A 60,542-nucleotide genomic window follows, 5' to 3' on the forward strand; every position below is an offset into this window, starting at 1 on the left:
AACTTGGACTTAAAGCCTCCAAATTGTAAGAATAAACTCCTGTTTGTTAAGGCCATCCCATTTGTGGTATATTCTTGTCAGAGCGGCACTAGGTAACCAGAACAAGGTGCAAAAATAGAAGGTAAGTGATTACACCATTGAAATACAGATCTGGACTAATGAGGGAGAGGAAAGGGGAGAAATGGTTTCTTACAGCTGAGTTCTGGTGGTGTAGTGCCTAAGGCATGTGACTGCTAACCAGAAGGCTGGTGGTTCAAGCCCACCAGCCACTCCTTGGAAGGAAGATTGGACAATCTACTTCTGTAGAGATACCACCTCAGAAACCCAAGGAGGGATTGTTATAAGTTGAATCGACTCCATGGCAGTGAGTTTGGTTTTGGTATAGCTGAACAATAGAACACTGAACATAAGCAACATTCTTACATGAATCTCATAGTAATTATTTTAGTTTACTTAACCCAGTATAGTTAATTTTGGCTTCATGCAACTTTGGATCATTAGCAGTATGAAAACCTCATCAGTTTTTCATAAGAGTCCTAGAAATCTTGATTTAGTTCAATGGCATCTACGTTTGAGTCCATTTTTGTTGAAATATTTTGATCAAGCATTTTCAGCAAGTCAGTGAAGTAGAAATGTACCTGAAAATGACAAAACTTAATATGGCTGGCAGTAACTTACGTAGTTCTTAAAACTGAAAGACTTGTTGTTGTTATGTACTGTGGAGTCGGACCTGACTCCTAGCAATCTCTCCTTGCATTTCTGAGGCTATATCACTATGAGTCAGGGCCGACTCGACGGCACATAACAACAACAACAATCAATATGGAAGTAGTGGGAATTAATTTAAAACTTAATGCATAGCCAAAACCAAAAAACCAAACTCACTGCCATCTAGTAGATCCTGACTAATGGCAACCCCCTTTGGGTTTGAACCCACCAGCCACTCCCCGGAAAGAAGGTTGGGCAATCTACTTCTGTAGTGATACCGCCTCGGAAACCCAAGGAGGGGTCGCTATGAGTCAAGTCCAACTCCATTGTCAGTGTGTTGCGTTTGTTGTATAGCAAGAAGAAAGGTGCTCTGGTAGCATAATGTCTAAGGCATTTGATTGCTAACCAAAAGGTTGGCGGTTCAAACCCCCAAGCCACTCTGTGGAAGGAAGATGGGGCAATCTACTTCTGTAAAGATTTACCTCCTCAGGAACCCAACGGGGCCACTGTAAGTTGGAATCCACTCGATGGCAGTGAGTTTGGGTTTTCGGATTTATACCAGGAAGAAATTAACTCTTTAACAGTAATCAAAGAAAGTTGTTATCATAATAGCAGGAAGCCTAATCTTTTTTCTTCATATGTTATTTGATACTAAGAGTTCTTTAAAATCTTTTAAATTAATTCATCAAATTTTAGCAAGACAGATAAAACTTTAATTATATTTGGGACAAGTAACCCTTGCCCCAAACCTGGGACAAATACCCTTGCATGCAAACCTAAGCAAGTATTTTCTGAGGCCTCCTTTTGCAAATTGGAAATTTTAAAACTGGCATCCCAGACCAAAAGGTCTGCAAGACAGTAGACAGAAAAAGAAAACAAACGTTTGCTAGAGCACAAACAGAAAATCTTTTGAGGGTCTGTTCGAGTTGGCAACAAAAGGATGTGATAAACTTTATGCGCCCCTAGAGAAACAAAGGCGCTTGCCCTGGGGATTGGAGGGTGATGTTACACTATTCGTCCAGTAGATGGCGGATTTGTCACACTCAAATTTCCTACCACACTGCAACCTGCTAACAAAATAAGGAATTCAGACAAAACAGATAACACAAGGAGCGGTATAAAAGTTAAAAAAAAAAAAAAACTGTAATGAATATCTTTAGATCAAGAACAATATTATACTCATGGAACAATAAAAGGAACATCCAAATAACAAGACAGTTGGTTATTGTGGTAGTTAAGGTTGTGTGTCAACTTGGATGGGCCTGGCTGAGTGTCTGGGCACCTGGTGGTAGTTATTGCCCATGATGAGACTGGCAATCAACTCCATAGTGGGACCTACCACAAGCCTGCCATGCTCTGCTGATCTTGGGACTTTCCATGGACTTGAATCAATGGTCTACCATGTTGTTTGGTAACATTGGGACTGTGCCTTTTGACTTGTCAACCTTGGGTTTGTCAGCCTCAGCAGCCAGCAGCTGTCTGAGTGAAGAAAAGCCTCTAGCTTCAATGGGACAGGAGCATGAGGCAGAGCTGAAGCCCAAGGTTTAGGGGCTTTCACCCAGCCCCTAGAGCCTGGCACTTTGAACTTGGACTTAAAGCCTCCAAACTGTAAGAAAACAAACTCCTGTTTGTTAAAGTCATCCCATTTGTGGTATTTTCTGTTAGAGCAGCACAGAGGTAACCAATACAGTTATAATAAACAAAAACTCAACAACAACAAAAAAAATATTGGAAGGTAAAGTTGAGGCATTTTCAGATTCCCTTTTTGTTTATCAGGGAGCTCTGGTGGTGTACTGGTTAAGGCATGTGGCTGCTAACCAAAAGGTCTGTGGTTGTGAACCCACCAACTGCTCTGCTGAAGAAAGATGGGGCAGTCTGCATCTGTAAAGATATACAGCTTTGGAAACCCAATGGGGGGCGCAGAATTGACTCGATGGCAGTGAGATTCTAATCTGCTCTTTTTATCTCAAAATTGATTGGTTTAAAACACACCTTTCACTGATATGACCTCATTAAAATAACGAAGAAAATACTATTCCCAAATGGGATTATATCCACAGGTATAAACCCACTGCCACTGAGTCAATTCTGACTCATAGTTCACCCTCATTGTGTTTCTGAGGCAGTAAAATCTTCACAGAAATAGATTACCCCATCTTCCTTCCATAGAGTAGCTGGTGGGTTTGAACCACCAACCTTCCAGTTAGCAGTCAAATGCTTTAGGCACTCAACCACTAGAGCTCTTGACATCCATAGATATAGGGGTTAGGATTCCAACACATTTTTTCGGGACACAAGCCAATCTATAAACAACAAAAACACAAATTCACCGCCATGAAATCAATTCTGAGTCATTGCAACCCCAATTGGGTTTCCAAGGTGAAGGTTGGGCAGTCTACTTCTGTAGTGTTACTGCCTCAGAAACCCAAGGAGGAGTCGCTATGAGTTGGGTCTGACTTGACAGCACATAACAACAACAAGTCTTTACAGAAGCAGACTGCCTCAGGGTTCTTCCATTGGCATGACTGCTAGGTTCGAACCACTGACCTTTTGGTTAGCAGCCAAATGCCTTAACCACTACACCACCAGAGCACCTTCCAATCCATACCAGCACCCAATGAACACTTGTTAAATGAATAAATGAATGAATAATGTGGAATTTCTAATGGGCAGCAGATCCCTTTGCAGTGACTTTATCTGGTTGGCTGTCAGCAATTACACCATGATGATACCCACCTCAGGTTCTGAGGTCCAAATGGGAGATTTGTGGCAAGAGTGTCTGTCCCAGGCCCTGACACCTGCTCAGGAAGCATATTCAGTTTAACTTCCAGAAGGCGGTTCTTGAAACAAAATGGTTCATAGCCTTCTGGTATTCCAAACACCTTCAGAGTTGTTGTTGTTCTTATGTGCTGTTGAGTCGAACCCGACTCATAGTGACTCCTCCTTGGGTTTCCGAGGCAGTATCACTACGGAAGTAGATTGCCCCATCTTCTTTCCAAGGAGTGGCTGGTGGGTTTGGACCACCAGACTCCTGGTTAGCAGTCTCTTTGTAAATGAAGAAACTGAGGTCTAAAAAAGGGAAGTGACCTCCTTTGACCACTGGAGGCAGAACTGGAAATAGAGTCCGGGTGTCTGCAGATGCCATCATCATCAGTGACACTCCTTATTGATGACTACTGAGTCACTTTAGGAGCTCTGGTAGTATGCCTAAGGCACTTGACTGCTAACCAGAAGGCTGGTGGTTCAAACTCACCAGCCACTCCTCAGAAGGAAGGTTGGGCAATCTACTTCCATAGTGATACTGCCTCAGCAATCCAAGGAGGGGTCGCTATGAGTCGGGTCCGACTCGACGGCACGTAACAACAACAACGAGTCACTTATGTAGGGCCAGCTGAGGCAGAGGGCAATAACCATGCAGAGGGAGCGGACACGCCTCAAGGACTGTCAGTTTGTCATACTGGTGGCTTGCATGTTGCTATGATGCTGGGAGCTATGCTCTCTGTATTTCAAAAAACAGCAGGATCACCCATGGTGGGCAGGTTTCATAGAGCTTCCAGACTAAGAGAGGTTAGGGCCTACAGATCTACTTCTCCAAACTAATGAAACCTCTGGATCACAGCAGAATATTGTCCAATACAGGGCTGGAAGGTTAGCCAAAATACACAGTGGTCTCAACAACAGACCTAAGCATACCAACTGTGGTATTACGTTTGTGTGTCAACTTGGCTGGGCCTAGTTGAGTGGCTGGGAAGCTGGTGGCAATCAACTCCATAATGGGATCTACCACAAGCAGCTGTGTAGCTGCTTTGGGTATGTGGTCTGCTTCCTGTATAAAAAGCAGCTTTGGGAATGGTCTTTAGCTTATGGTACCTTGAACCCTGCGTGTAGCTGTGTCATTGTTCAGCAGCCTGCCATGCTCTGCTGACCTTAGGACTTACAATGGACTTGAATGAATGGCCTGCCGTGCTATTTGGTAATATCGGGACTATGCCTTTTTGCCTTGGGCTTGGCAGCCTCAGCAGCCAGCCGCTGTCTGAATGAAGAAAGCCTCTAGCTTTTGTGTTCTGCTTCTGCCGGGAGCTGGAGGTAGAGCTGAAACCCAAGGCTGAGGGGCTTTCACCCAGCCCCTAGAGCTTGGGACTTTGAACTTGGACTTAAAGCCTTCAAATTGTAAGAATAAACTCCTGTTTGTTTAAGCCATCCATTTGTGGTATATTTCTGTCAGAGCAGTACTAGGTAACCAGAACACCAACAACTGTGAAAGTATAGGAGTGGGCAAAGTTTCTGTTGTACCTGGAGTCATCATGAGTAATGGGCGACTGATCACAAGATAATCACTATTTGGATTTTTTAAAATATCTGATTAAGTTCATTGGGCTCCTTCTGAGACTGATGATCAAATGACAGTGGTCCCCAGAAGGGCTGTTATGTTCTTTATGCATATCATTCATTTCAGCAGAAATATTCATTTATCACCCAAAGAATAAGTGATGATAATGGCCCACAAAGATTAGCCCTACGATTATGAACTATTTTCTTGCTCATCCTCAGTGTTATACCAGAAAGTGAGAGGGACAGCAGGGATCTCTGGTTTTATCTCATCTCATTCTAGCTAGATTGCAATGTCTCATCCTTTCATGATTATGTGGTCTGCATTCATTCAACACTTGTGTGCTGTTACGTGTTAGGCCCTGGACTAGTTGGGGGTAGAGTGAAGTGAGTGACTCCACTTTCTAACTCTATTTTTGTAATGTCCAGCTATAACTGGCAATATCTCGCTAAAACTCCATTTTACGTAACTGAAGTGACCATCTCATCCTGCCCCCACTGCCCGTGGGTTAAAGGGTACTCCCCTTTTTTGCATATTAAGCAACTAAAACACCCCAGATGAATGCCTGTGCTAAAGCACGTACTCTAAGGTGGTTATCAGAACTAACTCCCATCACCCCTCGATGAACGCCTGTGCTGAAGCATGTATTCTAAGACCTTGAAACTGCAGCTTCTGCTTCTGCTTTATAGAAACCTGCCTAGAATCGGCCCGTTACTGCAGCACAGGAGCATGCTTCAGCTCCCTGCAGTCGGCTAGCCTAAATAAATCTCCTTTACCCAAAAGTGGACATTATAGTGGCTATTATTTTAAACTGAACCCATAACAGAGTAGTATGTGAGAGCAAGCACAGTCTTGTCTTCATGGGATTGAGTGACCAGTTGGGGTATAGGCAATTGTATAACTACAGAAATACATTTAAAATTTTAACTGTAATTTTGAGGTGTGCTTTGAAGGAAAAGTACAAGTTATGTGCTGTTTCAAGAGAGAGCTCCCCCACACTGGGAAGTCAGAGGAGTCACACAGTAAGAATTGACATTTGCATTAAGTAGGACTCAGGGTGGGACTGGGGTTTTTGCAAAACCCTGGGCGTGGGAGTGGGGTGGGGTGGACAGGGTGGGGGTGGGGGATTATTTATATGCAACCAAATGGTCAACATCTACTTTAAAACAAAGATGAGAAGGTCGAGGGGTATATAGGTATGGGGGGAGGGGCAGGGAAGCTAGAGCAATAAAAACAGATCAGAACAGAAACAATGAGGATGTTGACACAATGAGGGAAATGTAACCAATGTCACTGAATGGGAACCTAATTTGCTATGTAAACTTTCACCAAAACCAATAAAATATTTAAAGGAAAAAAAAAGCTGAGACAGAAGAGTCTCCTGTGCTTTTCCTTCCTTAGCTTCCTACACTTACAAGTATAACTAACTAAAAGGTTGCAGGTTCAAGTTCATGCAAGATGCCTTGGAAGAAAGACCTAAGAACCTACTTCTGAAAAATCTTATTGCAAACCCTATGGAGCACAGTCCTACTCTGACACACAGGTTGCCATGAGTCAGACTCTACTTGATGGCAACTGGTTTAACTGGTCATATAATCATATATTTAACATACTTTTCACTGGACTATAAGCTCTGTAAAGACAGGAATCAAATTTGTTTGGTCACTGTTTTATCCCAAGGTCCAGAACCCTACCTGGTGTCTAATAAGTATTTGTGAAAGAATCCTTTTAATTGTTAAGTAAAAGTTTCAACCAAGCATTTATGTACTGCGTATTATGTGCCAAAGGAACTCTGGTGGCGTAATGGATGAGGCACTTCACTGCTAACTGGAAGGTCAGGGGTTCAAACCCACCTTAAACTCGGCTTAAGGAAGATCAGGGGATCTAGTTCTGTAAAGATTTATAGCCTCTGAAACCCAATGGGGGTCCCTATAAGTGAGAAACGACTGGATGGCAGTGAGTTTGTTTTTTGTTTTATTATGTGCCTATCTCTGTTCTTAGCACCTTCAACATATTAACATATTTAATCCTCATGACAGCTCTATCCCCATTTCACTGAAAAGGAAACTGAGGCAGTCAGACTAACTTCTTAAGAGAGTCCATCTTATCACATATAGATGTACATCTATTCTAAAACATTTACCGAGCTCTATGACAGGAACTGTGCTGTTGTTATGCGCCGTCGAGTCGGATCCAACTCATAGCGACCCCTCCTTGGGTACGTGCTAGAGCACACAAAATAAAATCATGGTTAATATTTTTTCAGCACTTACTATATATGTCAAACTTGGTGTTAAGCACTTTACAGCACTGTAAATTAGGTACTAATAAATCTATTTTATTATTAAGGAAATACAGGTTTGGTGAGGTTCAGTACTTTGACAACCTTTACTAAGCGGCTAAGAGGCTGGACTCCACCTCCCACTTCCGTGGAAAACCACAGGACTCCACCCCTCTGGCAGCGCTAGCTCCACCCATCCTCTCTTTTGCGCCTGCGCAGTCTCCTTGCCCTCCCGCTCCCCCCCCCCCCCGTCAGCAAAGGCGCCAGGCGCCTGCGTACTGTTTCCCCATGCGTACTAGGTCCAGCTGAGCAGAGGCACGAAGTACCTTTGGGGATTAGTCTTTGCCATAGGTTTGGCAGCCACCACCGTCTGTTCCCAGAGCGCAAACGCCATGGGCAAGAGCCGGACGAAGCGCTTCAAGCGTCCTCAGTTCTCTCCTACGGGGAACTGTCAGGCTGAGGCAGCGGCGGCGAATGGGACTGAGGGAGAGGAGGAAGATGGACCGGCAGCGGAGCTGCTGGAGAAGGTGAGGCGAAGGGTTCGGCCATCCCTACGAGGAACGAAGGAGAGGCGGACGTCTGGGACGGAGCCCTCCGTCGTTGGCGCTGTTCCTCCTCTCTGGGGTCGCTCCGCGCTCGGGGGGTCGGCTCCCGGTCTCCGCGCGTGCGCGGTCCTCGCCGCTAACATCTCGCTTGTGTTCCGCAGCTACAGCACCCGAGCGCCGAAGTCCGCGAGTGCGCTTGCGCGGGGCTAGCCCGGCTGGTGCAGCAGCAGCCAGTCTTACCGGGCCTGGCGCGCCGGGACGCGGTGCGCAAGCTCGGGCCGCTGCTGCTCGACCCCAGCCTGGCAGTGAGAGAGACAGCGGCCGGCGCGCTCAGGTGAGTCGCACGGGCGAGTTCGTGGTGGGCGAGTCTCCGCGGTGGGCCACCACCCTTCCTGGGCTTCGTATCGAGGCAGGAGTATCTTTTGGCCAGCGCGTTGTCCCATTTCATTCTCCCTGCAGTGGTGGGAGGTAGGCCTTTAAGGCTGAATTCGAGAGGGTGAATAACCTGCCAAGGGTCTCACATTTGTAGAGAGGGGATTTGAAATCAAACAGACTCCCTATTACACGCATTCTATCTGTCAGCCTGTTGTTTCCCTTGCGACAGCCACCTTCCAAGGCGTCCTTGCCTTTAAGGCTTGGAGAAAGTCTGACCCTTACCTTCCCCTAGAAGCCTGCAGAGTCCTGTGGTGAAGTTAACTCTTCATTTACTTTTTTGTCCGTGAAATATATAGGCCAGTAGATGTGCCAGGAGTTATTCTTAGGTGCAAGGGATTTTGAGTAGGTAAGACATGCAGCGAGACACACATATCCCTACTTTTACAGAACCTGTGTAGATGAGGAGTCAGACTGGAAACTAGTAAACAGGTACATAAAATGGTATTAGGTAGTGAGAGGTGCTGTGGGGAAACAAAGAGCATAATGAGCTGGGGATGGGAAATTACTTTAAATTGGATTCTCTGTTGATGAAGTTTGAACTGAGACCTGAAAGGTGAGAGAGCCAGGCCTGGAAAAAATATGGGAAAGACTATTCCTGACATAGGGAACACCAAGAGCAAAGAGGTGAGGTAGCAAAGGGCGTGGCATGGTCAAGGAACAGAAATGTTTGCATTGCTGAATAAAGTTGGGAGTAGGGAATTAAAGGAGATGGGGCTGGAGAGGTGGACAAGCACTCACATAGTATAAAGTCAAGACTTATTCTGAGCAGGGGAATGACACACAATCTAATTTACCTTTTGGAAAGGCCACTCTGGTGGCTGTGCACAGAATGGACTGCAGAGGGGGCAAGAGTAGAAGTTAATATTTATAGTTCTTATCACAGCTCTGTAACTATTTGTGTTTCATTCAGGGGTTTAGCAGTACATATTTCATGACTCTTGCATTCCAGGCGCTATGTTAGGTAGGCCCTGGCCATGTGATAGTGAGCAAGACAGATAGTCTCTGTTCTTCACTAGGTTACTGTCTTTTGAGGGAGATAGCCATTAACCAAGTACTCACATAAAGGTATAATTACAACTAATAGTTACAAAGGATGCTGTGAGAGTGTAATGGGTTCAGGGAAGAAAACCCTGAGGGAGTGATGTTTGAGATGAAAGCTGAAGAATGAGAGAAGGTTAACTATTTGATGGAGGGAGTAGAAACTATTTGATGGAGAGTACTAAGGGAGGAAGAGGAGTTGATGTTAGAGATGATGGAGCAGTACAGCAGTTCAGAAAAGCTGCATATTTGGGACATCTTTAACTTCCACCTCATAGGAACCAGCCTGGTGCTAATGATTCTAAAAGAAATTATTCAAGCAGCTACCGAGAATGACATCCTCTGAGATAAAAAACCAAAAAACCAAACCCACTGCCGTCGAGTCAGATCCAGCTTATACCCCTCCTTGGGTTTCCAAGGCAGTATCATTACAGAAGTAGATTGCCCAACCTTCTTTCCGAGGAGTGGCTGGTGGGTTTGAACCGCCAGCCTTCTGGTTAGCAGTCAAATGCCTTAGGCACTACATCACCAGAACTCTACCTAAATTCAATTTTCATTAAAAAGACACTGCTTGTCTTCTCAGTTCACAGCAGTGTGCTAGGTGCTAAGGATACAAAGTTAACTAGAAGATGCTCCAGGCACTCTCAGTATGCCTATGATTGGTGAGAGTAAGGCTTGAAGGGCCATAAGTAGCAGTTCACTGCACTGCAGTAGCTTTACCTTGCTGCCCTTGAAATCTTGATTCCAAGAAATGATCCTGTAACAGAAGGTCAGGCTGTGATTTATTCGTATTCAGTAGGAGAAGTCTTCCCTGTCTCTGTTGCCTGTTGTCTTGCAGCTGTGAACGGTTTCAGACTTCTCTTTAGAACTGTGTTGTTACGTGATAATCATGTGTTTACAGCTTGCAGAACAAGGTTCAGAATACATTGGTTCTGCAACACCTTATAGAAACAATAGGTGGATTTCCTCTGCAAAACTGTTGTGTGGTTAAAAATAGAAATAAATTTGACAGATTGTTTTTTGCAATGTCTGATCTGAATGTGAAATATATTTTAACTTCTCTTGTAGAAATCTCAGTGCCTGTGGTGGTTTTGATGTCTGTGATGACATGGTGACTAAGGATATCATGACTCCTCTGGTTGCTCTGCTGAAAGAGGTATGCAGCTTTTCAAGTTTCTGGATAGTAGTTTCTTAGTGTAGCTTTTCATGTAGAAACTTTGTTTTCTTTTATTTGCCACAGTAATTTGGTATTAGTTACTTTGTCTTCCCTCAAAACATCCAAGAGAATTTAATTTCTTTTCCTGGGAATACTGATCTGCTTTGATTTTATTGCCAGTCTCTATTATTTTGTCCCCATTACCTTTATTAAAAAATACTCTCCTAAAACTGACCCCCTTAGACTTTAAACTTCAAACAGTTAAAAATCATTCGTATTTATTGACTGTTTACTTAGGTGCCAGGTGCTGTTTGGTGTTTTGTGTATTATTTAATCTGCACAGTATTATCCCCATTTTCCAAGTGAGGGAGTTGAGGCACAGATATTAGGAACTTGTCATGAAGATTACAGTGAATCCTCACAATGTCACGTCAGTCATACTGCATGATGTGCGAGGGGCAAGTCTCTCTTTCCTTCATGTGCCTCTGGCCCACTATTCTGTATTGGTGGATGATTTCCACTTAAGGCTATATAAAGGATATCCACCTTGGATGACAGGCATCGTCTTGTTCCTTTTAGAGCAGTAGTTCTCAGCTGGGAGCGATTTTGCCTCACAGAGAATATTTTGAGACATTTTTGATGGTCATAGAAGGGGATGGGGGTTGCTGCTGCGCTTAGAGGATAGAGGTCAGGGATGCTGGTAAATACCCCGCAATGCATAGGACAGCCCCTGCAACATCAAATTATCCTGTCTAAAATGTCGCTAGTGCTGATATCGAGAAACCTTTAGATGGTGCCATAGGTTATATTCAAGGGGCAGTACTTCAGAGTGGTTAAGAGCACCACCTTTGGAGCCAGAATGCCTGGGTCTGAGTCCCAGATTCCTATCTCCTTGTACCTCAGTTTACTGTTTATAATGGGAGATTGGGGATAATAGTTCATCTACCTCTTAGGTTTGTAGGGAGGATTAAATGACTATGTTCTCTCCCCTCCATTCCCACCCCTGGGTGGGAAACTAAGAAACTACTATCCAGAAACTTGAAAGACAATTTCCTTCCATATATAAAATTTTCCTTGACTTTTTACAATAACGGACTAATACAATATTTGTCCTTCTGTGATTGACTTATTTCACTCAGCATCATGTCCTCCAAGTTCATCCACGTTATGTGGTGTTTTGCAGATTTCTACGTTATTCTTTAGGGTTGCATAGTATTCCATTGTGTGTACGGGGACCTTTTTTTTGTTTATAGCTTTTGCCAGAAGGGAAGCAGGGTTGTAGTAACTCTACTGCTTATGAGAATCTGATTGGCTTGTTAACCACTATAATTTCAGATGTTTAGTTTTTGTGATTCTCCACCATCATTAGGCTTTTTGTTTTATCATTCTTTTGAACCAGGTTGCTAATCATGATCTTTGGTTTCAGTGTAGTGCTGGACTGGATTCAAATGACATGTCTCCACAAGAGAAAAAAGATAAGAACAAAGATTCTATTGAGAACATAGCCAATGAGGCTGTGAACGTGCTGTGGAATATATGGTAAGCTGCTTTACAAAAGCAGCCTCCAGCTACACTGCTGCTCAGGTTGCTGCTCTTTCTGTTACACTCCATAGGAATCTGTTCTTCTCAGTAGGCTTAGAAATCCTACCTAATACCTGGCAGAGGTAATCATGGGTGACCTGAGGTTAGTGCCCTTCCCAAGTCCTTTTCCTCATAGTATCACAACGTGTGTGTGTGTGTATGTGTGTGTTTGTGTATGTTTGACTGACATCTCTTCAATCCAATCATTGCTGTTGGCAAAATCAGATGAATCATGACCATTAGCACTTAGTACACCCCCTTTTTCCTCTGTCATCCACATTCTGAGTTGGAATCGACTTGATAGCAGTGGGTTTGGTTTTTTGGATTTACCCACATATCCTGAGCAGCAGTTATCTTAAAACTGGTCAGGTCCTGGTGTGGTAGCTGCTTTGGTTTGGCATGTAGAAAATCAGGGACCACAAGCCTTAATTGGTGCTTTACTTTCTGTACTCTAGCAGTGACAGAAAAGCAGATACAGAACTTCCTTGGCCCAGTAGGAAGGAGGGGCCTAGCTCAGACCACTCTCTAGTCCATGGTTGTAGCAGTGGTGGGGGTGGGAAGACTTGCTGCTAGAAGTTGAAAGGGCTAGAGACACAGCCAGGATTTTTCCTTCCTATCCTGTTTTATGCCCTACATTTCTAGCAAGATTCTGCCATAGGTCATTATTTTCAGTCAGCAATGTTTATAGTTTCTGGCGTAAAAGCATAGGTATTTCTTAGAATACAAGATTGAGTAGAATCCTGAAAAGCTACCTACCCAGCAATCTGAACTTGCCTGTGATCTCATTTTAAACTGTTCGATACATTCCACCAGAAAAATTGGAGAGATCAGATTTGAGAAAATGGTGTCTGAGCAATCTGGTAGATGCAGTTTTTCTGTTGTAAATTACAACAATGGTTTAGAAGGAATGAATAAAGTATAATTTTGCCATCTTTTAAATTTTGTGTTTTTTTGTGTGATAAGTATAGGGGCCTTTTATCCTTACTATAACTTCCTGTTACTGTGGTGTGGTGAAAAGATAGCTGGACCCAAGGAGCCTAGGTGCTGGGCCTAGCTCTACCGCTAACAAATGTCCTTTGGACAGATCACTTTACCTTTTAGGGCCTCAGTTTCTTTATCTGTAAAATGGGGAATTTAATCAAATGATTTCTAAGATCTCTTCTAGTTCTAACCTTCTATAAGGAAACTGGCCGTAAGGTAAAGACATTGGTTCAATGCTCCAATGTGCTAGAAATAAAATATACAGTGAATATGAAAGGACTTAGGTTTCTGTAAAGTGGTGGGTGTTTGACTATACTTTTTTGGTTCTAAAAAGCCTAACTTATTTTTTTTATGGGTTTCTGTGGATGATTTCTTAATGCTAAAATGTGAATTGTAAAACTTTTTTTTCCCCCTTTAATTTAGTGAATGCAGTAGTAGAGCAGTGTCTATATTCAACAAAGAAGGGTGTTTGGAGATTGTATTAAACTATTTAAGTAGGTTTTCCACCAATGTTGACCTGGCTATTTCAGTAGGTAAGTGAAGAAAAGGTGATTTATTAAGTGTGTGTAGTTTTTATTACAATAAATGTTTTTATTCAGAGAGAGCATGTTTTTTCCATAGTAGTGATTTTTTTTTCTCATTGTATATGAGTGTTTAGCTGAAGAATTTCTTCTGACTCTTGAAAAATCTGTGATGAATGCTTTACTTACTCATAACAATATTCCTGCTTTTCACCCTGAAGGGGAGGAAGAGAACACATATGTGGCTTCTGTCTGCTATCATTCATAGAACCTTAATTCTTCAATATTCATCTCCATTTACTGTGAAACCCAAAAAAAAAACCAAACTCACTGCCGTCAAGTTAGATCCGACTCATAGTGACCCCTCCTTGGGTTTGTGAGGCGGTACCACTACAGAAGTAGATTGCCTAGTCTTCCTTCTGAGGAATGGCTGGTGGGTTTGAACCACCAACCTTCTGGTTAGCAGTCAAATGTCTCAGGCACTATGCCACCAGAGCTCCCTACCATGAAACAGTAACCCACAAATACTAGGCTTTTGAGCCAAAGTTAATTGGAATCTAGACTTATTTAATATCCTGTATACCTCTGTCTTATACTTCCAGCAGAAAGTATAAGATGTGGTTTTCTTGAGAGAGTAGAATAAGTGATTGAAATGTCACTTAGGCCTGCCTGCCTTCTGTGGGGCAGGGAAAGCAAAGTCCAGCAATTTCAGCTGTTTTGGCTCTCACCCTCCTCTGGATTAGGCAAGAGAGCCATTGGGAGCCCTTAGTTCAGTGGGGGGAGGAGACAGAAACCAGAGGGTGATAGCCTGGACAGAACTGTGAGTATGTGAGAGTGGAGATGATAAGCGTTTCTTTTTCTACCCATCATAATGGCAGGCAGCCAGTTGTCCTTTCATTTAACTATGCATTTCTCCTGGCAGTGACAGTGCATTCTCTTAACTGATAACTTCTCTTGGCTCTGATGGAGACTTGCAAGACAACAGGAAAAAAAGAAAGAGGAATAAATGCTATTGGGGGAAACTTAAAAATCAGTTTCTCCAATGGAATCTTGGCAGAGTAGAAATTTGTGAGTAAATGTGGATTTTAAAGACAGTTGAGCTAGGAGATTGATAAAGAACTTTTAATCTCAAGACAATTTTATTAAAATATTTCAGAAAAATTTGTTCATAACTTTTAAAAGAAAAACTTAAGTTCTATTTCTATTATTTTTGTTGTAAATGTAGTTATATTTTTCTTACTGCTTTTTTTTCTCCCTAATGAACATTTTTGAAATGGATTTTGGTCATTTTGTGTTGTACAGTAGTGTTGTCCTTTTGTATTTACCTAGATTTATGATTTATTTAATAAATGTCAAGTTATTTTTGTTTTGAAAGTCAAGCAGGGATTAAATGTATATTGTGAACATATGAGATTCCATTCTATATTTTAAGATAAACCAAACCAAACTCACTGCTTTCGAACAGACTCTGACTAATAGCAACCCCTCCTTGGGTTTCTGAGGCAGTATCTCTACAGAAGTAGATTGCCCAGTCTTCCTTCTGAGGAGTGGCTGGTGGTTTTGAACCACCAGCCTTCTGGTTAGCAGTCACGTGTCTTAGGCTTCATTTAAACTTGCATTCTTTTTTTTTTTTTTTTAATTGTGGTAAATATATAGGTAACAAAACATGTGACATTTTAACAGTCTGTATGTGTACAAGGCAGTGACATTAAATATGTTCATGTTGTTCAGCTGTCAACCTTGACTTTTTGCTGAAGTGAATTTCATTAGACTCATAATGAAAAAAGTATTATATTCAAATACATACAAAGGTATTTTGAGGACCAAATCAGATCACAGCAATAGCATGTGTTTTGACTAATTTGGATGGGTATTACCTGTTTTGGGATCTTTAGACCTGAAATAGTTCTGTATGAGATAGAGTATTTCACAAAAAATGAACATGGGCTTGCTTCCTCTTTTGTGCTTCAGAGGTCTTTGCTCTTAGTTCTTTCCTACAATCTCAGTTGTTTTTATACTTGCAGTGAATTATTTCTGATATGCAGGTTATAATCCATTGTGCTGTTTTAATGTGAGAGGAGAAGTTAAATGGTAACTGGATTGCTTATATATCACTATTAATATTTTACCCATTTCTTAACTTGCTTATATTTTTTTCTTTAAGAACTATTTCTTCATCAGAAATAACCTTAACTTTTAAGGTTATGCTGAATTTAAAGAAAGCCAGAATGTTTCAAAACCTAGGGCTTCTTATCAACAACAGAGCTACTCAGAGTGTGGTCCGTGGGCTTGTGGCAGTCTATAGACTTTTTGCTGCTAGTCCACAATAAGTATAGAAATTGAGGATAAGCCTTTATAAATGTGTCCAGTAATTTGCAATTGTCATGACATTTAAGAACTTTTTAATTGCATTTTATAGAAGTATTCTGTAGGACATTAGAAAATTTTTAAAAGTCTTGTAGTATTGACAGTTTAAAAAACCTAATTTGTATGTACCATCCTTGAGGTAAAATACTTATACCTGTGTCTTCATGTAGATAAAGCAGTTGTGAAGATGCACATTTGATGAATTATATTATTGTAAATTATCCTAAGCAGAATTCATTTGTTTTTAAATACTTAATCTTTGTCTTTATAGCATATTGTTTGCAGACTGTGACTGAAGATAATCCAGAGCTACTAAAATCTTTCAGTGCTGCAGGACTGCATGTACTAGAATCTGCAATGCTATCGCCTGTCAGTTCCATGGAGTATGTTCTATTAAAGACATTGGTGGCAGGTAAAATTTTCCCATTGGGTAAAGTACCTTTTGAGAAACTTGTAACGTGTAGCACTGGGGGCTGATGTTAAAATCATTCTTTCATTTCATCACACCTGGCATTCTTATAAAGCCTGTTCTGTGCTTATATAAAGGAGCTCTGGGGATGTAGTGTTTATTGCATTTGGCTGCTATGAAAAGGTCAGTGGTTTGAACCTACCAGCCACTCTACAGGAAAGAGATGAGGCAGTCCAGGCCCATAAAAATTTACAGCCTTGGAAACCGTATGGGGGTCACTCTGAGTCAGAATTGACTCAGTTGCAGTGAGTTTGGTTTGGAGTGTGGTGCTTATATACCTGTTCTGGAGATTTTAATATTTAAGTGGAGATCCTCAATTAAAGCACTTCTCCCTACTTGTGAAGCCTTATAGACTAGATTGTTTTCATTTTAACTAAGTACTGTTATCTCAAAGAAATGCTGTTATCAGGATCCCCTCTTATTTATGAACTGTTATCAGGATCCCCTCTTATTTATTTATTTATTGGTGAATTTAGAAATTGGCTCTGGGGATCCAAGGCACAACCACTTACTTTCCTGTAAGTTCTTTTCCTCCAGCCCTTTCCTCCCCAGAATTGCTGAGTACAGAAGTGAGAAGTAATCTGATGGTCTGTTGGGTAGCATGCACTTCATGTAATCTCTGCATGTGTTTTCCTCCTGCCCTTTGGCCTTATGGAGGTAATTTATCTTGAGGTATTTTTATTTTTGTAGTCACTTCTATTTTTTTTTTTTTTATTAATTAGTCTAACTACTTAATGGTAGCTTCTGTTCTATTTTGATAAGAAAAGTAAAAGAGAGAGAACCAGCTGTCTAGTACATGAGACCTTGGAATTGTACATTCCATTCCATTCTCAGAAAATAAACTGCTGAGGAGAGCAGCTCAGGTTAAGATGAAAGAAATGAGGCAACTTAATTTGTTGTCCTGAAAGAAACCTGATCTATGTTCTCTCCGTCTGCTTACATGTAGTGTCAGGGAAACGCTCTGTGTGCCGAGGAGGGGAGATGATCATGTTGGATTATCGTAGAGGGAGCTATCTCTTCACTGCTTTCTGGCATTTTATAAAAACTGAACAAAGGCCGCAGGGTCAAGATTTTTGAATTTAAAACTGAGCTTAAGGCACCAATCTTGGGGAAACTGCACTTAGTAACAGATCTCACTGGGGATTCCTTTGGCTTTCCCAGGCACAATTTGGAATCTAAAGGACCTTATTCCTTCCAAGAGTCAGGCAGAAATCATCAATGCTGTACTAAAGATCCTGTCTGAAGTTTTGGAAATGGATGCTGGTGAGACGGTTATTCAGATGAAGGTGGCTGAAACTCAAAGGTTGAAAACTGCCGCAGAGACTGAGGAAATAGTAGAGAATGCTAATGGTGATGCTTTCATTGAAGATGATGCCATGGAAGAAATGCCTCATAAGAGAAAAGCCAGAAGGAAGACTTTCGTTTCAGATTTACTTCCAGTAAGTCAGATTGATGCTCCCAAACATGGGTTAATACCACTGTTTTCTATCATTGGTGTCCTTGGCTTTATAGAAGAAATTTACAGCTAGATTAACTATAAACTGAATTTCAGCAAAGTCAGTCATGGTTTCCCAGCAATTCTCATTAAAACATTAGAAATCTACCCCCAAAGATGGGAAAAAAAAAAATTTTGTCTAAAACTAAATATACACACAAGAGATTTCAGAAATGCGGTAGACCAATACTATTACAACACTTTAGAAACATGCAATTATCTCCCCACCTCTTGAGTCTTCCACTTCGGACAACACACTGCATCCTAGACTCTGTTTAATAAGCTAAAGGAATTTTTGCTTGGATTGTCACTTGAATTCTTGTCTCTCTTTTTTTTTATTGTAGTAAAAACATATATAGTGAAGCATTTGCCATTTGTTTTTTGCAGGTATCATTCATTGACATTAATTACATTCATCATATTGTTTAACCATTACTACTACCCATTTCTAAATTTTTCTGTCACCTTTAACAGCAACCTAGTGTCCTTTAAGCAATGATGTCTCCTTTCTCTCTCCCTCCTGCCCCTGGTAATTACTTTTAAACTTTGGCATCTGTGTATTTTCCAATTCTAGATATTTCATATAAGTAGGATAATACAATATTTATCCTTTTGAATCTGACTTATTTCACTCAGCATTATGTTTTCAAGGTTCATCCATGTTGTAGGATATATCAAAATTTTATTTCTCTTCATAATTGAACAATATTATATGTACATACCACATTTTTAAAAAATGCATTTTATTGAGATATAATTTATGTACAGGGAAATACACAGAGCTAAAGTGACATGAGTCAGTGCATTTTTTGAGTGTGTGTGCAGTGTTCCTCTCCCACTCCTGGCAACCAACAGAGTTTCCCTCCATACAAAAACCTTTCCTTGACCCTCTATAACAACGAACTAATACTATATTTGTCCTTCTGTGATTGATTTATTATTTCACTCAGCATAATGTCCTCCAAGTTCATTCTTGTTATGCGGTGTTTTGCAGACTCTACACTATTCTTTAGTGCTACATAGCATTCCATTGTGTGTATGTACCATAGTTTGGTCATACACTCTTCTGTTGATGGGCATGTAGATTGTTTCCATCTTTTTGCTATTGTAAATAGTGCTGCGATGAACATCGGTGTGCATATATCTGTTCCTGTCCTGGCTCTCACCTCTCTAGGATATATACCTAGTAATGGGATTGCTGGCTCAAATGGTATCTCCAATTCCGGTCATTCTGAAGAACAATGATGAAGCCTGAACTGGAAGAGAATGGTGTTAACGTTCTAAGTAATTGCTATACTGTTTTCCACAGTGGTTGTATCATTTGACAGTCCCACCAGCAGTGTATCCCAATCTCTCCACATCCCGACGGCATTTGTTACTTTCTGTCTTGTTGAGCCTTGCCATCAGTGCTGGGGTGAGATGGCATCTTGTTTTAATTTGCATCTCTCTGATGGCCCGTGATCGTGAGCCTCTTTTCATGTATTTGCTGGCCACATGAATATCCTCCTTGGTGAAGTGTCTGTTCATGTCTTCTGCCCATTTTTCAATTGGATTGCTAATCCCTTTGCTGTTGAAGCATTGGAGTTTTCTATAAATCTTAGAGATAACTTCCTTGCCAGATATATAATTATCAACAAGTATGAATTTGTTGCTGTCATTTTTGTCATGTACTTTTTCATGGTGTTGATTTCTTTGTTCCATATAATTTTTTTTTTTTTTATTAGGATTTGGGTGAAGATTTACAGAGTAAATTCACTTTTCATACAGCAGTTCACATATACTTTGTCTCATGTCATTGACCAAAATTTACAATGCAGCAGCTCCCCTCCCACTTCCTCCCCATAGTTACCTCCTCCCAGTGTCCATCCCTTCATACTCTTCGAGAGGCCCATTGTCTGCCAACCCTGTATATGATCTTGGATACACTCTCCATTTAGACATACATAATTGTTTAGCTTGTTCACCCATCTATCCGTCCCTATACCCATGTTTGCTTTCATTGACAACTCAGTATTGTATTTACAAAGGGGTTCATATTTGTTGTTTGTACTGCCCATGTAACTCTCTCTGTCTTTCTCATCCTCAATGCTGCCATATTGGTCACTCCCATTTGGTACATTGCCCTTCTCTTCACCCAAATCAATATTTATCTCTATCTATCTAACAGCATTCCCTCCCCTTCCCTCCCACCCCTGGTAACCAACAAAGAAAATGTCCTCCAATATATAAACCTTTCCTTAACTTTCACAATAACGGACTAATACAATATTTGTCCTTTTGTGACTGACTTATTTCGCTCAGCATAATGTCCTCCAAGTTCATCCACGTTATGCGGTGTTTTGCAGATTCTACATTATTCTTTAGCGTTGCATAGTATTCCATTGTGTGAATGTACCAAAGTTTGGTTATCCATTCCTCAGTTGATGGACATCTAGATTGTTTCCAACTTTTGGCTATTGTAAATAGTGCTGCGATGAACATCGGCGTGCATATATCTGTTCTTGTCATGGCTCTCACTTCTTTAGGGTATATACCTAGTAATGGGATGGCTGGGTCAAATGGTATTTGTATTTCCAACTTTTGAAGAAATCGCCATACTGCTTTCCACAATGGTTGTACCATTTTACAGTCCCACCAGCAGTGTATGAGAGTCCCAATCTCTCCACAACCTCGCCAGCATTTGTTATTTTCTGTCTTGTTGAACTTTGCTACTAGTGCTGGAGCAAGATGGTATCTCATTGTTGTTTTGATTTGCATCTCTCTAATAGCTAATGATCGTGAGCATTTCTTCATATGTTTGTTGGCCGCTTGAATATCCTCCTTGGTGAAGTGTCTATTCATGTCTTCTGCCCATTTTTTAATTGGATTGTTTGTCTTTTTGTTATTGAGGTGTTGGAGTGTTCTATAAATTCTAGAGATAAGTCCCTTGTCAGATATGTTATTACCAAATATTTTTTCCCAATCTGTAGGTTCTCTTTTGACTCTTTTGGAGAAGTCTTTGGAAGCACATAAACATTTAATTTTTAGAAGGTCCCAATCATCTGGCTTCTCTTCTGCTGTTGGTGCATTTTGAATTATGCTTGGTAGTCTATTTATACCAAATATTAGGGCCCTTAAGTTTGAGCCTAAATTTTCCTTGCCTTTGCTCATTTTTTGATTTGCTTATCTTTAGTTAATTTTTAGGAGTTCTGAATATTAAACCCTTTTCATATACATGTTTCCCCAAAATTTTCTCCCAATCTGTAGCTTGTTTTCTTCACTTTATTTGATAAACAAAAATTTTTAATTTTGATGCAGTCCAACTTAACCTATTTTGTCTTTTGTTTCATGTGTTTTTGGTGTCATATATAAGGATCAGTTGTTAAATACCAAGACCCAAAGCATCGTTCATTTTGAGATCAGGAAGTATGAGCCTTTCTAGTTTGATCTTTGCATTTTTGTCTCTTTATTTTAACATTTAGCCTTACCAGAGTGGTGAGTCAAACTTCATTTATCTGTTACTGCTGAGCAGAGGAGATTGGGTGATTAAGGGAGTTAATGATGATTTGTAGCTTTTACAGACTGGATGATTGCAGCATATACCTGCTAGTGGGTGTGAAGTTGCTATCCGGGTAAGCTATCTTGGATACAGAAATTACTTCAGCTGAGCCAGTCAACAGAGTAGGAGCTGTTCTTTGCTCCTCAAGGAGCAGAACGAAAAGGGCAGGAAGTCAGAGACGACAGTGAGTTGAGCTTTATTCATTCAAGTATACACGTGTTTGCATTCTGATGTTTCAGGCACTGTGCTAGGTAATGAAGCTAGAAAGATGATTAAGGTATATTTCCTGTCCCCATGAACCTCCCCCATTCAGGCACTGTGCTAGGTAATGAAGCTAGAAAGATGATTAAGGTATATTTCCTGTCCCCATGAACCTCCCCCATTCAGGGAAAGCAGGGCTATCAACCCTTAATTATGTCTTTGCTAAGTTATAGGGCTGTGCATTGATTTCTAAGGAGTTATTTCTGTAGAGTAGGCATGTCTAACCCATCCCTGATGGGAGAGGAAAAGAAGAGCCTATCCGAGAAGATTTTTTGGACAAAATGCCTGAGTTGTCTTGCAAATGAGATAGGTAAGAAGCAGCATGGTGACAGTAGGTTAGGGTTTAGGGAGACCACTTGGACAGCCAGATGGGGCTAGAATATAAGGGCCTGGAGGCAGGGAGACCAGTCAAGAGGCTACTGAAGTCATTTTGAAGAACGATGATGAAGCCTGAACTGGAAGAGAATAGTGTTAATGTTCTGGGCACTTTTTCTACAAGATGATGGTATTAGCATTCTGTCCCTTTGTCTGTAATTTCAGATATGGCCTGTCCTGATTCACTGAAAATAAATTGAGGATTATTTAAGTCAGTGTTAGAGCTTTAATAAAATTTTACCCAATATATATATAGTGTTTTGCTTTGTTTGTGTTCATGATGTCTTGAAATGTATAAATTAGTGGGGCTTTAAAGAAATCAAATTTTTTCCCCCACAAATAGCTATTAGGTCCAAAGTGGTGTGTTATGTGCTGGGGAAGATACAGAAATGAGAAAGCCATCCTGTTTTTGAGTTGCTTGCAGATCATGAAGTGGGTTGAAAATCATAGCACCACCTTTTGCTGCAGGGGCTAGGTATTTGAACCCCACTTGTTGCATCTGACTATGTCAGAGTCCATAGAATTTAAAGTCAGCTATGCGTTGGAATTGACTTGACACCACTAGGTTTGGTTTTTTTGGGGAACGTTATGTAGATGAAGGCACTGGTGTGCTCCTTGTGTTCCAGGAGGAACGTAAAAAACCCTAGCAGTGTCATCTCTTCAATAATCACAAGAAGGTTAAGCTATCAGGGATGGACTTCGTTCACATCCATTTGCAGAAAGTGAGATATGATGAATCAGTGCCTGGAGGCTCTTTTTCAGCTCTTTGCATTGTACCAGTCAGGTCTCAGTTTGCTCTAACAGATGCAAGTACAGAGTGTTTTACCACTCCATATTCCTGTCAGAGCAGAAACGGAAATGACAGTCCTGCTGTCAGGGAACTCCCATGGCACTGAAAGGAGAAAATGGCATTGCTGGCAATTCCCCTATCTCCAGCCTTGCTTCCAGGGGCTTCCTAAATGGAGCAAGCAAGGAGCCAAGTCTTCAACTGAAGACATTAAGATAGGATTTGCCACTGTTTAAAAACCATTGATTTTTAACTGTTATTTAGAGATTTTCTTTCTTATGCATCATTTAAAAGTAGAATTTTGGTGCTTAACAAATGAAATGTTTTCTCATAGCAAAATCTTGCTTTTTGAAGTCTTATTAACATAACTGAGTAGCCTGAAAGTTTAATTTGCTGGTCAGTCAGCCAGTGATTCAAGTGCCAGTAGGGTGCTAGGCATCGTGCTGTCATGTGCCAGGAATACAGAGCGTCAGTCAGCTGTCATCTTTCACTCTGCCTGATAGCTGTGTGAGTTGTGCAGGAGTCCTTTAGAATCAAAACCCTTCATTGCATTGCTTAACTTAAGTTATAAATACAAATATGTAAGAAAGAGCAGTTCAACCCAAGTATGGTTGTTTTGTAGACATATGTAATAGCAGAGTTCCCTCTGCCCAGTGTGAACAGTTTCCAATTAACACTTCATGGCCTGCTTAGTTTCCTATATTTCGTGAATCTTGACTTCCTCTCCCCTTTCTCTACCAAGTATTTTGAAGCAAATCTCAGATGTTACAACATTTCATGTAGGTTTTTTTTAACGTTAGTTTGATTACAATAAATAGGGAAATGTTCTGAGTTGGAGAGTTACATGAAGAAGTGGGACATAATTTGAGAGTTCCTTCTAAGCCAGATCTTTGTACATTGTTAGGTGGATGAACTTACCAACAACATGGCTTATTTAGCTTTGAATCTCCTCTAAGAAATGTTTGTTTTGTTGAGCATCATACACAAAGCCAATAAGGATGGGTTTTATATATGTTCTTTTTTTTTTTTTTTTTTGAAAATATACACAGCCAAGCACACATCCATTCAGTAATATCTACATGTACAAATTTAGTGACATGGGTTTCATTCTTCACATTGTGTTACCATTCTCGCTATCCCCAAGTTATTTTACTACCATTAGCTTAGATTCACTGTTCCCTAAACTTCTCATCTATACTTTACAGCAATGCTCAAGGCAGACTTCTTTACTAATTGAGTTCATGTACATTGTTGCTAGTAATAAAAGAAATACAAATTTAGGGATTCCTGGGCTACAGCTATTAAATTAGCTTTTTCTATAAGGATATAGTTCAAAGTTGTAGTAAAATTGTTACACAAGTTACTGGTGGGATTGTAAACGAGTATGAACATCTAGAGCAGAACATGGAACTGTCACAGGATTTATGGATGTGTTTTCACTCTACTCTGACCCAGTGAATCTAAGAAAAGAAGATGCTCAAATAATCTGAATTATCCCATACCTGTGGAATGCTTAGTAAATTCTTGTACATTGATGTAATGGAATATTATGTTGCCATTAAGAACACAATTAGAAAACTGTTGACATTAGGAAACATTCTGGCAAAGGGGCAGGGAGGCCACATCTTCTGACCTCCTCTAACCCCACAAGAGGAAGACAGAATCTCCATCAATAGCCCAAGGCCTATTCCTGTGAGGCCAGACACGCTGCCTTCCTCCGGCCCTTTCATCAACCCTGATACCAGCCATTCCTCCTGCAGCACCCACCACGTCTCTGCTGGATTCAGTAATTCAATGCAGTAGCCACACAGAACTCACAGATTATGGGGCTTATTAGGGAAGCACCAGGCTACAATACAAGTTCAGGAACAATGCTAAGTCTCTTTCAGCCTGCCGTCTCTCAGCCAACTGTCTCTCTCAGTCTCTCTCCAAGCGGTGTGTGTCTCTCAGGAGCACATTTCTCTCAGCAGCATGTCTTTCTCAGCCAACAGTCAGAGAGACTTCTGCCTCTAGAAGGGCTCCTTTTGAGCCTGGCAGAGTGACCACTAACCAATCCCAACATCAGAATTCTATACACCTGAGAGAGAGCAAACTTCCCGGAAAATTACTTGGTACTACGCTCAACAGAAATACCCCAGGTGGGTAATTTCACAATCAGGAGCTACTCAGTTGCTCATGGCAAATTCCACCATGGAGTTTACAAAGACTTATGGCTAGAAAAGCTATACCAGGTAATATACTACACCCCACATTCATTGGAAGATACATGAGAAAAATCCACTACTTTTAGCTTATGTACTATTTTTGAGTATCAGCATGGCTCTGTCACTTTTCATAAGCAATTTGAAAATCATGTAAATATGTACTATCCATTTTTAGAAATGTTAATTGATAAATTTAAGTTCATGTTATAAATTTTCAGAGAGAAAGTACCCCTCATTCTTCAGTCTCAAATAGTCTTCAGACTAATAAAATAGTCTTCAGAGAAAGCCAGGAAGCAAGCCTGTCTGCCCCTAGTCCAGCTCTGTTTGTCATATAAGGAGTTGCTACTAGTGCTTGTTAATGTACCTCTCTCTGAGAGTATGGCTTGCCTCTGAAAGTAGTTTGTTGTGTATAAGTGTCTGGTATCTGAAATACACTCTTTGCTTTAACCTTAGTATGCCAGCCTACTTAACACGTTGGATTGAGTTGCAGGGTGAATTCAGTTCAGAATTCCTGAATATTTATCTGTTCTCTCCAGCTAACAAGCAACACTTAAAGAGTAACCATACAGTTAGATGGACACCTAGTTAACAGTGGCACGTACCACAGTGCCAAGAGGAATTGTAATGCCTGTTTGTCATTCTAGCACTTTATGACTTTTTCCCACCCCTGCCACCCCGTGTCCTCTGTTCCAAGTGCAAAAATCTTCCCATAGTTTTAAACTAAGGAAATTCACTCAAAAGTATGTCTCCAAGCATTGAGAGTTGGTTGTTTGCTTTTTCAGCCTACTGACAAGGAACTGAGACAGATCACAGCACTGCTGTCAGCTCAGCAAACCGCTCTGGAAATTATTGTCAACATGTGCTGCAGTGAAGGTTTGTTACAAGTTTATAGTTAGACATTTTTCCCTGGGCTGAGAGGGAGCTTTCATGAGGATTTTCTTAAGTATTACAGTTATGTGTGCTTTGTACTCTTTCCAGATCCTTCCGACGACGAGTGGGAAGAGCTCTCTAGCAGTGATGAAAGTGATGTGTTTATGGAGACTTCCTTCAGTGAGTGTGATGGGCAGCTGCTGTCTCCCCTATGCCTCTCCCATGAGGTTCACGCCGCGCTCACCAACTATCTCATCCCAAAGAAGGTAATCTGTTTTCATTCTAGGATTATTATGGAGCATGGGAAAGGGTTTAGATAGCTATTAATTCTGTAAGCAGAAAAGAAGTAAGCTCACTCTTTCAAGTTTAGGTAAGTGGTAAGATCTGGGAAGCAAAACAACAGTACTGGAAGTAGCCTAGAAGGTCATTATGTCTTTTTCAAGCCTAACCATTCCAGTTAGAAGTCATTTGTTAGAATTTCTATAAAGGAATGATGTGTAAGATGACTCTGCTCTTATAACTTGTTGCTTTACTGGCTTTCTTACATCCAGGTTATTGAGAAAACTTCCTTTCCAAACAACATTGCAGTTGACTTATGTTCTAAGAGCCCTACATGGAAACCTTTGATTAGAAAGTAAGAATTTTTCTATTTTCAAAATAATTTGTCATTATCTTATTATATGAAATGATAGGCCATTAAATAGAAGGTTCTGACTCCCTAAGACCCAGCAGTTCCATTCCTGAATATATACCCTAGAGAAACGTGTGCATGTGTGCACTAGGCTACACATGTGAGAATATTCACAGCAATGTGGATCGTAATTGCCCAGACCCGAAAACAGCCCCAGTGTCCATCAGTGGTAGAATGGATAAATTCTGACATAATCATACAGGAGAATACATACAGCAATAAAAGGTGTCCAAACTAGAACTACTCACAACATGGATGAAACTTACAGTGTTGATCCAGAAAAGAAAGAACTGCATATGTACACTATGATTCCATTACATAAAATTAAAAAATGGACAAAACTAAACAGTACTGTTTAGAAATGCATACATAGTGATAAATATTAAGAAAAACAATGAAATGTTTACCATAAAAGTCTAGGTAGTGGTTACCTCTGGGGGTCAGGGAGGTGGGGTGTGATTGGGAAGAGATAAGTGGGCTGTGATGGGGTTAGCAGTGTTTGTTTCTTGCCTAGATGGGGGTTTCAAGGGTGATTGCTTTATATAAACATTTTGTTAAATTCTGTGTGTGTGTTAGGCATTTTACTGTATATATATGTCATATTTCAAAATTTTTTTAAAGATGATACCTTGCATAAAAATTTTTGTAAAGCAGATTCTTTATGACACATGAATGACTGAGAGGCCTGACTGCTCAAGCAATTTGATTGGAGAGATTCACCTTAAGATTCTTTGCTAACTGCCATAGACCTCCTTCTCTTTATAGGTATTCCCAGTCAGAACATGAAGCTTAGGTTCAAAGTTACTACTGAATTCTGTTCATAATTCTCTTCATCACTGTTAGAGGAACAGACTGCTTTATTCCACTTCCTTTCCAGAATGAACACTCTCCAGTGTAGAGCCCTTGTGTGTCTCCAGAGCCTTGTGTCCCTCCTGGATGTGGACCATCTTGGAGGAGCTCCAGCCCTTCAGACACTTGCGCAACATCTGTCCCAACTTCTTTTTTCTCAGCCAGGTAAATATTTAGCCCTTACTGTGAAAGAAGGCTTGCTCGGAGCAGAATTTTGAATAGGCAGAAACTTGGACTTGGGATTATACAGTTTGTCACCCAATCTGCAGAAAGCTTTTCCAGTCACTAACAGTCATGTACAGTACTTATACTTGCCAGCAGCATAGAGTCAGAACAAAGTGCAGAAGCAGATCTGTGGGTTCTGTTTTTCTTCTGCGTGAAAATTGTTTGCATCTAATTGTGTCAAGCTAATTAAGGCTGAATCACAAATAGTGTAAATATTAGCCCCATTAAACTATTTGGGTGATCTGTTTTTTTCCCCATAAATATAAACCATTTGATTTATATAATCTATATATATGTAATTATATATGTATTTATGTTCATATATATAATGTGTAATTATACATAATATATATAACAAAACATTTGCTTTTTGAACAAATCTTCACATAAGTAGTTCAATGGTATTAACTTAAGTTCATCATGTTGGTCAACCATCAACCTTATCTGTTCCCAAATTTTTCCATCACTTGATTTTTATTTGATTGGGTAATCCACATGTGTACTATAGAATTCAAAAGTTAACCAGCAAAAAAAAACCAAACTCATTGCCGTCAAATTGGATCTGACTCACAGCGACCCCTCCTTGGGTTTCCGAGGCAGTATCACTATGGAAGTAGATTGCCCAACCTTCCTCCTGAGTCAACAATTGTTAGAGGACATAAAGCGGAAAGCCTCCCTCCTTCATCCTATAGCTACCCAATTCCTTCCCCGACGTAAGCCTCTATTACCAGTTTCTTGTGTATTACAGAGAGATCCCGTAGATACAAGTATGTATGTCTGTGTGTGTGTGAAGGAAAATAGCAGAACACTGTGCGCACGATTCCACACTTTGCTTTTTTTACCTAGCATATCTTTCTTCAAACACCTTTGCATGGTAGGAGCTGAATCTCTAAGTCGTAGGACTCTGATATGATTAATTTTATTTGTATACAAACACCTAGAGAGGTACCCTAGATAACTATTCTTATAAAATGACCTAGCTCCACATGGTTTGATGTGTGTTCTTTTAGCGGAATCTCATTTAAATTGGCCACTTTAAACTATAAGAGCTTAAAACAGACAATAAAGATAGAGAGGAAAAAAATAATAATTTATATAGTAAAGGCCATTCTCCTCCCCGCCCCCAACATGCGTCTGAAGTGAGGGTCTGAAGAGAGGCGTGGGTCTGATCTGCTGCTCTCTCAACCCCTCTCAGGTTCAGAGTATCATTAGGGGTTTTTGCAGGAAAAACTCGAAGTGTCACATTTGATTTCTTCACTGACTTCAGAATCTAACCACCAAATAAGATATAACTCCACTTGTTAAGTTGAATATATTATTGATAGATTTCAGTGTAAACTGCTTAATACTTCTCTTAGAGCATTACGTGTAAGAGTTGAACTTTTTTTTTCCAATTGTGATTTGGGTGAAAATTTACAGAACAAATTAGTTTTCCATTCAAGAATTCATAACAGATTTTGTTTTGGGATATTGATTGCAACCCTACAATTTAACAGCCCTCTTCCCACTTCCTCCCTGTGTTTCCTGTTCCCATTAGTCCTTCTTTTCTATCCCTTCCTGCCTTCTGAATTTTATCCCTGGGCAGATGCTGCCCTTTTGATCTGCTATGGTTGATTGTTCAAAGGAAGAATTGAGCTCTTCAAAGATCAACATATTGGTTGCTTTTGATTAAATACAAGTTTCTGAATAAAATTCAAACACTAATCTTTAGTTTTTTAAACATCTGTTTGCATTCTATGACATTCATAAGAGGTGTTGTATGTTTAATGGTGCATGTTTTAGAAAAATTGATTAGTTTTCTGTAAATTAATAATTAAGTAGACAATTTCTTCTGTATTTCTTAGAAACTGATAGAGTTGTTAATCTGTTTCTAGCAACCTTCCCCATTTGTCCATTAACAAATGTAATTTTCGAGTAATCTTGGGCTGTTTGTGCATTCACTGATTGGAGGGATCACAGGAAAGCGATATATAGCCACACTGAAGCGTTTTATATGATAGTCTAGGCCAGTGCTACCCTCTGTTCCCATTCTGAGCCAGGACCAGGCAAGTGCTGGAGTACAGGATGGCTTGTCAGTATGAGCAACCCAGATGCGGACTGTAGCTTTATATTTCTTCCTAGCCTTCTTAGAAACCTGGACGGGATCTGGTGGTATTTGGGGAAGGGACTTTCTCTGGCTTTTGCTGGGATTCTGGCTCCCATCAGCCTAACAGAGTGTCCCATGGGGTAGAAAGAGCTATTGCTCGTGTCCATTCCCATCATCTGTTCCCATAGGTTGAGAATGGGGAACAGGGCCAAATGCGGGAGTCTACAACCAGGGCCCCAGGTGACCAGGACCACAGGACTTACCCAAGTTTCTTATTGTCTCCAAGCCCTGCCAAACATTGAGGTAACCCTGCCTGCCCTAGTTCCACAGTCAGCCATCTCTTATCTCTAGGCCATCTCTCAGTAAGGTACTACAGGCCCCGTCTCCAACCAGCATGAAGAGTTTCATTCTTAGATATTTTCTCCCAGTTCTATGGCTATTTGTGATTTCTGATGTTTGAATATTCATTGCCTAGAAAGATCATGGGAAGATTATACCAAGCTGATACCTGGAGAAATAATGGAAAGTTTCTGAATTGTGGGAAGATGTAATTAAGCACTTTGATTTTTAAATAAATTCCTATTTCATGGCTGTTCATCGACAGAATCTTTCTTTTTTTCAAGGTACAAAAATGTGACGTGCTGCTAGGTTAATAACACTTTTTTTATGTATCCTGAAAGTCATATGTCTGTTTTGACAGAGATAACCAATTACAGGTCCCTGTCACTACAGTGTTTTGAAATTCTGTTCATCTAATGAAGGTGCTCTGGTGGTGTAGTGGTTAAGACATTTGACTGCTAACCAGAAGGTCAGTGGTTCAAACCTACCAGCTGTTTCATAGAAGAAAGATGAGTTAGTCTGCTTTTGTAAAGATTTACAGCCTTGGAACCCAATGGGGGTTGCTGTGAATCGGAATTGACTTGGTGGCAGTGAGTTTGGTTTGGTTTATTCATCTAATGACGTTGGCTTTATGATTCTTTGAGAGGTCTGTAATCTGAATTGATCTTCTACATAGGATGGATTCACAGTACACGCAATAGGAGAAAAGCTGTTGATGTAAGGAAGATTGTCATTAAAATGGCTCTGGGCTTTAAACATTTGGAATTTATCAAATAATGTAATTCTGTGGGTTCTGTATTAATAGTCTGAACAATGATTGGAGAATTTGGTGAGGAGGATAGGACTGAACTGTATACTGTGTGGTTTTACCGTGGTTACTATGAGTGTTAAATATATGAGGATCATATCATTCTATCTTAACTTATTTTAGTTTTAATGCAAAAAATACAATTCTGAATAGTTACAACATTTGTTATACTCTGTATTTTCCTACATTATGTTTACAGCTACATTATGTTACAAAAGGAGACTCAAGTTTTCTTCAGTAGGAACTGGATCATCTATTCAAAACATTAATATATCTGTCTCTTCCATTAAAAATTGTTATTTTCTCAAGTTGACAATAGCAACTTGAAAGGGCAGATGGAAGTTTAGGGGACAGTGAGTTTGTGTTGATGATGGTAAAACAATTTGGAAAAGGATAGGGAGAAAAGTAGCACAGTTTGAAGAATGTTACCATTGTCACCGAATTGTACATGAAGAAATTGTTGAATTGATGTGTGTTTTGCTCTCTATGTCTTCAACAAATCAAAACAAAACAAACTGTTGATCTTCAAAAGTGTCTAGAAATTTTTAACAATATTGTATTTTTATATTGGGTCACTCTGTCATTTTGTTCCATTGCATGGGTTCCAGAATCATTTAGGGTTCCCTGATTTTCCAGATTTTGGAGAAAAACCAACCACCAACAACCCAAACTGTTTGGGAAATTCTTCTATCCAGCATGCTTTCCGGTCCTTATTAGGGAACTGAAAATCAGTTTGGAAGAGTCATCTAAATATTGGATGCTAGATTACTTGTGGGTTAATTTTTTAATTTTTTTAATACTTTATTGTGCTTTCAGTGAATGTTTATTACATAGCAGATTAATTTTCCATTCAATAGTTCATACACAGATTCCTCGGTGACACTGGTTGCAATCACCACAATGTGTCAGCACTTTCCCCATTCCCACCTTGGATTCCCCATTTCCATTCATCCCATTATCCTACCCCTCACTAACTCCTCATCTTTGTTTTGGGCAGATGTTGCCCCTTTGGTCTATTATAGTTGATCATTCTAAGGAGCACGTTTCTTCTCGGTGTTGTTTATTTTATTTTTAAATAATAATTTTTTGTTTTTGGTGAAAGGTTACATAGCAAATAAGTTCCCATTTGACAGTTTCTATACAAATTGTTCAGTGACATTAGTTGCATTTTCCACAGTGTGTCAACATTCTGTTGAATTTCACTCTGGTTATTCCGTTTCATAGAGTAGGTTTGGTTGTGAAGAATATGCATAGCAAAACATAACCAATTCGGCAGTTTCTATATGTACATTCAGTGACATTGTTTATATTCTGTGAGTTGTGCAACCATCCTTACCCTCCTTTTCTGGGTTGTTCCTTCCTCATTAACATAAACTCACTGCCCTTTAAAATTCCAATCTAATCTTTCAAGTTGCTGTCGTCCATTTGATATCATCTAGATAGTTCTTAAAAGAGCATGATGCTCAAGGCAGATGTTTTTCACTACTTAAGCTAAACTGTTGTTTGGTTTTAAGATACCTTCAGGGGACATTTTTGGTTTAAGGTTTAAAGATTATTTCAGGACAATAGTTTCAGGGGTGCATTCAGCTTCCATGGCCCCAGAAAGTTAGACTCCATAAGAATTTGAAATTTTGTTCTGCATTTTCCCCTTTTAGTCAGGATTCTTCTATGGAATCTTTAAGCCAAATGTTCAGTAATGGTAGCTGGTTCTTCTGCATTCATGGCAAAGGAAGCAGTTGTTCATGGAGGCAACTAACCACACATTCCATATTCTCCAATTCCTGACTCTCCTCCTTCCTCTGTTGCTCTAGGTGAATAGAGACTAGTTATTGTGCCTTGGATGGCAACTTGCAAACTTTTAAGACCCCAAGCACAACACAACAAATAAGGAACACAAGCACTAAACATGTTATTAGGCGAGTTAACTGGGATGTCCCATGAAACCATGACCCTAAACCTCCAAACCAAGGAACCAAATCCCATGAGGGATTTGGTATACATAAGCAGCCTCAGCAGCTACTCTTTTTCCCATTGTATAACTGTTAAACTCTCTTTCCCTGCCCCCCCCCGTAGCCACTAATAAACTTTGGTCCCTGTACGTTTGCCTTTTCCTCTCTTTTTACATAAGTGAGGCCATATAATATTTGTCCTTATCCGATTGGTTTATCTCACTCAGCATAATGTCTTCAAGCTCCATCCATACTCTAGCATGTATCAAGATTTCATTTCCCCTACTGGATGAGTAGTGTACCATTGTATGTATGTACCACGTTTTGTTTATCCATTCATCTATTGCTGGGCATGTAGCTTGTTTCCACCTTTTGGGTATGGTGCATAGTGCTGCAATGAACATTGGTGTACAAGTCTCTTTTTCAGTCTCTGCTTATGTCTTTTGGGTGTCTCTGAGTGGCATAACTGAGTCATATGATAGCTCTATTTTTAGTTTTTTGAGGAACTGCCACACTGTTTTCCACAATTATTCTACCATTACCACCAGCAACGGACAAGGACTCCAGTTTCTCCACATCCTTGCCAACATTTGTTATTTTGTATTTATTTATTTATTTTTGTAATGGTATCGCATTGTGATTTTAATTTGTATCTCTCTGATGGCCAGTGAAACTCGGCATCTTTTCATTGGTTGGGCCATTTGAATGTCCTCTTTGGTGAAATGTCTATTCAAGTCCTTTGCCCATTTTATGACTGGGTTGTCTTTTTCTTGTTAAGTTGTCAAAGTTTTTTTATATTTTTTGGTTATTAGATTCTTATCAGGTATATGGTTTCTAAAGATATTCTCCTAGTTGATAGCTTGCCTTTTCACTTTTTTGGTAATATCTTTTAAGGAACAAAATTTTTAATTTTTATGAGATCCCATTATTTTGTCTTTTGCTGTTTGTGCTTTTATTATTACATAATTCGTTGAAAGCTAGGCCTGATAACATTGCCCCTCCTTGTTCTTCTAAGAATTTTATGGTTTTAGTTGTACATTTAGGTCCTTAATCCATTTTGAATTTGTTTTTGTGTGTGGTAGGAGGAATGGATCCTGTTTCATTTTTGTGCATGTGGAAATTCAATTTTCCTAGCACCGTTTATTGAAAAGACTCTTCTTTCTTTCCCCTTTAAATGGATTTAGCATCCTTATCAAAAATCAATTGACCATAGATAATGTAGGTTTGTTTCTAGACTCTCAGTTTATTCTATTGATCTGTGTGTCTATTGTTACGCCAGTACCAGGCTGTTCTGATTACTGTAGCTGTATAGTATGTTTATTAATACCAGGAAGTGTGATACTGCCTGCTTTGCTCTTCTCTCTCAACATAGTTTTGACTATTTGGGGCCTCTTGGGATTCCATATAAAGCTGATGATTGCTTTTTCTATTTCTGTAAAGAAGGCTGATAGAATTTTAATTGGGATTGCATCGCTTTGGGTAGTATTGACATCTTAACAATATTAAGTCTTCCAATCCATGAACTTGGAACATCTTTGCATTTAAAAGTGTTCTTTAATCTCTTTCAGCAGTGTTTTATAATTTTCATTGTATAAGTCCTTCATGTCCCTGGTTAGATTTATTCCTAGGTATTTTATTCTCTTAGATGATATTGTAAATAGAATTTTACCCTAATTTCTCTTTCAGAATTTCATTATTGGTGTATAGAAACCCAACTTACTTTCATTTGTTGACCTTATACTCTGCAACTTGCTAAATTCCTCTATCAGCTCTAAAAGTTTTCTGTGAATTCTTTGGGATTTTCTATATATAGGATCATGTTGTTGTTGTTGTGTGCTGTCGAGTTGGCCCCCCCTCACAGCGACCCCTCCTTGGGTTTCCAAGGCAGTATCATTACGGAAGTAGATTGCCCAACCTTCCTTCCGAGGATTATATCATCTACAAATACAGATAATTTTATTTCTTTTCCAATCTGGGTATCTTTTTTTCTTTTTCTTATTACTCTAGCTAGGACTTCTAATAGAGTATTGACTAGAAGTGATGAAAGCAGGCACCCTTGTCTTGTTCCCTTTTACATGGTGAAAGCTCTATTTCTTTCTCCATCTAGTATGATGTTGGCTGTTGACTTTTCATATATGCCCTGAGTCATATTAAGGAATTGCCATTCTGTTCCAGTCTTCTTTATGGTTTTCACCAAGAAACAGTGTTGTATGTTATCAGGTGTTTATTCTGCACCCATAGAGATGATCATGTGATTCTTTTCCTTTGTTCTGTTGATGTGGTATATTAGCTGATTGACTTGCTAATAATCATAATCATCCCTACATTATTGGAATAAATCCCACTTGGTCATGGTGTATGACTTTTTAAATATACTGTTGGATTCTGTTCAATAGTATTTCATTGAGGATTTCTGTATCTACATTTATAAGAGATACTGGCTTGTAGCTCTGGTGGCATAGTGCCTAAGGCATTAGACCGCTAACCAGAAGGCTGATGGTTCACACCCACCAACCGCTCCTCAGAATGAAGGTTGGGCAATCTGCTTCTGTAGTGATACCACCTTGGAAACCCAAGGAGGGGTTGCTATGAGTTGGATCTGACTCAACGGCAGTGTGTTTGGTTTGTTTTGTTTTTTTTTGGTGGTGTATTTGTCTAGTTTGGTGGTGAGGGGTATGTTTGCTTTATAGAATGAATTAGGGAGTGTTCCTTCTTTCTTTATCTTTTGGAAGACTTTAAACAGTATCGGTGACAATTCTTCCCTGAATGTTTGGTAGAATTCTCCCATAAAACCATCTGGTCTAGGATTTTTTTTGAGGGGGGGGAGATTTTTGATCACTGATTAGATCTCTTCACTTATTATGCATCTATTGAGATATTGAGACTTTTTATTTCCTTATGAGTCAGTTTGGGTAGTTTATGTGCTACTAAGAATTTGTCCATTTCATCTAGGGTGTCCAGTTTGTTGCTATAGATATGTTCATAATATTCTCTCATGTTGTTGTTGCTCAGTGTCATCGAGTTGGTCCCAACTCATAAAGACCTTGTGTAACAGAACAAAACGCTGCCCGGTCCTGTGCCATCCTCACAGTCATTGCTGTGTTTGAGTCCACTGTTGTAGTCACTGTGTCAGTCCATGTCATAGAAGATCTTCTCTTTTTTGCTGACCCCTCTATCCACCAAGCATGATGTCCTTCTCCAGGAACGGTCCCTCTTAATAACTTGTCTAGCATATGTGGACAAAGTCTTGCCAGCCTCACTCCTAAAATGCATTCTGGCTGTACTTCTTCCAAGACAGATTTGCTGCTGCTTCTAGCAGTCCGTGGTGTATTCAGTATTCTTCGCCAACACCATAATTCAAAGGCATCAATTCTTCTTTTGCATGCATGCGAGGCAATTGAAAATACCATGGCTTGGGTCGAGCGCACCTTATTCCTCAAAGTGTGACGTCTTTGATTTTTAACACTTTAAAGAGGTCTTCTGCAGCACATTTGCCCAATGCAATATGTTTGATTTCTTGACTGCTGTTTCTGTGGGCAGTGATTGTGAATTAAAGTAAAATGAAATTCTTGACAACTTAGTATTTTCTCAGTTTTTCATGATGTTGCTTACTGGGCCAGTTGTGAAGGTTTTTTTTTTTTTTTTAATGTTGAGGGGTGATTCATGCTGAAACCTGTAGTCTTTTATCTTCATTAATAATTGCTTTAAATCTTCATCCCTTTCAGCAAGCAAGGTTGTGTCACCTGCATATTGCAGACTATTAATGATTCTTCTTCCAATCCTGATGCTGCATTCTTCATATAGTCCAGTTTCTTGGATTATTTGCTCATTATACAGATTGAGTATATATGGTGAAAGGATATAACCCTGCAACATACCTTTCCTGATTTTAAACTGTGCAGAATGCCCTTGTGCTGTTTGAATAATTGTTTCTTGGTCTATATACTGGTTCTGCCTGAGCACAATTAAGTGTTCTGAAATACTCATTCTTTGCAGTATTATCTATAATTTGTTGTGATCCACACAATGCCTCTGTGTAGTCAGTAAAATACAGGTAAACACTTTTTGCCTGTACATCCTAAAAGTACCCCTCGCAGTGCAGTGGCTAAGTGCTTGATTGCTAAGCAAAAGGTAAGTGGTGTGAACCCCCCAGCTGCTCTGCGGGAGAAAGATGTGGCAGTCTGCATCTGTGAAGATTCAGCCTTAGAGACCTTGCAGGGCAGTTGTACTCTGTACTGTAGGGTTGCTGTGAATTAGAATCCACTCAATAGCAACATGTTCTTTTGGTTTTTGCATCCTAGGAAAGGACAAAAATATAACTTTAAATAGATCACATTACTAGAGCATTGGTGTAAGAACGTAAACTGAAGTATGCTGTTTCTAGGCGCTACAGATGAGAAGTTTTGGCTTAAACATCAAAAGTGGTTTCATTATAATAGCATATTAACCTTTCTGTTTGCATTGCTTTTATTCTATTTCTTTATCTGCAAAGTAGACATATATTTCATTTTTGTGTTTTAGATTTTACTAAACATACTGACTTTCTAGAAGCCATTAGTAGTGCCTTGAGGGCCCTTTTGCAAACAATGGCCTCCAAGAACATTTCTCAGGTAAGATTTTTAAGTATTTATTTTATTACCAGAATAATGCATCATCCATGTGAAAATAATTTCATGAGTGCATAAAGTAAAAAGTAAAATCTCTTCCTCCTCCCCAGCAACACAAACGTACAGGTGGTTTTTTATTGATAGTAGGATCTCTTTCTCTGTAACTTTTTGTTTGTTATATAATGTTATTAATATATTCTTTGAAGATTATTTATCTTTTTAACATTTTATTACAGATATTTTCAAACACACCCTCCTGACCCTCCACAGTTCTCTATCTGTACCTCCCTGATAGGTACCTTACCACATTTTTTTTTTTTTTTAACTTTTTATTAAGGAGATTTTCAGCCATTGCTAAAAGCAGAGATAAATATATAAAGAACCCACAGTTATCTGACCTTGAACCTCAGCAGAATCACCATCTTGCCATTCTTGTTTCATTCATACCCTACATTTTTTTTCTACCTGGAGTAGTTTAAAGAAAAGCCTAGATATCATATAATTTCCCCCAGAAATACTTTATTATGTATCTCTGATAGAAAACAACTTTAAATAAATAAATAACCACAATACCATTAATTGAAACCCCAAAACTAACAGACTTGTCTTTATTATCTGACATGCTGTCGAGTTCAGTTTTCCCTGATTGCTTTAAAAATGTCATTTTACCCTTGTGTTCAAATCAGGATCTAAGCAAGGTCTACACATTGTTTTCGTTTGATATTTTGTTCTCTTAATCCCTTAAAGCTGCAGCGTTTTCCTCTCCCTTTGTCCCTTTTCCATACCATTTATTCATTGAAGAAACTTACTTTGTCTTGTAGAATTTTCCACATTCTCTCATTTTGGCTGATTTGACATGGTGATGTTGTTTAACATGTCTCTGTCTTCCGTATTTCCTATAAACAGAGGTAGGTCTAGAGGCTTAATAAGATTCATGTTCAGATTTTTTCACAAGACTATTCATAGGTGTTACTGTATATGTTTCCTATTTTTATATTACAAATCATATAATGCCTTTAAATAGTTATATTAAGATTCATCAATGTGTTCACCTGACGGTTTTAGCAACCAATGATCCATTATTTCATTAGGGGTTGCAAACTAGAGATACTCTAATTTTGTCATTTCTTTTATATTTATTAGTTATGATTCTTCTGTAAAAAAGAACTTTCATTAATTACACAGTTTATAGAAAATAAGGTATATTATTTACCTTCTCCCTTTTTTTTCCCCCTAAAATAAAGAGTTGATGCCCTACATCCAATAAAAGGGACAGTGAAGGTTTTGTTTCTAATATTATGAACTCATGGTTTTTTCTGCATGTTTATATTTCATTCTGTTAAAGTCATTCTATCTGATGAAAACATTGTCCCATCTTTAGACCACAGGATCCCCTTAAAATTGGCTCCTGTGTCTCTGACATGAATCCAATTGTTTGGATAGCTTTTTTGCTTCCAGGCACAACAAAATGTCCCAGACTCATCTTGTACTTTTCTTGCTTAAAACCAAGATTAATTTATTTCTCCAAGAAGCCCTGATTCCTTTTAGTGGGAAATTAAATTTTAGAATGATTATTGTTACCCTGTTGTCTTTGTTTCCAGGCCTTTTTAGTGGACAGAGCTAGGAAATAAGTGTTTTTTAGAAAGAGAAAAGTAAATCATGAGGTCCTACTTGTATTTCCAGTTTAAATAAAAAGGGACAGTGTTTTCACATACATCCCTTTTGATTATATATTTGTATCTTTTTTTGCTGAAAATTTGGCTTCCTAGTGGCCTTAAAATTATTAGTTATTTGTTTTACCCTAAAGAATCTATTTAATAGTTTCAAAACCCAATGTCATTATTACTAACAGCACTGAGTGCAGTTGAAGGTTTCAGTGTGATTGTTTTTGTTCATAGGGTATACACCTGTAGGGCTGTGCGGTCAAATTACTGTGGTTTAAAGTTGCTTAAAAGAGAAATTCTTCTCTGTATAGTTTGTTATAAAGTTAACTTTATTTGTTTCAGGTTTTGTTTTTAGGGATTACTTTTCTGGCTTACTTTAACTTTTATTTTCTAATTATATAAAATAGCTTCAGAATTAAAATGATGCCTCAATATGCATTCAGAGAGTTCTGGCTTCTGCCCCCTTGTCTGTATTCTTTTCTTCCACTATTGGTAATCATCCTTTTTAGTTTTTGGTTTATCACTGTATTTTAATTGAAGATACAAGCAGATCTGTATATATTCATACTTCGTTTCTTTTCTTAAAAGCAGTATTTTTTCATGTTGCTCTTTTTTCACTAGGTGATTACATCTTGATGTAGTATATAGAGATTTTTCTCTTTGCTTATAGCCTAATACTCCATTGTATAGTCTGTAGTTTTACTCAACCTGTCTGTCTGATACTGATGAACATTTGAGTCGTTTCTAGTCTTTTGCTATTACAGATAGAACCGTGATGAATAGCTTTTTCGTACATGTTATATTTTTGCCATTGTGTCTTTAGGATAGGTTCCTGGAAGTGAACTTGGTGGGTCAAAGAACAAAAGCATTTGTAATTTGCTAGGTAGTGAAGTATTACTCTCCTTGAACCATTTTGCATCCCCACGGCAATGTATGAGAATGCCTGTTTTGCTATGGCCTTAATTAACAGTATGGTGTTAAACCGTTGGGTTTTTGTCAGTTTGACAGGTGACAAAATATATCTCAATTGAATTTGCAATTCTCTAATGTTAATGATGAAGTTGAACAGCTTTTCCCTTTTTAAGGGCTTTTGCATATCTTTATACATTTCCTTTCATCTGGCCATTTTTCTGTTGAGTTGCTGGTCTTTTTCTTCTTTGTATATAAGTGCAAATTCTAGGACCTCACCCTAGACCTACTGAAAAAGAAACTTTTGTGAAAAATCTAACATTCTGTGTTTTAATAAGCTCTACAGGTAATTCTAATGCCTGCTATATTCAGAACTGTTCTGAGCTGTTCTCCCTCCTTCCTTTCTGTATTCCTCCTGTTTTGTTTAACATGTCATTAGCTTGTATCACTTACTTCTGGTTAGTCATCTGCTGTCCCCTGGGGCACTCTTCTTTCCTTGAAGATTTCTACTGGCAATTCACTGTCACTCCTCAGTAGTCCCATCATAATTTAGGTGACTTCAGTATCCACGGAGATGATTCTTCAATAGCCTGGCTTTGCAGTTCTTGGACCTCCTCTTCCCCAGTTCGCTTGTCTCCCATCCTTTCTTAGCCACTCGCTCCATGGTTGTACCTTCAGAAACAGGGCTTCTCAAACTTTATCTTGTTCCAGAGCGTAATGGGAATGCCTCTGGTGTTTTACTGTTAAATATAATGTATGTCATTGGCTTCTAGTATCTGTACCCATATCCATTGCCCTCGAGTTGATTACAACTTGTGGTGATCCTAAAGGACAGAGTAGAACTGCCTTCATAGGGTTTCCAAGTCCATAAGTCTTTACGGAAGCAGATCGCCATGTCTGTCTCCCATAGAACAGCTGTGGGTTCAAATCACCAGCCTTTCATCTAGCAGCCGAGTGCTTAACCACTGCACCACCCAGACTAGTAGATACTCTGTTTAAAAAAAGAAAAAGTTTCTTCATATATTTGAGAATTTGTTTAAGGACGTAACTTTTGATTCTCAGTTCTGTGAAGTGGAAATGGCGATGATGCTAGATCTGCCAGGTAAGCTGTTGAGAGGATCAAAAAATTCCTATACTGTAGGACCTGTAGTATAAGGTATTTTTATTGATTTTCCATGGTATGTAGGCAGTAGCTAACTGGGTCAGTCTGGTATTAAAGAAAATAACTGTAGACTCATGTTCATTTAGTGGGAAATAATTCATTTATTAAGGTAATAATTTCCCAGTTGATTATGTACTGGGTGTGACATAGAATTTTAGAGTTAGAAGGACACCCCCATTCTAATACTTTACAAGGAAAGGAAACCAAAAGCTAGATTTGTTGAATGACATATTTAAAGTCTCACATCTATTACGTCAGCACTGGGACTGGGATGCAGCTGTCCTGCTTCCCTGTCTAGTTTCTTACGTGGTTTGTACCTGGTACGCGTTGGGTCCTTGAACTGTGAGGTATACTGGAAATAATGCAGCACGGTCTGACTGCACCTGTGCTTCAGTTACCAATTAGCTTGTTGTTCATTGCACATTTACAGCAATAAACTTGTCCTAACTATAAAAAAAAACCAATGGTTTGCAGATTTTTTGTCCCTCAGATACTTTCTGAGAAGGCTGGCCCATTAGATTTGGTAGAACTAATGAAATGATTCATAAATGAATTTGATGATTTATAACTATTCAATATTTTTATAAATAACATTGAGTGAGTGTGCATTATCTTATTTAATCCTCATAGTAATTCTGTGATGATTGATTTTATTTCTGATGAAGAAATGGAAAATTTAGAGAGATTAAGTAAGTTCCGCTGGATTGCCCAGGGATAAGTAGTGGAGCTAGGATTTGAACCCTGCCAAATGTATGTTCAGATTAACTTAAAATTACCACTACATGGTGGACCACTGTATAATTTAATGTTTTTTTCAATCTTTAATGTTTTGTAACACATATATCCGGAAGAAGTTCTTACCTCATATAAAAAAAGAAATAAAACCAAGCTGTTCTGGTTACCTAGTGCCACCCTGACAGGAATATACCACAAATGGGATGGCTTGAACAAACAGAAGTTTTATTCTCTTACAATTTTGGAGGCTTTAAGTCTAAGCTCAGAGTGCCATGCTCTAGGGGCTGGGTGAAAGATTGCTTGGGCTTCAGCTCTGCTTCCTGCTCCCAGCCCACTGAAGCTGGAGGCTTTTCTTCACTCAGACAGCTGCTGGCTGCTGAAGCTGACTAGCCCAAGGTTGACAAATAAAAAGACACAGTCCCAGTGTTAACCAAACAACATGGCAGGCCACTAATTCAAGTCCAGATGAAGTCCCACAATAGGCAGAGCATGGTAGGCTGCTGAACAATGACTTGGCTACATGCAGGGTTCAAGCGTGCCATAAGCTACAGACCATTCCCAAAGCTGCTGCTTATATATATAGGAAGCAGACCATATCCCTAAAGCAGCTACTCAGCTGCTTGTGGTAGATCCCACTATGGAGTTGATTGCCAGTCTCCTCATAACTACCACCAACTGCACAGCCACTCAACCAGGTCCAGTCAAGTTGACACACAGCCTTAACTAGCACACAAGCCCATTGCCATCAGGTCAGTTCTGACTCCTGGCAACTCTGTGTATTACAGAGTAGAACTGCTCCGTAGGGTTTTCTGGGCTGTAACCGTTAGGGAAGCAGACTGCCAAGCTTTTATTTTGCTATACCACTTGGTGAGTTCTGCCAACCTTTAGGTTAGGTGTCAGTAGCAAACTGCTTGGATCACTCAGGGACCGTAACCTTGTATAGTGTCAGCTAATTTTGTTAAAGCCACATGATCATATTACATTTTCCCAAACCTTTCTTTAGGATTAGGGTTAAAGCAAGAAATCAGAATCTCTTTAGTCTGTGTACTTCTGGTATGAAGGACGTTTTCTTCAAATGAAACAAACAAGAACAGAAGCCCTGTATGGCTTGCAGCTTTGATATAGTAGATAGTGACAGTGATCAGGCCTCAGTTTAGTTTGGAAAACACAGCTTGAGCTGTATGTGGGAGTAATTAGAATAGGTAATATCTTCTCTGCTAAGAATGTCTGTCACTTTAAGAAGCTCACAGCCTATAGAACAGATTGTTGTCAATCCTGTCTTCACATGCTGCTGGAATTGGTTGAGTTTAACACTGTAAATGCTTTCTTTTCTTTCAACAGTGCATGACTCCTGATCAACTGATGACGTTATGCAAAACTGGCATTTGTAATAGTAATACCGGCGTTAGAGTAAACGTTGTTAGTATTTTAGGAATCACTGGCAGCGTCCTAGCCAAAGAAGATGGTACTCTTGAAACCCTTAAGGTAAAAACAGTTGTCATCCATGAAACATGAAATAATTAGAAATGGGGAAAGAATAAAAGTTGGTGCAGGATTTTTTTAAAAACCCTATGACGTCATGGAAAGATGTCCAGAAGTTGCTTACAAAGGTATAATATTATTAGAATATACCCTTTGGCTTGTTCTAACTGTATGTATTAGGTCCTTGAAAAGCTGAGTCACATTTTGCCATTTAATTTTACACCAAAAATACTTTTCAAAAATGAATTTGCCTTCAGTGAAAAGTCAAATTCAAGATTTTTAAAGATGTCCTTTTTCTTTGATGTTGCTTAAAATGTATGCATATTTTTCTCCTGACAAAAGGATGAGCCACCCAATTCTCTTTGCATACTAGGTTAAAGTGCACTTAAAAATACACCACAAAGTTACTCTAATACCACTTTATAAATTTTAAGAGTGACTCTGGTCAACCAAAAAAACCATACTCACTGCCAGAGAGAACTGCCCCATAGCATTTCCAAGGCTGTATATCTTTACAGAAGCAGACTGCCTCATCTTTCTCCCACAGAGCAGCTGGTGGGTTCAAACCACCAACCTTTTGGTTAGCAGTTGAAGGCTTTAACCCCTGCACCACCAGAGCTCCTTAAGCAGCTCTGGTAGTACCACTAAACTAAGGCAGGCACTCTGCACACATGCTTTCAGCATTTCATCCTAGCACAGCTGCTTGGGAACTGTGCTGCTAGAGGTACAGCATGACTAGTAACTAAAGAGAGTCCAATTATCCTTCATTGTGCTGCTGATAAAGTACTGTTTACTAATGGGTAATAATTGTAAAGTATTAACTTGTTAAGAATGTTATAATTGTGACCTAATATTTTTAAAAATTGTTTTTACTGTGGTAAAAATGTACATCACAAAACATTTGCTAATTCAAAAGTTATTACCTGTATAATTCAGAAACATTGGTCACATTCTTCGTAATGTGCAGCCGTTATTACTGTACTTTTTGGCGTTATTCCACCACTGTTAACAAATTCAGTGCCCCAAAGCAGTCATTCCCACTCCCCTTCACATCCTCCCCTTATAATCACTGATAACCTTTGGTTTCTATATATTTGTCTATTATATGTATGTGAGATCATTTGTCCTTTTGTGACTCTTACTTCACTCAGCGTGATATTTTCAAAGTTTGTTTATCCAACATGTATTCATGTTATGGCCTGTATCAAAACCTTATATCCCTATGGCTCAGTAATACCCACTATATATATGTACTGCATTTTGTTTCTCCATTTATCTGTTGATATGACTAAATTTATTATTATTATTGTGATTTGGGTGAAGATTTACAGAACAAATTCACTTTGTTGCATACAGCAGTTTACATATACTTTGTCTCATGACATTGACCACAGTTTACCAAAATGCAACAGCTCCCTGCCCACTTCCTCCCCATAGTTACCTCTTTCCAGTGTCCATCCCTCCATGGTGATATGATTAAATATTTTTAAGGACTTATTTTTTTTAAATGACAACATGTATATAGAAAAATATTTAGAAAATTATAAAATGATATATACTGAAAAGACTCATCTCCACCCAAAATTCCCAGTGCACCCAGGAGAGGCAGCCATTGTTATCACATTGTTCTGCATCGTTCTAGGGAGAGGCTAGATACAGGTGGAGGTAAATGAGAGAGTCTGGCTGTGTGGCTGTGTATGTGTGTACACATGTAGATGAATTAGTGTATGTAGGATCCCTCTCTGCCCCTTAAGACTATACTCTTCAAGGCTGACTTTGGAGGAACAGAAAGTTTTCTTGGGGCATGACATTGTAAGATTTTTTAATGTTTGCATTATTCACATTTCCAAACATAAAGGTGGAAAGAATGAGTTTTGTTTACTCTTCAAGTAGATTTAACAGTTACTAATATTCTGTCATATATACTTCATACCATTTCTTTGCTGGGTACATTAAAATACATTAAAGATAATCATGCTATTTGCCCCTTTTTTTTCAGTATGTATCTAAAAAAATAGGGACAGTTTCTTACATAATTGCGTTTATCACATCTTATGTACCAAAAAAAAAAAACGCAAATTCACTGCCATCGAGTTGAATATGACTCATACCAACCTCTCCTTGGGTTTCCGAGGTGGTATCTCTACAGAAGTAGATTGCCCAGTCTTCTTCCAAGGAGTTGCTAGTGAATTTGAACTGCCAGCCTTCTGGTTAGCAATCACATGCGTTAGGCACTACGCCACCAGAGCACCCACATCTTACATAGTTAATAGTAATTTCTTAATATGTCCACTCCCTAGTCCATACTCACATTTTTCCAGGCAAAATGAGAATGTGTTGTGTTCTTCATTTATTTTTATTGTCTTAGAGTGTTTCTCATATAATTTTAAAAGCAGAGGATTTTTTTGTTTTGTTTTTTCATGTTATAGATAAGATTTCTATACATTTTGACATCATGGAGAAAGTCTTTTGAGGTAAAGTAAAGGGGAGAATTTAATGATTTACAAAACAATCATTCATGCATCATTTAAAGTACTTACTTTGAAGACGTACCTTAGAACATTGGACTATAATAATGTGTTTTGTTGTCTCCAGACGATTGGATGCTTTCTACTTGAGGTTGCCACCAAAGATCCATCCCTTGTAGTAGCAGGAGAAGCTCTGGATGCCCTCTTTGATGTTTTTGCAGATGGTAAAGAAGCTGAAAGAGCTTCAATTCATATTAAATTGTTACCTGCTCTGAAAGAATTCCAGCCAATCTTCAAAATGAAGGTGTGTTGCCATTTTATGTAGAAATGCAAGTCTCAGCATTCTTTGGGGATAGTTACCATCGTGTAATTCAGTGGCTTGTGCATAACGAATCTCTGTAACCTCAGTGACTAATTCAGCACTTCATCCCCAATGCTTTGTAAAATCCTCGTTGACTGAGTCATGGCTCAGTCAGTGTTCCTGTTGAATCACTGTAACTGGAGGCCAAAATGATATGTGACAAGTTCCCTTTATTAAACAGTTCAGTAATGGTAATAGTACTTACTTTGTGTATATAAATACTATAGTCTGTAGCACTTTCACATGCTATAGAACAGGACTGGTATCAGTAGTAGCAACAGAACCCGTCTAACTTCAGGGGGATAATGTGAATCAAGATTGGCCCAAGACTAATCCCTGTGAGGTAGAGATCAGACATACCAGCACTCTTTACTTCTCTTCTAGGTTCAATAATCCATTGCAATGGCCACACAGAACTCAGGGATCATACTTACAGTTAAGTGGTTTATTAAAGAACAGGCTGTAATTCAGGATCAGGAAGCAAACAGGCACAACCTCCTTTCTTCAATGCAGGACAGGCCTCCTCCCACCCCCACTGAAGACAGGTTCATCTCAGGTCCCCTTGGAAGAGGATCCTCTTGGCCTTGCCGTCTGTCACCACCGACGCTGCCAATGGGCCCTTTCGAGGCCTTTCGCCCCTTCAGTGTTACAGCCTTTGACCCCGCTCTTCTAGAAGGTTTCTTGCCTCCTGTCTTTCTTCTGCTTCTTTCTTTTATCCTCTGCTTCTTCCTATCTGAAAACCTCTGTGGGGCTGGCTATTTAAATATACAAACTCTTTGTCAATGTCAAAGCATGGCACTCCCACCAGAGCCACCAATTGAACTGACCATTCCCCTCTTGGTAAGCTACAGATGCTTCATTTGCATAGTAGGCTGCAACTCATATAATTTGCATAGTCCATTGGCCAATCCCTGCAAGGTATATACCAATCACAGGGCAGTTTTGCAGGATCAGACAAAAAGTATCAAAACCAAGTTGTTTGCAACTTGCCCAGGAAATGTTCATCAATCTGGCAAAAGTAAAAGACTGTAGGGTAGAAAACTAGGGCAAAGATAACCTCCTTAGGGCTTAGGGGGAAAATCTCTCCAACTGTTTTTCCAAAGAACCAAGGCAAAAGGCACATAAAGGAACTCATTTCACCACACATACATTTAAAATTTATTTTATCTCATGTAATACATTATAGGCCAATGTCATTGTTCTGTGTAGTTCCCTTAGGTGTTCTGAAGGTAAGGCAAACTCTAATTGCTCTGAATTAGAGAATATAACTTCCTTCATTAGCTTATTGATTGATTGATTCATTCATTAGAAACATCAAAACTAACTGTGTCAAATAATAATTTAACAGACTGTTTTGGCAACAGGGGAGGAAGGAAGAGCAACAAAGAATTTTAAAAACAAACGTGAATCACATGACTGTTTGAATCATACTCACACTCATTCACTGCTGTCCAGTTGAATCTGATTCATAGCGACCCCTCTATTATTTTAAGCTTACCATTCTCTTCTGGAGCTCTGGTGGCGTAGTACCTAAGGCATCTGACTGCTAACCAGAAGGCTGGCAGTTCAAGCCCACCAGCCACTCCTCCGAAGGAAGGTTGCGCAATCTGCTTGCATAGTGATCCCACCTCAGAAACCCAAGGAGGGGTTGTTACGAGTCAGGTCTGACTCGATAGCACATAACAACATTCTCCTCTTACCTAAATCTGTTTTAAAATTACGTACTTTTGAGAAATAAAAATATTAGCTATTTGTTTTAAAATCTTTATCAAAATAATGGAAATTTTGATGAGAAATTAGCTTACTTTTGTTGTTTTCCAATAAGCATTGTTTATCAAGCCCCTAATACAGAATTCAGTTCTCATGGAGAGAACCCTATGATGAATTTTCAGGTGAATATGATTTTATGCCTCACTCGTTGCTGTCAAATCAGATCTGACTTATAGCAACCCTTCCTTGGGTTTCTGAGGCAGTATCTTTACAGAAGTAGATTGCCCAATCTTCCTTCCAAGGAGTGGCTGGTGGGTTTGAACCGCGAACCTTCTGGTTAGCATTCAGATACCTTAGGCACTTCTCCACCAGAACTCCCTGATTATATGCCTAGAAATTTGAATCTTCTGAAACCTTTAAGACATTACCAAAAAAAAAAAAAAGCTTTGTTTTCTAGAAGAAAAGGTAAATAGCAGTACACCATGTACATTCTACATCTTTGTTACATCTGAAGTCAGTGCTGGTTTAAGAACGTCATTACTGTTTTTTTAAATGTTTTCCTGTCAATACAGGAAATTTTTACATTTAAAATTTTAGTTACGGTGGCTATGATCTGTTGAGCTAAGTTTCACTAGTTGTGTTGTTGTTATACGCTGTCGAGTCGGCCCTGACTCATAGCAACCCCTCCTTGGGTTTCCGAGGCAGTATCACTACAGAAGTAGGATTGCCCAGTGGAGAGCTTGCTTTTAATCATGCTTTTGTTCAAGATTATAGTTTTCTATATGTATAAAATATGTTTATACAGTTTTTATATGTATAAAAGAAACACTTTCATTAACTGCTGTGTAGTATATATATATTTCTTTTCATTAGTTAACCAGAGTCTACCATTTCAGCAATTTGTGCATGTGGAATTTGGTGGCATTGGTTCCATTCAAGTTGTGCAGCCATTCTTGGTATCCTTTTCCAAATTACTCCACCACCGTTACTGTAAACTTACTGCCCCTAAGCTTTCCATCCCACCTTTCAAGTTGCCTTGTCAGTTTGATTTCACATAGATAATTCTGTAAAAGGGCACAATGCTGCAAGCAAATGTATTTTACTGGTGTGGAGAAGCCATTCAGTATATGTGTTAACCTGGATTCATTTCAACACAGTATTGTGCCTTTTACTAATACCTTCTCCAGATCAGTGGTTCTCAGATGTGCCCTGGGTCTGCAGCATCAGCGTCCCCCAGTGACTGTTAGAAATACTCGTTCTCAGGCCAACCCCTGACCTCAGGAACCCACCGGTTTGGTTTTTAACAAGCCTCCCAGATGGTACTGTTGCATGCTAAAGTTTCGGAACCACTGCTTTAGACTCATGGTGGTGTATACTGAAACCGGACACCATTAATGGTATTGCTCAGATACCCCCTATTCTGTTTCTGTGGCAGTGAGACTGTGTTCAAGCTACATTATAGTCTGTGTGCTGATAACACTGTTCAGTTTGAAGGCATCATTTTTAATTGGATATAATTCACATACCATAAACTTCACCTTTTTAAAGTATATAGTTGAGTCATTTTTGTAGATTCTTTTAAAGGTATATATTCTAAATTAATCTCTATCATTCGTGTACTTCGTTCAGTTTACCTTGGAAGTGAAAATGTTTTACCAGATTCTGGCAGCTGTCTTGCTTAGGAGATGCTTAAGTAGGCCCTAAATTAAGTACTTAATTAAATGAATTAATAATATCTACCAAATCACATTTGTTTTGTGTTCTTTGGCAGATGCGGAAAGAAGGGCGAGGTAAATACAGCCCAGAGCAGCTGTGTGTTCTCGATAACGTGAAAATGAACCTGAGGAGGTTTATCACTTACCAAGAAACTGTTGAGAAAAGACTGATTTCTTAAACCATCAGAAGAGAGAACAGTTCTTGCCTTCAGTGTTCAGTGTTGAGAATACTAAAGTTTCTTTTGATTGTGTATGTTTCTGAAAGTACCAGTGTTCTATACATTAATTTGAAGTTCATAAAAACTTCAAAACCAGTCAACAACTTTTTCTTTTAAGCTCTAGGGTCTATGTGGTATATATAGTCCTCTCTGATCAATCATGTTCCCAGCATATTTTAATCACTGGAGATACAGAGAGAGGAAATGAGGAAACACGAAGGAATCTCAGGTGGCCTTTACTAAACCGTGAGTGGTGAAGAAGCTGCCAAACAATCATGTTTTCATCGAATTTTGGGGAAAGAAAAAAATACCAAAGCATTGCTTGGATGCTCTTTTAAGCCACTATCATTTTATATCAGCTGAATCTTGAACTGAAAGATGAAGACAACCTTTATGAAACAATTTTTTTGTATGAATTTTACCAATTATGTTTATCTTTGGTGGAAAAGTGAATGGGTTGAATTTGTATTTCAGTATTTAGTAGATTATACTAATGAACTAATGAGGTAATTGTCATCCTCTGTACAAGATGGACTGATGGATTACTGTTTTGTGACATTGCTCCCTGATTTAATATGGAAAAGGAATTGAGAGAAATTTTTGAATAAATAACTTTTTAATCAAACCTTTGTCTTAGAAAAATGGTCTTTAAAGAAAAATGGTCTTTAAAATGCTAGATACTCCTATTCTTGGGTGTTTGCTTGCTAGTGGATATTGTTTTGAATATATGGGAGGCCTTAAAAACAGCAGCAGGACTTATTCCAGCTATAGGGACTCAGTGCCCTTGCAGTGATGGGGTGACAGCTGGAGCAGAGGGAGGGAGTTTCAATACAAATCATTGTCTGACAGGGGCTCCCGAACTAGTTCTGTCATCCATCTGTTTGCCTGAACAGGAGTGTTGAGGATGGAGATTTTAAAATTTCCCCACAGTTGATCTCAATTGTCCCGTTAAAAGGCCAGAACTTAGTCTCGAGCTTAACTTTCATAGCTGCATAAAATGAGTTAGTAGTGTTACATTTCATTTGTACTGTAACATATTGTACAGTTTTTATCTGAATGATATAGATTGTTGGTAAATCAAGATTTCTTCATAAAACCAAGCAAAATGACCAGATTATCTATGTGGGTGGAGAAGTGGAATTTCCCAATAAAAAGTGCTATGTTGGTTGACATTAAGTTGATTCTGACTCCTGGTGACCCCATGTATGCAGAGTAGAACTGCTCCATGGGCTTTTCAAGGCTGTGACCAGGCCTGTCTTCTCAAGTGCCTCTGCATAGATTAGAACCACAAACCTGTTGGCTAGTGGCCCAGCACTTAACCTTTGTGCCACCCAATGCAAACACAATGCACTGCCATGGAGTTGGATCCAACTCATAGTGACCCCTCCTTGGGTTTTTGAGGCAGTATCGCTACGGAAGTAGATTGCCCAACCTTCCGTCTGAGGAGTGGCTGGTGGGTTTGAACCACCAGCCTTCTGGTTAGCAGTCAAATGCCTATGCCACCAGAGCTCCCTTGTGTCACCCAGGCACCCGTAAAAAGTGATACATGGCATTAGAAATTCTTGTTGCTTAATTATGCTCCTTGGTGATGACTTTTTTGGTATTTATGTTTAGTCATCATCTTAGCTAAATGATGACCCAAATTTTTTTTGTACTATGAATACTTTGAGAATAATTATTCCAATAAAGATGTTTCATAGCTGTCAAATGTTTATAGACTATCATTGTTTTCAAGGAGGATAAAATCGTAATTCTGTTACTTGTTTCTCATGCTTTCCAACCTAAAGACAATATTGGAATGCAGAGTCATACAAAACAATGGAATCAGAGTTACTACACTGAAAATGTGCCATCCTAAAAGTTTTTAGACTCTGGGGCATAGGTAGTTTGGTGTGTATTGCTACCACTTAATTTTGTTAGTCTAACAAAAGGGAACATGAAGATTAAATATACAGCTTTAACTGTTGACATAATAGCTCAACAGAGCACAAGAGGAGTATTCATGGCGCAATATTACAGAGAAGACGTGACTTGGAAAAACTATCCTGCTTTAAAACGCATTTCTTTGTAAATCATTCAGAACAGCCCCTAGAAATAGAGATTTGTATGTGTTGGAGTGTATTAATGTATGATTCCTTGTGTTAGAGATGTTATCAAGTGTTCAACCTGCCACGTTCTGTTTGCCCAAGGAAATAAAAGTCACTTCTCATCTTTTTTTTTTTTTTTGCTTTTAAAATGGAAACTTACTTTAAAATATAATTTATTTTGAAATACCATTTAATTATATTTCTTATTTGCAGTTTTATCTTCTGTCTTTATTTAGTTTTTCAAAGAAATACCTTTGAATTGTCAAGATAGGGAAAGGTCCTCATCTCTTCAGCATCCCTTTTTAGCCACTTCTGTTGTAGGCTTGCTTCCTGCCTTTCTGAAATTGCCATGGGCACATATTTGATTCTACTTAACCCATCTATAGGATGTGAGCAATTTTAGAATTCTCTTCATCGTATCCAGATAGTCTTTGTTTTCAGCAGCAGCAGTAAAGTTGTGGAATAATATTTAAAATAATCACTTTTAGAAGCAGATGACTTCCCCTTACTTGCCATTTCATTTTTATAAAATACGGATTCTTAAGTTTATAGTGCTTATCTAGTCCAGATAGCCTTTCTCCAAAATAAAACCTGTCTTGTCAGTGCTTACATTTAAGATTTTTGAAGTACATTATGTAGTATTTCACCATTCATTTGTCAGTGTGTCTTACTGTAGTGGCTTGCATATTGCTGATGCTGAAAGCCATGCCACCAGTATTTCACGTACCAGCAGGGTGGACAGGTTTCAGCAGAGCTTCTAGGCTAAAACAGACTGGGAAGAAAGGCCTAGTGATCTGCTTCTGAATCTTAGCTATTGGAAACCTCATGGACCACAGCAGAGCACTGTCTGACTCACTCGCTTTGGACACATCATCAGGAGGAATCAGACACTGGAGGAGTTCCTGTTTGGTGAAGTAGAGATCAACAGGGGTGAGGGAGTCCCTTCATGACAAGGACCAGCACAGTGGCTACAAGGATCGCCTAGAGCACACAGGTGCTTGTAAGGAGCAGGCAGCGTTACGTTCTGTTGTACACGGGATTGCTGCAAGTCAAGAGTTGACTCCACAACAGCTAACAGCGATACTGTTAGATTGTGTGTTACCAAAGACATTCTGGTCTTTTGAATGCTTCTGTTCCAGGAGTTGGAATGTGGAAGCGATGTAGAGTATCTGTGTTGGTTCAGATATTCACAGCAGCAAGAAGCCTGTGGCCACCATAGTGTTCTTTTTCCTGGAACAGCTTCTTAGGAGGTTGTGTCTATAACTGACTGCACTAGGTTCCTGCTGCCTTGCATTTGCAGCTCCTGTCCATTTATAGAAGCTGACCCTCCTGCCCTCTTGTCTATTTGTTTTTTGATACCATAATCAGTTTCTGCTATTTGTAGCCCAAAGCCCTGATTGATACACTATCCTTCTAGAACTTTTTCTGGACATGTCCATCTATACATACATGAATACATTTTCTTTTCTGTAATGAGAGCATGTTATACCACCTGTCCTTTAATAGTAAAACCTCATCCAGTGATTAATTTCTCCTGATGAGTCTGTTACCATGACAGAATCATGTAACAATTTTAGGATTTTAAACCTTTTCCTGAGTATGAAAAATTACTTCCTCTGCATGAGATTTTCTATTAGATCTTAGCTTAATCAGCTAAGTGAGGTTTGCTTTTCTTCACCCATCCTTGATACAGCACTTTGACAGATTTTTTTGAGCCTTCCAGTGGTTTGAAAAATGCGATATTCTCACTTGTTGGACTTAGTCACAAACTTGTATAAAAAATAAATCCATAGAAATTACAGCATGAGGACTGAAGATATTTAGAGATTATTTTATAGTAGTAGTTCCTAATCTTTTGGGGGTCATTCATTATTCTGGGAATGTGATGAAAGTGATAGACTCTCTCAAATAAATATACTGGTACCTATCTATTATGTAATAAATTTTCCTCAATTTATTAGTAGCTTAAAACTGCAAACTTTATTATCTCATTTTATATAGATCAGGAATTTAGGAATAGCTTAGCTGGGTGGTTCTTTGTTGCTCATAAGATTGCAGTCAAGACATTGGCCTGGGCTACAGTCAACTAAAGGCTTCACTGAATCTGGAGGATTCACTTTTAAGATAGCTCACTCATACAGCTATTGGTGGGAGGCCTCAGTTCCTTGCTATGTGGACCTCTCCATAAGGCTGCTTGAGTGTCCTTAGGACATGGCAGCTGGCTTCCCCCAGAGAGAATGATCCAAGAAAGAGTAAGGAGGAAGCCAAAATGCCTTTTATTACCTAGCCTCAGAAGTAACACCATCACTTCTGTCACTTTCTATTTATTATAAATGAGTCACTAAGCCCAGCTCACTCAAGAAAGGAGAATTAAACTCTGCCTTTGAAGGGAAGTGTTTCAAAGAATTTGTGGGCATATTTTTAAAACACCACATGCACATACACCTCTACTTCCAGTTTGCATCAGAGTTAAGTGTGTTTGTGGATTTTTTAAATTCATGCGTAGACAAGGAAAGAATTAGGATTTTGTGTTGAGTTGGTTACTCTTCATACTAAAGGTCAAAAAAGTCTTCTGAATACTTCTAGATGAATTGTCTAACATTCAGTATTTTTCTATTAAACATTGCTCCTATTTTATCTTTTTTTCTGCATTGGAGTGAGAGTAGTCTTTTTGAAACATGAACTAAGGTTGCCTCCTTGCTTTTATGAAATATCACTTCAATGGTATCCACTACACAAAAGATAAAGTTCAAAATCCTTACCCTGACAGAAGTAGGACGGTCACATGTCCAGGTTTGCCTGAGAATGCCCAAGTTTGTACCTATTGTCCCAGCATAATTATTAGTAACACCCTTCTTGACTCTCAAAGGTGCCTGTTTCAGATGAAAGAAAACTAACGTCATTTAATGACAAGAGATTTACTAATGACAAATTGAAGAGGAATGGTATCACATTTATCATTAAAAAGAACTTTTCAATATCCTGATGTGCAATGCTGTCAGTGGTAGGATAATAGCCATACATGTACAACGAAAATGTGTTAATATGACCATCATTCAAATTTATGTACCAACCACTAATGTCAAATATGAAAAATTGAAGATTTTTAGCAACTTCTGGTTGGAAATTAATCAAACATGCAATTAAGATACATTGATAATAACTGGTCATTGGAAAGCAAAAGTTGGAAACAAGAAGGATTGGTAATTGGAAAATATAGTCTCAATGATAGAAACTACATTGGAGATTACAAGACCAATGACCTATTTATTGAAAATACCTTTTTCCACAACATGAAAGGTGACTATACTTGTGGACCTCATGTATATACAAGAACAATATGAATGATGATGATGAAATATACAAGAAGCAAAGTGACTATATCTGTGAAAAGAAATGATGGAGAAGCTCATATCATCAGTCAGAACAAGGACGGGCTGACTGTAGAACATACCATCAACTGCTCTTATGTAAGTTCCAGTTGAAGTTGAAGAAAATTGAAACAAGTGCAGAAGAACCAAAATATGACCTTGAGTATATTCCACCTGAATTTAGAGACCATCTCAAGAATAGATTTGACACATTGAACACCAATGACCAAAGACCAAACAAGTTGTGGGATGGCATCAAGAACATCATATATGAAAAAAGCAAAAGGTCATTAAAAAGACAGGGAAGAAAGAAAGACCAAAAGGGATGTAATAAAAAGATTCTGAAACTTGCTTTTGAACACAGAGTAGCTAAAGTGAAAGGGAGAAATGATGAAGTAAAAGAGTGGAAGAATCCTTTGTACAAGGATTGTACAAAGACCTGGAGTTTCTTTTAGAAAACCAAAAGGGAAGAACTTGCTCAGGATTTCTCAAGCTGAAAGAACTGAGGGAAAAAAAAAAAAAAAAAATCAAGCCTCAAGTTAGAATACTGAAGGATTCTATGGGCAAAATACTGAACAATGAAGGAAGCATCAAAAGATGAAAGGAATATGCAAAGTCATCGTACCAAAAAGAATTGGTTGACATTCAGCCATTTCATGAGGAAACATGATAAAGAACCAGTGGTACTGATGGAAGAACTCCAAGCTGTACTGAAGGCATTTGACAAAAGACAATGATCTACACTCAGCTATCAATGCCAACCACTCAGGAAGGGATCAGAACTGGAAATCGTGGATAGAGTGGGGGGAAAAATGTGGAACAAAATTCAAAAATGACCAGTATTACTGGCCGATAGAGTCTGGTGGAACCCCCACTATGGCCCTGGGATACCCTTCGGGCCTAGGATTGGACTCACTCCCAAGGATTGGCTCTCAGCCCAACAGCAGAAAGACTTATATGCAGAACACCCACCCCAGGACAATGCACCAACCTACTCTAGGGAGATACACCCCTTGGAGCAATGAGCCCTGGGGCACCAGACGGCAACATTCACATGGAGGGAAAGCTGGGCAGACAGGAGCGCATAGTTAAGAAGGGCACAGGGAGGGGGTAGTCATAGGGATGGGAGGGGAGGAGAGTGCGTTATGGTTGGGGATGGTAATCGGGGCATGAAATCAAATGTACATGAACTGTTGAATGTAAAACAAATTTTGCTCTGTAAATTTGCACCCAAAGCACACACACACACACAAAAGACATAGCCAAAAAAAAAAAAAAAAGGATCTAGGAATTGATGGAATATCTGTTGAGATGAACACCAAATGGATGCAACTCTAGAAGTGCTCACTTGACTATACCAAGAAATTGGAAGACAGCTACCTGGCCAACTGACTGGAAGAGATCCATATTTGTGCCCATTCCAAGGAAAGATGACCCAACAGAATGTGGAAATTATTGAACATTATCATCAATATCACATGCAAGTAAATTTTTGCTGAAATAATTAAAAAGTGGTAGCAACAGTTCATAGACCAGGAACTGACAAAAATTGAAGCTGGATTCAGAAGAAGATGTGGAACAAGAAATAACATTGTTGATGTTAAGTGGATCTTGGCTGAAAGCAGAGAATGCTAAAAAGATGGTTACTTGTGTTTCATTGACTACGTAAAGGCATTTGACTGTGTGGATCCTAACAAATAATGGTTAACATTGTGAAGAATGGGAATTTCAGAACATTTAACTGTGCTCATGAGAAACCTGTATATGGACCAAGAGGCAATAGTTCGAACAGAACTAGGGCATAGTGAATGGTTTCAGAAAAGGTGTGAGTCAGGGTCGCATCCTTTCACCATATTTGTTCAATCTGTATACTAAGCAAATAATCCGAGAAGCTGTACTATATGAAGAAGAACATGGCATCAGGATTAGAGACAGACTCACTAACAACCTGCAATATGAAGATAACACAACCTTACATGCTGAAAGTCAAGAGGACTTGAAGCACTTACGATGAAGATCAAGAACTACAGCCTTCAGTATGGATTATACCTCAAAGAAAATAAAAATCCTCACAACTGGACCAACAAGAAACATCATGATAATGGAGAAAAGATTGAAGTTAAGGATTTCATTTTACTTGGATGAATGCTTATGGAAGAAGCAGCACTCAAGAAATCCCATGATGCATTGGGCAAATCTGCTGCAAAAGACCTTTTGAAAGAGTTTAAGAACAAAGACGTCCCTCTGAAGACTAAGATACACTTGACCCAAGTAGTGGTATTTTCAGTCACCTCATATATATGTGAGAGCTGGATAATGAATAAGGAAGAATGCAGAAGAATTGATGCTTGGAATTATGGTGTTGGTGAAGAATACACCATGGTCTGCCAGAAGAATGCACAAATCTGTCTTGGAAGAAGTACAGCCAGAATGCTCCTTAGAAGTGTCAATGTGAGGCTTCATCTTTTGTACTTTGGTCGTGTTATCAGAGGAACCAGTTCCTGGAGAAGGGCATCATGCTTGATAAAGTGCAGGGTCTGCAAAAAAAGCAAAGATCTTCAATGAGATGGATTAACCCAGTAGCTGCAACAATGGCCTTGAACAAGTAACGACTGTGAGGATGGTGCAGGACCAACGTTTCATTCTGTTGTACATAGTCATATGAGTCCGAATTGACTCAACGGCACCTAACAGCAGCAGCAACAACAACAACATATAACAATTAAATGCTACGTGTGGTCCAGGATTGACTCCAGAGCCAATATATAAATACATATGTATGTGTATACACACACACACACACATACTATAAACAACATAATTGGGGCAACTGACCAAGTTATGTTTGTAATGTGGATTAGAATTTTATTAATGTTATATTTGCTGATTTGATTATTATATTGTGTTTACATAAGATAATTTCTTTGTTTTCAGGAAATACCTTGAATTGTTTAGGTGTGAAGGGACATGGTGTCTTCAACTTACTCAAATGATTCAGAAAAAATAACATTCATCTACATATAAATATACGGAGAAAGAATAGTGAAGGAAATGGAGCAAAATGTAAACAATTAGTGAATGTAAGTGCTCCAGTATAGATATTCATTATATGGTCGTCCTACCTATAAAGCCCTGCGTGGTCTGGGTCAGCTTGGGCCTCTGGTCTCTCCTGTTAGGCTTTGGTCTCTATGCTTCAGCCATTCTGTCCTTTAATTCATTGCACTGTGCTCCTTCTTGACACACGCATATACTTACCCACTGCCTGGCTTCTTTTCCTGTGTAACCTAGTTAACTCCTTGTCAGCCTTCAAAACTCAGCTCAACTAGCAATTCCATGGGGAAGCTTTCTGTAACTCCCCAGACAAGATCAGAGCTTAGTGTTATAGACAGATACTTCTAGCATCTTGTGCCATATGCCCTTCCTTCATTTAAAAAAAAATATTTATTTTTTATTGTTGTTGAAAACATACACAGCGAAATACACACCAGTTCAACAATTTCTCCACGTACAAGTCAGTGACATTGATTACATTCAAGTTGTGCGACCATTCTCACCCTCCTTTTCTGAATTGTTCTTCTCCCATTATCATAAACTCACTGTCCCCTAAGCTTCCTATCTAACTTTTAGAGATGTATAGCTCTCATTCTTGATCAGATGTGTTGAGAACACTAACTTGATGCCAGGCACTTTGCTAGATACTAAAGATAACAAGGTAAGCAAAACAGATACGGTCCTTGTCTTTACAGAGTTTACAGGCTAGTAGGAGAGACAGACATAATCATTGTAAAATTACAAAAGTGAGAAGGGATACCAAGAGAGGGTGCACGCTGCTATGAGGCCATAAGATACTTGACCTGACCACAGAGGTCAAGGAAGACTTCCTTGGAGAAGTGAAAGTAGCAGTAAACCAGGTGAAGATGCTGGGAGAATAGTTTCCAGGAAGAGAGAAAAGCATGTGCCAAGACCCTGGAGCCAGAGAGAGCAAGGCAAGGAGGAAGGGATCCAAAGAACCGCTAGTGTACTGGGAGTGTGTAACAAGGTGTGACCACAAGCTGGGGCCACACTACCAGGAATTTGTAAGAGGTTATGTCTTTAGCCTGAGAGTAACAGAAAATTAAATCCTTAAAACACTTCTTATAGAGGAGAGATGGAAAGTTAACTCGGACAAATAATTGAATTTCTGTGCCTCAGTTTTCTTACCTGAAAAAGGAGATAATGATAGTAGTAACTCCATAGATTTGTTGTTGAGGGTTAAATGAGTCAATATTTGTAGAACATTTAGAGTAGTGCCTGATAACATATTAAATGCTATTCAAATCTTTCTTAAATGGGTATCTAGGTTCAAACCCACCAGCCACTCCTCGGAAGGAAGGTTGGGCAATCCTACTTCCGTAGTGATACTGCCTCGGAAACCCAAGGAGGGGTCGCTATGAGTCGGGGCCGACTCGATGGCACATAACAACAACAACAACAACAACAACAGGTTGTTGCTAGTCTTCTGCTGCTATAAACAGTACTGTACACAGTAAGATCCTAGAACTTGCATATGTGTATGGATAAGGTGGCACAGTGGTAAGTGGCACAGTGGTTAAAGTGCTCAGCTGCTAGCCAAAAGGTTGCCTGTTTGAACCCACCAGCTGCTTCCGTAAAGATTTGCTGCCTTGGATTAGCAACCCAACGAAGGTTGCTAAGAGTCAGAATCACCTAGAATGCATTGAGTTTGGTTTATACACATATATACATATACTTACATTTGTACATATACACATACATGGACACATATAGATATACATATATGTATATGTGTGTATATATCTAGGAGCTCTGGTAACATAGTGCCTAAGGCACTTATACTGACACTTAAACTGCCTCGGATCCTACTTGACAGCAGTGCGTTTGGTTTTGGTTTTTGGTGTATTTATCTATGTCTATGTATGTGTATGGGAGCTCTGGTAGCGTAGTGCCTAAGGCACTTGAATGCTAACCAGAAGGCTGGACGTTCAAACCCATCAGCCACTCCTTAGAAGGAAGGTTGGGCAATCTACTTCAGTAGTGATGTTGTTGTTGTGGTTGTTTGCCATCGAGTCGGCCCCGACTCATAGGGACCCCTCCTTGGGTTTCCGAGGCAGTATCACTACGGAAGTAGGATTGCCCAACCTTCCTT

The 60,542-nt window shown here is 39.2% G+C and overlaps 1 protein-coding gene across 1 annotated transcript; it reads left to right on the plus strand.

Moving 5' to 3' along the window:
* Positions 1–7,711: 7,711 nt before the first annotated feature.
* Positions 7,712–49,881, plus strand: HEATR3 (HEAT repeat containing 3). Its single transcript, XM_007947880.2, has 15 exons — positions 7,712–7,846; positions 8,026–8,198; positions 10,406–10,493; positions 11,920–12,032; positions 13,479–13,588; positions 16,215–16,355; positions 17,574–17,851; positions 25,855–25,945; positions 26,051–26,208; positions 26,494–26,576; positions 27,511–27,647; positions 37,411–37,499; positions 43,308–43,451; positions 46,044–46,220; positions 49,759–49,881. Exons 1-15 carry the CDS (start codon positions 7,712–7,714, stop codon positions 49,879–49,881), a joined length of 2,040 nt encoding a protein of 679 aa, XP_007946071.1.
* Positions 49,882–60,542: the final 10,661 nt, after the last annotated feature.

This window comes from Orycteropus afer, unplaced genomic scaffold, assembly GCF_000298275.1.
Source record: "Orycteropus afer afer isolate SDZICR_OR568_19922 unplaced genomic scaffold, OryAfe1.0 scaffold00009, whole genome shotgun sequence".
NCBI lineage: Eukaryota > Metazoa > Chordata > Mammalia > Tubulidentata > Orycteropodidae > Orycteropus > Orycteropus afer.

Bases quoted from the DNA above. Each gene is read 5' to 3' on its own strand.
- HEATR3 (XM_007947880.2), top strand. From the start codon at position 7,712: ATGGGCAAGAGCCGGACGAAGCGCTTCAAGCGTCCTCAGTTCTCTCCT. The intron at 10,494-11,919 runs GTATGCAGCTTT...CTTTGGTTTCAG, and splicing joins TGGTTGCTCTGCTGAAAGAG to TGTAGTGCTGGACTGGATTC. The intron at 37,500-43,307 runs GTAAGATTTTTA...TTCTTTCAACAG, and splicing joins CCTCCAAGAACATTTCTCAG to TGCATGACTCCTGATCAACT.